Genomic DNA, 72,089 nt, shown 5'->3' on the forward strand with positions numbered 1-72,089 from the left:
TTGTTAGTAAATAGCTTTTCAAAACTCATAATGCAAATTAGGTAGCACTCTCAATAGCCCTGAGAAAGCAGGAGGGGCAGAAGCATCAATGGGAACAAAAAGAACAATTTTGAAATGGCTGCATCGTTTAGCTAGTGTTAAAAAGTTGTAATACGCAAGATATTCTTAGGACGATGTGAGATCATGTTGGATGAAACTGTATATATAGTAAAAATGTACATTAACATTATATTGCCAATTATACTGTTAGATGTGTTGAACCTTGCAGCTTTCTTAAAATTTACTAGGCTTCAATATATTCAGGAGATCTAGGTTTAAATGCACTTATGGTGGATTCAATTTTGCATTAAATAAATACTAACTGAATTCTAGATCGTCCTTTGCAGATTAGAACAGGCTATGTACAGAGCTCCATTCAATGGAGGATTCTGTTCTATTACTAGTTCTATTACCGTAACTATAATTCTGAAATACCACCACTTGAAAAAGATGCTGCTTTGATGAGTTGATTCCTCAGAGGATGACCATATTTTTTCTAATGTTCAGGCTGGACCCTAAAAAGAAATCATCTGAATGGAAAGATTAATGTACATCCTTCATTAAAACAGCTGTGTTCACATGATACCTGAAATACTTCTGAATCTTTTTTTGAAGATCCATAATCTAACCATAGAGGGACGTGGTGGCTCAGGGGCTAGGAGGTTGAGCTTGTCGATCGAAAGATTGGCAGCTCAGCGGTTCGAATCCCTAGTGCTGCCGTGTAACAGGGTGATCTCCCGTTACTTGTCCCAGCTTCTGCCAACCTAGCAGTTTCGAAAGCACGTAAAAAATGCAAGTAGAAAAAATAGGGACCACTTTGGTGGGAAGGTAACAGTGTTCCGTGCACCTTTGGCATTGAGTCATGTCAGCCACATGACCACCGAGACGTCTTCAGACAGCACTGGCTCTTCGGCTTTGAAACGATATGAGCACCGCCCCCTAGAGTCGGCAACGACTAGCACGTATGTGCGAGGGGAACTGTTGTGACCCAGGTTCCTGGACCCGGACTCCTGGACTCAGATGATTCAGAAAGTGAGGGAGAAGACCTGGCAAGCCCTGCTTCTCTTGAGCCCTCTCCCTCCCTGGCACCCACTCAAAGGGAGGAGGAGGGGCCGGCAAGGCCTGATTCTCTGGAGCCTTCTTCTGATTTGGCAACGCCCCAAGAACAGTTTTGGAGTGATGCAAGACTGAGTAGACGTGACCGGCGCGCGCAGCAGAAGCAGCGTTGGGATAAAGCCAAGTCATAATTGTCATGCAATGACATCTGCAGAGACTATAAATAGGAGGCGGGACTTCTTGGTTTTTTGTCTTGGACAAAGCAATGAATTTGCGCGGGCAAACTGTATCAATGGAGGGAAGAATATATTCGTGAGTAATTCTGGCCTTATCTATAATTTCCTCGTTATCTCCAGAAACTTGGCAGGCCCGTGGGTAGACGTGGCCAGGACATCTATCTATGTAAATAAAAGGAGAAAAGGAGGCCTCTGACTGACTCTTTGCTGGGAGTATTGGGGGGAGGGAAACAGAACAGGAACCTTTACCTTTAATCTAACCATAAAACAGTATACATTTGGTTGACATATCATAGGACTGATATTTTAAATAGCATCACATGAAGCAGACTGAGGACAAGCTACAATACAATGCTAAGTATGCACACACACAACTGTATTTTTTTTCACAGTCTAAATTGCCACAATGAATGCAGAAGAATAAAAATACACAGAGAAGTAGTACCTTTTTCCTTTCCTACCACAGTCCTGCAAAAAACTTACTGAGGCTTTTTACTTGTTTCTGAAGGACAATGCCATTTGAACATACTATGCAATTAAGCGATCATGTATTTTTGTGTCCAACTCCCTTCTAGATTTAAAAAGCATAAATGTTTTGCATGATGCACTCTACAAAGACACTTGGAAGTTCAGCAGTGCTCTTTCCTCAGTGCTCTGCCAAGACTGTGGTCTCTTATTTCTTATCCCTCAAAACTTTGTGCAAAATTCCTTATTACCATAGAATAAGCTTACTTAGTATGGATAGTGTGTACACCGGAGGTGAAATCCAGCAGGTTCTGACAGGTTCTGGAGAACTAGTAGTGGAAATTTTGAGTAGTTTGGAGAACCGGCAAATATCACCTCTGACTGGCCCCAGAGTGGGATAGGAATGGAGATTTTGCAATATCCTTCCCCCAGGAGTTGGAGATTTTGTAGTATCCTTCCCCTGGAATGGAGTGGGAATGGAGATTTTGCCATGCCCAACAAGCCACACCAGACATGGTAAAACCCCTTAGAAATCTTACAACTTAGTTGTAGTAGTCATAAAACTATTCCTCAAACTTCCAAATAAAATTGTCATTGTTCATGGCGTACTGACATTCAAGGAACTTTAGTCCAAACTGTCTCATAGTTTAGGGAATGTTCTAGAATGGTATGCTTTCATAAGCAAGAGACTTTCAATGTTGATCCAAATCATCAACCTCAATGGGTGAGAACTACAACTTCCAAAATCCCAAGATCATGTTGGATAGGAATTCTAGGGATTGGAATATCAAAAAAGTTCAGACATATCAAGTTGGATAAGGCTTTTTCAGATAATCAACGTGCTAAAAGTTTAAGCAGCCACATGAACTAATTATAGGCTAACTATTTTCATTAGCAATTTGATTGAGTTCATATTTTATTCCTCAAGCCTTTTTTTTTTCCGGTGACCAATTGATGTCTACCCTTGGGGAATCTAAGATTGTATCTCTACAGTTCTGGTTTTTTTCCCATCTGAAAAAATCTCAATGGAAAAAGCCTTTTTAAAAATCAGTCAAATCCTATACAGCCTTTAAAACTTAGTAAAAATGGCCAAAGGCAGATAATTATGCTTGAAAGAGAAATTATTCCAAAATGGAAATTTATGTAGATGAACTCATAAAAAATGAAGCAAATTTCCCTCCAAGTATTCTTATTACAGTTTTCCTGCTATGTATGTAGCTTTACCCCAATTAGCATTACTTTCCAATCTCATTCCAATCAAAATGGATTGCAAAGCGCATGAAAATCATAACAATATTTTATGATGATCTTTGTACTGTCACTTGCCAAATTCAATATGATAGATATAATCTGGATATTTAGCCAAGTAACCTAAAGTTCTAAACACATTTATTTATTATTTTTTAAATCAATTTATATAGTTGTCCATATCACAAACAAGGAACCTGGGTAGCATGCAACAGAGCTAAAACAGTTAATAAATACATTAAAAAGTATAAAAATCAAGCTATTGTTTGATAGCTATGTTAACAACTATTAACTTGAAACCTTTGTCTTCTTTTCATGTTTAAAACGTTTTTCAGTGGCATTTTCAGATCTGCAAGTCTGTTTCAGTTTTCTAGGCCTGATAAAGAAATCTTGTCCATATATATTTATAATTTTTGCCATTACAGTATTAGAGATCTTACAAGGTATCTTATTATTATTTTTTATAATAGATAAATGTTTCACCTGTCCAGTTGGTTTCAACTATAAGGGGTAGTGCTCATTTCCATTTCTTAGCAGAGGGAACAAGCATTTTCCAAAGATATTTCTGTGGTCATGTGGCCAGCATGACTGTATACTGAAGTTCATGGAATGCTCTTACCTTCCCTCTGAACTGATACCTATTTATCTACTCACATTTGTATGCTTTCAAACTGCTAGGTGGATATGAGCTGGGGCATGTAATGGAGCTCACCACTTCATCTGGCACTTGGGTCTTGAACCTGGCGTCTCAGCTCTCCAGTTCAGCCTTTTTAACTGCTGAGTAATTGCACCTCTATTATTATTTATACATTCCCACTATTAATACTGTTGATGTTATTATTGTCTATTTCATGATTTGTTCATCTTTGAAACTACTATTTCAGAATTTTGAAAAGTAGTCCAGCTAGCTTTTTGCAGCTAAAAAATGAAAAATCCAGGGAAATTTTTAAACATTCATTGTGGCATAAGCATTTAGATGGGAGGTTGAACAACTAGCCTCGTGGAATTGAACACACTCAAAACCGTAGAAATGGTGGTAGACTTTAGGAGAAACCCTTCCATACTTCCAACTCTTACAATATTAGACAACACAGTATCAACAGTAGTGATCTTCAAATTTCTAGGTCCTACCATATTGCAAGATCTAAAATGGACAGCTAACATCAAAAACATCATCAAAAAAGCACAACAAAGACAGTTCTTTCTGCGCCAACTCAGAAAGCTCAAATTGCCCAAGAAGCTGCTGATACAATTCTCCAGAGGAATTATTGAGTCTGTCATCTACACCTCTATATCTGTCTGATTTGGTTCTGCATCCCAACAAGACAGACACAGACTTCTATAATCAGATAATTAGAACTGCAGAAAAAATAATTGCTACCAACCTGCTTTCCATTGAGGACCTGTATACTGCATGAGTCAAAAAGAAGGCTGTGAAAATATTTACAGACCCCTTGCATCAGGGGTGAAATCTAAAAATTTTCCCTACCAGTTCTGTCGGTGTGGTTTAATTGGTGGGCGTGGCTTGGTGGTCAGATGACTGGGTGGGCATGGCCAATAACAATAAATAATAAAAATAATAAACAAAGTATAAAAAACAATAAGAGGTACCAAAAACCAACTTTCACACTTTACACACACACAACACAACACAACACAACTGACTCAAACACAATGTAAAAGCAGCTGCACTTCACACTTCACATAGCCACAAAAAGCTCAAAAACCAACTTTCACATTTTACACACACACACCTCACACACACACAAATGCCACATTCAGCTTTCTGAGATTTTGTGTGTTTGTGCAGTTAGAGTGAAACACTACAGAAACACACCAAATCTCAGAAAGCTGCACAAATATTTTATTTTATTATTTTATTTTATTTTATTTTATTTTATTTTATTTTATTTTATTGTGGACTTCAAATCCCAGAGTTCCTCAGCCAGCAAAGCCAGCCAGTTGATCACCAAGGAAATAGATTAGCTAAGCAATTGATTCTGTCTGGCTGAAAGTGAAACTGCTTTCGGGCTGGAAAAAGAGCCATGCGTTCATCAGTAATCAGGTAAGTGCCTTAGAATCTCTACTCTTATTTGTAGAAAACATGTTTTCTACAAGTAAGAGTACAAGTAAGGTTCTGCTGATGAGGAACTCAGGTGAGATCGCCAGAGGAGACTTTAATTATTATTTTTTTAAAAGTTTAAAGTGTCTGCCAATCTCAGCTGAGGGGCGGGATCCTCAAACTTTTTTTTTACTTTTAAAGGCATGTTTCTGCTGAAGTAAAACCGGCTTTTAAAAGTAAAAAAAAACCCTCTGCTGATGGTGTGGCTCAGCAGAAGCGGTGGGGGGGGGGCAGGGCCAGGGATTTTTGCTACGGTCCTCCGAACCAGCAGCTGCCATCGCTACCGGATCGCGCGAGCCGGTCCAATCCAGGAGCATTTTACCCCTGCCTTGCATCCTGGACATAAACAGTTTCAACTCCTATTCTCAAAATGACTCTGCACAACACTGCACACCAGAACAACTAGACACAAGAACAGTTTCTTCCCGAACGCCATCACTCTGCTAAACAAATAATTCCCTCAATACTGTCAAACTATTACTAAATCTGCACTGCTATTAATCTTCTCATCGTTCCCATCACCCATCTCCTTCCACTTATGACTGTATGACTGTAACTTTGTTGCTTGTATCCTTACAATTTATATTGATATTGATTGTTTCCTGATTTCTTATTTGTACCCTATGACTATCATTAAATGTTGTACCTTAGAATTCTTGAGGAATGTATCTTTTCTTTTATGTACACTGAGAACATATGCACCAAGACAAATTCCTTGTGTGTCCAATCACACTTGTCCAATAAAAAATTCTATTCTATTCTATTCTATTCTATTCTATTCTATTCTATTCTATTCTATTCTATTCTATTCTATTAAGCCATGATATTCGTTTGAGGCTCATGGACTCTTTCTTGCCTTTGGACCTAGAGAAGAGGCAGGTCAAACGGGCAGCTTACTTTACGTGTACATTTTCCTCACAAGATTCATATTAGGCCATAATTACCAAAATCGGGGCATTCAAATGCATAACAGTAAAGAATCAAAATTGTCTATTTTTGTTTCTTCACAAGCAGAGGGAAAAAGTCAAGAATGGAAATTGGATGGGTTTCTCAAGGAAAATAATTTGACTTCTGAAAACAATGAAAGAAAAGGAGAAAACTTTGAGATGACTCCCAATCAACATCCTACCCTTCAGGGTGTCCATAGGACATGGTAAAATAAGTCACATTTGTAGCCCCAGTGATGCAATTAAAGTTCCATCCATTTTTTATGTGCACGTATAAAAAATAAATGTAACTTAATCACATTGTAGTTGTCATTTTGACTTTTTTGAATCACCTTTTCCAGATATCCCTGCTGCTCTCCCATGTTACAGATCCCTTCTTTAGAGATGTGATTCCTGTCTTAATGTTGACTATTGCTTTGAAATGTGATTGCATAGGAAGCATAGAACTATAGTAGAAGCAAATACATAATAAAAGCGACAGTACCTGACTTTTTTTTTAAAGACCTTTTTCAAGTACATGTTTTTAGCATTCCTGTGCAAAAGAAGTACCTCTTGGGTTCGGGAATGTCTTTCAGTGCAATAATAATTGTCAATAGTAGTGCTATCTACTTTTTAAACATCTTGCATAGATATCCTGCATATATAGTGTTCTAAGATTCTTTTCACATATAAAGAAACATGCATACACACACACACACACACACACACACATCAGATGCTTTTAAAAACAACTGTGGAATTGACTGCCAACCACAGACCCCTTGAAAATTTACCAGTGAGATACAGCCCAAAGACTATGATGTGGGCAAAAGCTGAATGGTTTATAATGATACAGGATTTTTTTTCTCAAGTCTCAGAAACTACTGTGGTTTGCTAGAAATATGTCAGCCCAAAAGCCAGATGAAAAGACAAACAAAATTGCCCACAAACACATGGTTCTTGTGCTTTTTCTTGCCAGATAAACTGATCAAATTGATCAGGAGCAGCCTACTTCAAGTAAAATATAATGCCATAAATGTATAGAATATTTTCACTTAGTTCTTGCTTCCTCAGCTGCAATCAGAAGACTTAAACTACCATTAAAATTAATGGCAAAGCTCCCAGAAGTTTGAATGTTATCTAGAATGCACACACAGCCGTTATTTAACTGATGTTCTTCTTGCTGCTACTGGCTGATTTCAACAGAAATGTAAAAATGCAGTAGCCATCATTAAGAACTAGGGTTTGGAGGAAACATATTTTTTTTATTAAAATTGAGATTTTTTTATTTTTTATTTTTATAAAATAAATAAAAGAGATTGCCGTGCAAGGTTTTCAGAGAAGACTGCAGTGAAAGAGGTGGTATGGAACAAATAACTGATAAGAACACAGGGGATTCCATGTGCTGGATCCAAATTAAATTAGTTGCAATTACACTGCAATCATAAATTGGAAAAGATGCACATTCACATAGCTAAAATTATTCCTTGCTAATATTGTATGGATTTTTTTAAAAAAAAGTCTACTTTATAGGAGAAACTGAAAGATGGATATTAGCATAGCATTAATCAAAGTTCCTGGATTTTATGATAGGAACTATTTAAATTGAAGCTACATCAATTTATGCTGGCCACAAAGAACAATTCATCCAACTCCGCTGTCCTCATAATATCTCAAGAGCATTTAATGGTCATGCAGTATGTGTTATTGCTGACTCTTGTTTCTGGCCCAATCTTTTCCAAAATCCTTTACTCTGGGATGCTTCTAGCTGAATCCCTCTCTTTAGAAGGTCATGCATATGATCTGACATGCTGCATCAGTAAGCTCAAGCTAGATGCACTCTAGATATTCTTTGCATTGATTTGCAGAGTTACAAAACCAATTATACTAAGGGAACAAGTAAATTTTGCTTTAAGAGCTGGCTGTGTGGTTGTGAAGAAAACCTTCTGTTGAATTCATTTTTGACAGCAAATCCATTGCTGTGATGGGCAGTGATGTTCACACAGCCTCTGGTGAGTGTTTTTTATCATCCCAAACTGATTAAAATAATCATTCTCATCAAATATTAACAGACACCACTTTGTCCTGCTAGATGCTAAAGGCAAGCTGCCTTTTCCGTTTACAAAGGTCTAAATCAAATATCAGATTAGGTGCATTGTTCAATCAGTTTCCATACAGACATGGCATCTTTTCTGACAAAAGCTGCCAAATTAATTGCCATAAAATACAAAGGCAAGCATATGAAGGGGTATAGTTAGAGAAGAATGCTCAGGAGTGGCCTTAAAAAACAAAACCTAAAACAATAGCAAAGTGATTAACTATTTGTAAGGGGAGAAATTGTTTTTTTAAAATGACAATGGATAAAAAATGGAGGACTCATATTAACAGTCAATTATCTAACTTTAATCTGTCCTGGGTTAAGTCACAGTCACCTAAAAGGAAGTCCCTCATAACAATCTGACAGTGCTTTTCTGTCTTTCAAAGATGATCAAGCTGATATATCTCACATTTCAGAATCCATATCCGTTTATAAAATCTGGCACATTCAGGATTATAATGCTATTCATGTGTGAGGAAGGCTAGAATCATAAGGGATCAGAGGGACCATGTCGCTCTGATCTATGTGCAAGGTAGTCCAAAGCTTTTCTTCTACTGGAAATCTGCTTCTGCTTTTCTTTTCTTTTTTTATCTTTGGTGGGGTTTTTTTAAAGTATTATTATTGCAAAGTGGCGGCTGATACTCTTGTGGCACTTGGGTGGGGTTTTGCTTTGCTTTATAGAGGGGTTTTTTCTTGTGCTTCTTTTTTTGTTTTTAGTTATATTGGTCCTCAACTGCCCATGTTCAATCATCTGAAAAAAAGAGGTGCAAAATCCTGGAAAGATGATCAGCTAAAGACAAGATGCAAAACCCTTGATCCATCTATGCCTCAATAAACAAATAAAAATGTATCAACACTTTATCTTTGAAAATAAAACAAAAAAAGATGATCAGGTTGACTGAAAATAGTAAAAAAGAGTAGAGCAGAATATTATGACATAATACTACATACACACACACTGCTAATGTGCACTGCCAATAGCAGATCATGCCAACTAGCTGATTCTTTTGGTAATAGTGGCAATGTGCATCTAAATTTGGGATCAATTGATGATGGGTGTACCTCGATCAACCTGGATCTCTTAAATATATATATATATCTTCACCCAAGTGCCAATCAAAGAAGCCTTGACAGCTATCCAAAACAAATATAACCCCCCCAAGCACATCCTAGATCTGACCAACCACTGCCTCTCCAACACATACTTCATCTATAACGGACAAAAAAAACAAACAAATAGAAGGAGCACCTATGGGATCACCCCTCTCACCTGTTATTGCCAACCTTTACATGGAACACTTTGAAACCCAAGCACTAGAAAAATCTGATCACAAACCCAAACTCTGGCTCAGATACGTAGACGACACCTTCATAATCTGGCCACACGGGAAAGAAAAACTTGACAACTTCCTCACACACCTCAATAGCCTACACCCCAAAATACAGTTCACCATGGAAACAGAAGTTAACAACCAACTTCCCTTCCTAGATATCTTAGTCTACAAGAAACCCAATGGCTCCCTAGGACACACCATCTACCAGAAGAAAACACACACAAACCGCTATCTGCACGCACTCTCACACCACCACCCAGCACAGAGCAACTCCGTAGCCAAGACACTCATCTCTAGAACAAAACGCTTAGCTGACGAACAACACCTAAAAACCAAACTACACACTCTCACAAACGTACTAACATCCAATGGATTCCAGAGAAATAAGATTACCAAACTAATCCAAAAAGAACCCCCCACTAAAATCCAAGACAGAGAACAAGAAAACGGCACAGCCCTCCTCCCATATATAAAAGGCACCACAGACAGAATCAGCAAGATCCTCCACAAACATAACATCAAGACAGCATTCTGCACAAACCAAAAAATATCCACCATCCTAAGAAACCCCAAAGACAAAATTGAGTTAGAAAATCAAGGAGTATATGAAATCCCATGCACCGCCTGCCCCACCACATACATTGGACAAACCAACAGAAGAATAAGTGCACGCATTGAAGAACACAAGAACTCAGTCAAAAAAGAGGAACCAACTTCTTCCCTGGTCCAACATTTTAAAGCCACAGGACACGATATTGACTTTAAAAAGACCAGAACTATCGCCAAAACTGAACACTTTAACAACAGAATAATCAGAGAAGCCATCGAGATAGAAAAACGCCCACACAGCATGAACAAACGGGATGATACCTCCCGCCTACCAGCCATTTGGAAACCCGCCCTTATTGACAAACGAGTCCCTAACACAAGGAATGACACCAGACCCACACTCACGAGGTCCACACAGGATGTCACCACCACACATCCACCCAGAAAGCAGACCCAAACCCACACTGATCAGGAAGCATGACCAAGGACCAGAAGCCAGACCGCAGCTGCAACATTAGCCATTTCAAACCCCTCCAATCCATACATACAGCAGACAAACACCCACTATGAAGATGTAGCACGACCACAAACACGAAGCCAAACAACAGCAATGCAGCTCACCAGCTCAAGTCCCCCTGCAACTCAGACTAATCTGAGCACAACCAAACCCCCACCGAAACAGGACACACCCACAGCCAATCAGAGCACAAAAAAACTTCCATCCAATCAGAGCACAGCCAAGCTCCCACCCAATCAGTTCAAACCCCACCCAAACAGGACACACCCCCAGCCAATCAGAGCACAAAAAAACCTCCATCCAATCAGATCACAGCCAAGCTCCCACCCAATCAGTTCAAACCCCCACTAGCAGTTAAAAAGGAAGAAACAGCTGCAATCACACATTGCTCCCAGAAGCACGAAGCTGAAGCCTGAAGATGACGAATGAGACTTCGTCGAAACGTCGCCAAGACACTTCTAATTTTACATGGGAGAAAACCCGAACAACCAAAGACCTACATACAAACACCCGCGAAAACCTCAGAAAACATATATATATGTGTGTGTGTGTGTGTGTGTGTGTGTGTGTGTGTGTGTGTATATATATATATATATATTTTAAAAAATCTTCTAGTTTTTTTATGATATATTATGATTTGGGATCAACTGATGATGAGTGTACCTCGATCAACCTGGATTTCTTAAATATATATATATATATTAAAAAATATCTTCTAGTTTTTTATGACATATTATGATTGTTGCATAGATGTAGAATTGAAGAGGCAGGTTTACTGAAAAGTAGAATGACTCGTATCAGAATACTAATCATTACTCAGCTTCTAAAAAGCGTGTGATATAAAGGGGTCTCTTCTTTTAAGCTCTATTACCCTTTTTGATTAATTTGAATGCCCAGCCCTAAATACTACACTATGCCTCTGCTCTAAGGCAGTCACTTAAAAATAACTTCAAATTATATGTCATCCTTTTCGCTTTGCTTCACTTCAAGAGCAAAATGTATAGTAGCTCTGCAATTAAAGTGCCATTTTTTTCTCTCTGCTGCATTAAGAGACACTCTGGATTGTCAATTGCCACTGAAATAGCTCTATAAACTATGCAATCTTCTGCACAGAAAAACTCTTATGAAAGAATGAACATTCATTGACCATGGCCAATAAATTATTTATAGGCAGGATGGTTAAAAATTATACAAATATTCAAATTGCCTCCTGTTTTGCTCCAGAGAGGAGAAAATATCCAATGGATTAAAAGCGTCTGCATTTTTCCTATGGCAAAGGAGGCAGGAATTTTCGATTTCTACAGTGGGTTTTATTTGACTTCAGCTACCTTGGCTATCCTGGTTCAAAAGACAAGTTCTCTATTCGCAAATGTCTCTAAACCTTATCTAGGCCAAAGATTTATCATTTGCATACAGGCTTCATAGAATCTCAAAGTTTACAGAAAATTTAAGGGGAAAAAAGCACAACCACCAAAACATTGGTAAGAATAAGAAACCCTGAAAATAAACCAGGGAAGGTTGTTTCTGATTAGTCACAGTGCAATGTTGACTTACGTACCTTGATGAACGTATCTTTTCTTTTATGTACACTGAGAGCATATGCACCAAGACAAATTCCTTGTGTGTCCAATCACACTTGGCCAATAAAATCCTATTCTATTCTATTCTATTCTATTCTATTTGGGAGAGAGAGAGCAAAAGAAAAGCAGAAAAAAAAACAGAGAGGAGGGGGAGTATCCGTGAGAGAGGTCAAGGTCAAGGTCAAAACGTCAGATTGGAAGCCAGGACCAATATGAGGAGAATTCAATGCAATAATCTGAAATAAAACAAGGCTGTGATGGCAGAACTGAACTAAAGTAGTCTGTATTACCCTAAGTCTCTAAATGTCTTTATAGTTGCTTTAAATTTAAAAGAAATTTCATTCATTATATTCTCTTCTATTTTACTGATAAAAGCCTCTGGCTTTTAGCAGCCCATAAAATATCAATAACTCAAAATTTCAAGACACCAAAAGAATTTTTTCATACTTACAGTAATGCAGTCTCATCAGAATTACCCAATCTTCCTCTAAACTGCCAGACACCTGATCTTTCAGAGAGGGATGGGAAGATCTAAGAAAAGAGGATGTCATTCCCAAAAGTGTCAGTTAATCAAAAATGTCCACAGAGCTTAAGATTTTGTTGGGAACTTTTCAAGTATGATATGAGGTGGGCTGAAGGAAGAAAGACAGAGTCAGAAAAGACAGACCAGGACAGTAATAAAAGTATTTTAATAATTAACATAATCTTGAATATAAACAGCATATGTCTTTTCCTAATATTTCCATTAAAAATACAAATAAAACCTTTTTGTCGCTGCCTTAATCTGCCTCCCGGCCTCCTCTGACAATGTCTCTATGGAAGGGTTCCACACTTCAGAGTAACAGATCCAGCAATATGTGGAAGGAATGTCTGCTCTGAAGTGGAACTTGGCTGCTTCTCCTCTCATGGGTATTCAATGTGCTACATTTGGCTCTACTTGAAAAAAAAATCCCATTGCAAAGGAGCTGCCAAAGAAAGCTGGCAAAGGTTGGATGGAAAGGAGTGTATGGGATAAAAGAAGATAAATTGACTTGTCCCCTCAATACACTGTTTGGCCATCAGAGGAAATACACCATACCCTAAACTAGCTGGAGTGATGCAAATGCTCCCACATTTTTTACACAGTTGCCATCCAATTTAATGAAAAAGAATCTGCTTTAGATATTCTTTCACAACAGAAGAGAATTTTAGATTAATTATTACAGGTAGAATTACTATCTCTGCACTTCTAAATTATCACCTCACCAACAGACTACAGCCTCTCTTCCTATGATCCAATTACATCCCACAGGGAAAGATGATGATAGGACTCCTTCTATTGTGCTTTTTCAGTCCTGGTTTTACTATCACAGTTATGAGGACATCCTACCCTTGAGATATTGATAAGAGTATTTCTTCTTCTCTTGAGATATTGACAGAATTTTTTCCACCTAATTTCTCTGCCCACCCAAGTTCATTTGATCTGTACAGAAGGTTCTGGTAATGCTGTTTTTAGGCATAATGGTCATTTTTTGCAACTAAAGGATGTTACCTTATCTGCAGGGTAAATTGGACCATCTGTACCCTTCCGTTACTTACCTCAGCTGATGCTTCCTCCCTTTGACCTGTATCTTTGTTCCTACATGGTCTTCAGTGACTGAGACGCTTCAGAAGAAAACTGTCCTATAGCAGCTGCGATCTTTTCACATTAGAAATTATGAGGAATGCTAAGAACCCTTCAGTGCCAGTCTTCCAGACTACAGCATGAAATGAGTTAATGGAGGGAGCCAAACTTTCCAATCCTCTAGCTCAGGAGTGTCAAACTGGTGGCCTGTAGGACAGATGTGTCACATGCAAGCCATGCCCACCCCAGCTCCCCAAAGGCAAAAAAAAATAAATCACGATACGTCATGATACATCGTGACTTGATTAAGTTTGACACCCATGCTCTAGCTCTTGCTCAATTCAAAATACACCCTAGGCTGCTCAACAGAGACCAAAGACTGCTTTATATTTTTAAATTTCTTTATTTTATTGTGATACACAATCTGACAAACACACAACATACAACATATAAATATCTCCTATTTTTAAACAATGTTTCTTAGTAGTCTTCTTTCGCTTTATATTTATATTTATATTTTTAAATACACATCCATCAAGAACTTCCTTCTTAGGCCTCTTTTTCATTCAGTTATGATTCCTATCAAGCAGTAGTTATATTCAGAGAAAACTGGATTGAGTTATAAAAAGAAAATAATAATACTACCTATCTGAATAGTCTGAAGCAAAATACTCACATACAAACACAGGGACATAGCAATCTGTTTCATTATACTGAAGTGTTTTTTTTGCTCTCAGTACTATCTAACTGACTGACAATGACTCAACTATTTTATTCCGGTACAACAATTCTGTGAGTTGGTGATGAAGTAGCCAAATAAGGCTTCTTTGTGAATGCAAGGCTGGGCTCAGCTTCAGAAGATGAAGGTGTATCATCTGGAGATACCCTTTTGCAAATGTACCTGTTCCTTTCAGACAATTTAACTGCTGGTAGGCACACTTTAATTACTGACAATTTTGTTATTGCACTGAGAGGTGCTCCAGTGACTTCAGGAAACAATGCAAAAGGAGAAGAGGGAATTTATATAAATAGCATTTTAAGTGCAAGAGGAAACTTGATTAGAGAACCAGCCATTCTTGCTTCAAGCAGTCAAAAGCAGATGGACAGGCTCTGTGGAATAAAGCTGAGCCTGACATCTTAGATTCATAATAGAGACATTTTTCTTCTACTGAGAAGGCATGATGGGTACCTTGTCCTCATTGGAGTAAACGAAATTGGTTCTTATTCTTTCCAAAGTAGCCTCTAATGCTGATTGCAGCATCTACTATGGTGTAAAACTACTTTAAAGTAGCCACATAAAGAGTTTTTTCAGCTCCTCAACATATATCTTGGCTTTATACTCAGGACTATTAGGCAAAGTTTCACAAAATCATACAGATGTGTTCTTTAAATTTGAAATTAGATGGTGCAAGCAACAATTTTACAATTGTGATTTTCTAAAAAGAAAAATAAAGTGCCACAAAATAGTTTATACCTATAGTCAAGAACTGTTTCTAAGTCAGACTCCTAGGTTAGATTTAGACTGCAAAGTGTGAAAAATCAACCAGCAAAAATCAATCCAAGAAAGAACAAAAAATAAGATGATAGTTAAAGGAGAGATATTATGTTTCTTATTTTGAATAATTTCAAAAGCATCCCTTTCTAAAGAATTTCGAAAGATTTCTAAAGAATCAGAAAGTAAGCTCTTAATTAAGTTTTATTAAAATCAACTACTTCTTTTTAGTGCCTGCCACCAAAATTTATGATCAAACTAATCTGTTCCAAGATCATAGAAACAGTAGAAGGAGCCATTTTAGTCATTTCATCAAAAGTCAAGCTCAGCACAGGAATCCCTATTAAAGCATGATCTTGGTTTTGCAATACACATGAAATGTGTGTGTATGTCCATGTGTGCCTGCTTTATTTATTATTTATTATATTTGTAGACCACCCTCTAAAATGTATAAGCAGTTACAGTAGCAATGGGAAAACAAAATACAGTACATTTTGTTCTGACCAGACTGATCATTATGAGTCTTAGTCCCCCTAAAATCCACATCCTTTCCTTTCCTTCTAAATCGACCCTAAGAGAAACAAAACAAGAAAATATATAATAAATGAGGCATTATAAGATCAATTTTTATAAAAGTATGGAATCTTTTAAAAACAACAAATCTGCTGGTTTCACTATTAGCTTCATCATCAATTACTTTTTCCTTCAGAGACAACTACTGTAATAAAAATGTAACCATATATGCCAATATGGTACATCCAAGAAACAAACTAGACACAGCAAAAAAAAATATGCTTAAGGAATGTAGGAATTTATCATGGTTAATATATTTATAAATAGCTTGAAAAATAAAAAGGTGATTTCTAGAAGAAGGACATACTTTGAAAAAAATAACAGAATTTGGAGGGCTTATGCAGTATCAAGATCACTTACTAAGATATGTATGTAAATTGTTATTGAAATGTGAGACAAAGATGGACAAATCAACAAGAGTATGATAAAGCAGATGCAAAACCTCAAAGAAATAAACACAGTAACAGAATGGGAAGAATTATGGGGGAAAAAATCATTAAAATTTATTTCAAATTATAATTTAAAGGAAAATTGATTTTAAAAATGTTATGTAGATGATACATAGCTCCACCAATAATTATAAAGATCAACAAATTATGTAGCATTAAGTGTTGGAAATGCCATAGTAAAAAATAGAGTTTTAATCATAAATGGTCAACAGCAGGGAGGAAAATGGAAGCCAACAGGAGAATGCGTTACTACCAAGTTCTCAACTAATATCTTTATTTAGGCTGTATTTACCGTATATACTCGAATATAAGCCGATCTGAGTATAAGCCGAGGTCCCCAATTTTACCCCAAAAACTGGGGTAAACTGGGGACTCGAGTATAAGCCGAGGGTGGGAAATGAGGCACCTACCGGTTGGGGAAAGCCTCCCTCCCTCAGCTGAGAAGGCTGGCGGCTCCCCCGCCCCGCCCTCTCACTGCACCGGCAGGGCTTCCGTCCGGTAAAATGTGAAAAAAAGAAAAAAAAAACTCGAGTATAAGCCGTATATACTCGAGTATAAGCCGAGGGGCTTAAAAAAAAAAACCTCGAGTATAAGCCGTATAGACCCGAGTATAAGCCGAGGGGACGTTTTTCAGCACAAAAAACGTGCTGAAAAACTCGGCTTATACTCGAGTATATACGGTATTCTTAGTAGCACTGCATTGGTTAGACCTTTGATAGACATGTTTTCTTTTGTATTTTATTATTCTAACAATAAAAATATCCTAAAGTAAACAAACAAATTGTTCTTAAAATATTTCAAATTACAACTTATCAGAGCAAACTAATGGGTCTCTCTAATTAGGATTTCTATTCCAGCCAGATGCTAAAGGAAACTCCACAACTGGGACATAAGCACTGTTTGCTCCCAAAGTGTTTCTTAGCAACTGCTATTGGAAGTCTTGCTGCCTGTAACAACAGAAATACCATGCAACCACAGTGGTCATTTTTACTTTTATATGAGAGGGAGATAATATACATATCTTTCTATCTTTTGGAAGGGATCTATTCTCCGAGCTTGCTGTTTAGCTTCCGGATATTTCCACACAATATTGTGCACGGATCTAATACGTCCAGAAACATTGTGTAAAAAGTTACTGTGAGATTGTCAGTTTCACTTTTGCTTCTTTTACTAAAGATCCCTGGTTGAAGACCTCATCAGCATATATATTAACGTTTCTGACAATATGAGTCATTTTACATTCACTTTCTGTTGAACTATATTTGTCATTTTAGTACTAAGACATCCAGTTTGGAAAGATCTCTTTTTGTGCTCTTTGAAATACTTTTGGTTTGAAACATACACATAATCCTGATTAATCAGCAAATTTTGGTCATCTTGTGGCTCATAACTACATCCAGGTTATTTGTGGATAACTTAAAAAGCAATAATCCCAAAACAGAACATTTGCAGAGTAACTGTTTCTATTTTTCCACTAGAAATACATTTTTTATGTTCTGCTTAAATTGTTTTTAAAACGATAGTTACCTTAGAATTATTCAATTTGCTCAGAAGCGCTTTGTGAGAGACTTTGTCAAAAGTGTTTTGGAGATCCTGATATACAGTTTCTGTTGAATGAATGGATAGGGCACTTAACCCTTTTTTATTGGTGAATTCTCTCTTGCTATAAATTCCAGATCCAGAGGAGAGCATTTTAATCAGAAAGTAAACTTGAAAGAAAATTGAGAGGTTTTCTATGTTATTCTTAACTAATGTAACCTGAGTGTTTTATTTTTTTAAAAAACTATATTTTAATAGTAAATATACATCCCATGTATTCTATAGTTAGCCATATATTGGTTATATATCCTATGATATATATAGCTGATTTTGAAAGAGGTACCACATAAGTTCTGCTGAATCTAGCCATTTTTAAAATACCATTTTAAAAAACCCTGAAAAATACTGAACATGCAATGAATGTATTTGTATTTAGTAATAGTTTAGACAGTGAAAGGGGCAGTGTATAAATGTGATTAATTAATTAATAAATATCAAGTGACTTATTCCATCTTACAACATACACACTCCAAAAATACACAGTGTTGCCTGACTGCCAGGGACCACTGAGCTTAAAAAAATAAATAAGAAGCTTAAAATGGTGCAGTAATATGGAGGTAAAAGCATTAATCTATGGTTACCTCCCTCTTCATGATCTTAGCCAAAGAATCATGATCCTCTTGCCATTTAGCTAGCTGAAACCTCAAAGCTTGCTACGTGCTACAGTTATATCATTTCTGTGTGGGAAGCAAAGCTAAACAAAGTTGTGATCAGGACCACTATACTTCTTGCATTCTCACTAAATCCTCTCTGTTGTGTAGCTTAGATTTACTTACATAGATTCAGCGGTTTGGACCAGTTCGGGAGAACCGGACGTTAATTTTAATCTGGTTCACTGAACTGTTAGTTGTAAGGAGGGCTCACCCCATCCACCCTGCCCCACCCTTCTTAGGAGTCTCCACACGGCCCTTTTTACATGCCAGATAAGTGCAGGGCCTGTGCAGAGGGTCTGAGAGGGTAAAAACTGGGCCTACTGGAAGTATTGGAAGTCCAGAAATGGGCCCGTTTCCAGCCTCTGGGGGCCTCTAGTGCCCGGGGTCTCAAGGAAAGCCTCCAGACCCCGGGAAAGGCAAAAATGCCCCCCTGCCATGGTGCAGGGCGCCAAGTAGGCTACGTCCCCATGGCCATGCCCACCTAGCAACCAGGCAGCAAACTTGTTGCTAAATATTTTCAATCCCGCCCCTGCATAGATTACTTAAATTTACAAGTTGCTCTATAGTGTAATGGAATCTGGAAAAAGTCATTGAGGTTGATCACACAAAGGCTGCAAAGATGCAGTGAAAGAAACCCTGTGCCATTATGACATTGAACCAAAGTAACTAGAAGCTGCAGCTGCTGACAGAACCTGCTGGACTACTCTGTGCTATGAAGCCTCCACTGGCTTTAAAGACAGGCTCCTCCAAAAACTGAAAACTGAATAATATCTCAGAATGGCACCCACAGTTACTACAACGTCCATTGTACTCAATTATGCACATCGAGACTGGGACTGTAGAGCCACCTCCATGCCCACTGAGGAACCACAAAAAAGTGTGTCTTCTTTCAACCTGAAGGACTACCATACGATTTATTTAGGATTACTGTTGCAAATTACAGCTCAACAGCATATTTTTATTCAAAAATGCCATTGATTTCAATAGAATTTTGCCAAGTAATTCAATACAGAATGGAGTTTTCATAAACTGAAATTCTACTCCAAATTCTCCAAATTCATCTGTTTGCTAGTTGGGGGGGGGGTGTGATATTCTAATTGATTTATTTTGGCTATGAGTGGATTTACGTCTAGATTAAACAGCTGGAATACATCCCTGCTTCATTCATCTGTATGTTATAATTTCATTGATTAAATTTTAGTTGGTGGTTTATAGCATTATGTGCCCCACCTTAAAACCTTCCTTCCTTCCTTCCTTCTTTTTGTTTCTTCTAAAGTAGTTGGTTCCTTTACTACTAATTACTTTTTTAAAAATGTTAGATATAGATAATAAAGATATGCTGGATCTTATTCAGAAAAAGGTGTTTTTCTGATTTAAAAATGGAACATAAGACTAGCAATTAAAACCAATATAGTTATTCTGGTTTATGAGTTGGAAAACATTTTTTTCTTTTGTTAATATTTGAAATTGCAGCAGACTTTTAGCAGCAAGTATTATAATCCACCAGAAGCTTCTCCTTAATTTTGCTATAATACTGAACACACTAAATATGTTTTGCTTCAATTACAATTAATTTTAATACAATTAAATCAAATTTAATTTTCATTACGTTTCCATTCAAATTTGCATCAGCCCTGCCCTTCTTTTGAGGTTCAACTATCAGTAGGTCACATAAAGTTCAATATTTCCTTGAACTGAACTATAGTTACTATCTTCTCAATAGACTAGGATTTTTTTAAAAAAAAATAGCATACTTTAGTATACTAGATTTATTGAAATAACAACAAAGATAAATTCAAGGGAGGTACTCATGTACAGTTACAGTGAGAATATTATCTTAGTTGCTATAACACTCTGATTAGAACATGAAACCTATGCCAAAGGCAATATGGCAATAATACAGCCATAGTCATGGCTATATAACAACATGCTAATTTTTCCAGGGAAAAAGAAGATATTTTTTTCAGAAGCCAGATTGTTTCAGGTCCCAAGATGATAAAATGGTCTTCTGAAAATTAGGATATACTGACTGGCATCGCTTGGCCATGAGCCTCAGAAAACACTGCAAATAATATTTTTGAATAGCTCCTAAAGATGAAATTAATTGCATCTGTTTCCAAGAAATGGTGTGCAATTTAACAGTTTATGAGGAACGTAAGGAGCTTGCATAAAGAAAGAGGAAAAAGAAAAGCAAAATGGAAAAGTTGTCCCTAAAATAAGATACCTGAATATCTTAAGTGATGCCTGGATTGTGTGACTTTATGTGTGTCATCACCACCATTGTTTGAATTGCTGTGAGAAATGTTTATTATTTACACAAGCAAGTGAAAATGGCCTTTCTCTGTATTTGAGGTAATCAACCATTCTAAAGAATTAAATTTTCTTCCTTTCCCTGGAACATGCCAAAGCAACAGAGATAACAAGTCCAACTTGATTCACTCCATAAGGTTAAGATTAAATGAAGCAGATAATTGACAAATGTTTTTTTGTTCTATGGTGGCATCAATTGTTTTGAAGGGAGAACCCAATCTTGAAAGGCCTAAAGTCTTGGGCCTTTCCTATTGGAATAAGATGGGATATCCTATCTGAAAATAATGAAATCATAGTTATCATTTTTCATCTCCCTTTCAAAGAACAACAAGGAAAGTGAACTCCAAGTTGTATGAATTAAGTATATAATTTTCAACCCATGTGCCAAATGGAAAATCCTATTATATTTAGTGGAGGTAAATACGCATAATATATCTTCTTTTGCACCACATCCATTTCTACCAGATACAACAGATTAGGATATACTCCTGGTTATTAAACTGCATAATGTTACTGGATCTTTTCTAAGCGTTGGAATTTTCTGCTATCTATGACAAATGGAGCCATGCATATTCAGAAAAATAAACTTCTCATCCATCCATCACTTCTCATCCACCTGTATCTTCTGTTTTTAAGCCTGTTCACTTACTAAGCTCTGGACAGCTACAAAGGCTTAAAAGCACCAAGATACAAACTGACAAATCAATATTAACAACTATGCATTGGGGAAATAATTATACCCTGTCCCCCTGCTTAGACTGGTTCACACAACATCCTAAATCATGCCAGGAATTTTTTTCCTCAATATCCTTGAAGACTATTGCCTTCACCTTTCCCTTTCTCCAAATACAATTCTCTTGCAGATATAAAATTCCTCTTCCTCCCCCTCCTCCTCCTCCTTCAGTGCAGAGGTGCTACCTCTACCTACTTCTGTGGAAAAAAACAACCCTCAGTTGCTAAACTCATGTATAAAAAGTTAAACCGCATAATAGAATATTTGACTAAAGCCCAAGAAGAGGAAACTTAATATCTGAAATTCTTTTGACTGTATATTTGATTTTATTCCCAGCTTCCATCATAGGAACAAGAAAGAAAAGATCCCTTAGCATTATGTGGAGAAATTCTTAGATTAAGCAAAGCTCTGTAAATTCCATTGTGCCAGTTCTTTCATTCAAATATACTTTCCCTTACTTGTCTTCTTTTCTTAAGGTGTATTAGAATGCAACCTGAATCTCTGACTGCTTTAATAAGAGCAAAACCAACTTGTCTGAACAGAAGCTATTGTTTTTATCTTTTTTTTCTGATTATTTTTTTTTACAAAATATTTAAGCACTATTAGAAACAAATCAAAGCCTAATAGACTTTATACTTTTTCTGCTCTGAACAATAACATTGTATGGTTGTGCTGCAGCTACTGCTGCTGTTTTGACACTATCCCTGTCCGAAGCACAGATCAATGGAGAGTGTCATTTTATAAATCTAAAAAGATTTTTTGGGGGAGGGGGATTCTTACCTTCGAAAGCCTTAAACTATTATTTCATAATACAGAGTGTCTGCAGGTGCCAATAAGAACTGGATGTTATTATGGGAAGTTCTCATCATACCCAATTTAAGAGTCTATTCTTCCCTGGAGAGCAAAAGCATGCAAGAAAGACAAAGAGTTGAAAAAAATGAAATAGAAGGAGGGGAAAACTGCATTAACTGAATGGAGATCTCTAAAATCCCCAGATCGACTATCTATTTTTTGCCTCCCAGATAATTCTGTCCCTTGAATGCCAGCAACTTGTTTCGAAAATGAATTATTTGCTTGCACAATAGGTCCCTTTTGCACATGACCTAGAGCAGAATTTAACTACTCTCTCTATGGTTGCTCCCCATATTGCTCCTAGTATCATCTTCTGCCCATGTGACCAGAACATTATGGCCTGAAACACTTGATGTGTGATCATGATATAATGGTTACCTTGTTTGGAAAGTATTACATGTTGCTTAACATAATTTATAAGCAGAGATGAGTTGTTACATTGCTAAGGGCTGTGCTTTTAGTGCTATGGTTTCTCAGGCTCATGTCTGAAGCTGCAGAATTATTTGAAGGCATATCAGAAAGAATATGTTTTTTGAAAAACAGTTCAAAACTTTGTAACAAATGGGAACTTAGAAGTTCTTCCTTATGGCCACATAAAGGAGCATTCCTCTAGTCCTTGAGTTATCCATCCCTTCCACACACACACACACAAAGGCTCTGTCTTACACATTGGCAAAAAGAATCAGAACACAAAATACAAGCTAAGTGGACATGACCTTGTAGATGACCCTCACTCTATCAAGGACCTTGGAGTACTCATATCAAATGATCTAAGTGCCAAAGCCCACTGTAACAACATCGCCAAAAAGGCATTAAGAGTTGTAAACCTAATCTTGCGTAACTTCTTCTCTGGTATGATTACACTACTAACCAGAGCCTACAAAACATTTGCTAGACCAATTCTTGAATACAGCTCATCTGTCTGGAACCCACACTGCATATTGGACATTAATACAATTGAGCAAGTCCAGAAATATTTCACAAGAAGAGTTCTCCACTCCTCTGCTTGCAACAAAATACCTTATGCCACCAGACTTGGAATTCTGGGTTTAGAAAATTTAGAACTATGCCGCCTTCGGTATGACCTGAGTATAGCTCATAAAATCATCTGCTACAATGTCCTTCCTGTCAATGACTACTTCAGCTTTAACCACAACAATACATGAGCACACAATAAATTCAAACTTAAAGTGAACTTCTCCAATCTCAATTGCAGAAAATATGACTTCAGTAACAGAGTTGTTAATGCCTGGAATGCACTACCAGACTCTGTGGTCTTATCCCAAAATCCCCAAAACTTTAACCTAAGACTGTCTACTGTTGACCTCACCCCATTCCTAAGAGATCTGTAAGGGGTGTGGATAAGAGCACCAGCGTGCCTACCGTCCCTGTCCTAATGTTCCCTTTAATTGTATTCATTTTACTTATTCAATTCATGCTTATACTTATATATATTATTTAATATGTACTCGACAAAATAAATAAATAAAATAAAATAAAATGGCCGGTTTAAAGTGTAATAGTGTATGCTTGTATGGATATGGGTGGTGCCTAGGATGGGAAATTTAACCACATTTCAAATTTTCTAAGTGAAAGATTGAAGGGATTGCTCTGTACCAGTAACCTGTCAGTCAAGCTATGTCTGAAAATAGGTACCTGTCTCTGAAAACAGGTGACCTTTACCAAAAATAGCTTACCAACTGGCAAGTTGGTGGCAATGAAGAAGGTTGTGACGGAAGCCTATACAATTCATTACTATATCCCTGGGCCATCATCCATACTACTGACCTATTAGCTAGACTTAGTTTCTAATATATTTACAACAGATCCCTCTCCCTTCTATAATACTTAGAAGAAACACCTAATAGAAGTCTTCAACTTTTGCGTCTTTCAATATACTATCGGTTAGAAAGGCGGAGAAAGTCACAGAAGCCTACTTCAAGGCTAATGGGAAGAGTAAAAAAAAATGTGTAACCACAGTAAGACTGCCTTATGCAGAATTCCTTTAGGAAGCAGAACAAATATTTTCTCACTGTTATGATTTTATTTATTTTTTTATTTACCTACCTTTATTATTTTTATAAATAACTTACGGCAGCAAACATACCTAATACTCATTCTTTCTTTTATTTTCTCTGCAACACTGTGAAGTAAGTTGAGCTAAGAGAAAGTGACTGGCTCAGTTAGTGCTAGATATTAAGGGAAATCTACTCTTTTGCATGTCAACATTCCCATTATATGTGAACAGAGACCATATATCCCATCTTATTGTATGCTAAATAAAAGTAAACAACATGCTGTGAAGTCTTGTCAGCAAGACAAACTGGGTTCAGACATTGAACTAATCATGCCTGCTTTGTCTTAAATTAGCATGGGCATTAACCCAATCATTCCTGTTTGTAACATAAGGTTTCCAGTATAACGCAGTAACTGGATTATCAGCCCCAACTAGTTTACTCAACAAATAAATGACTAATAAAATGATGTCTTAGCACAAAATGTGAACTTATCCATAATATAAAATGTAAAGGTTTCCCTCGTTCAGCCATGTCCGATTCTAGGGGGCTCATCTCCATTTCTAGCTGAGGGAGTCAGTGTTATCCAAAGATATTTCCATGGTCATGTGGCCAGCATGACTATACATCAAAGGTGCACCATTTCCCATAAAAATGTACCTATTTATCTACTTATATGCTTTCGAACTGCTAAGTGGGCAGGACCTTGGACAAGTAACAGGCGCTCACCCCATTGCACGGCATTGGGTTTTGAATCCAAACTGTCAACTTTCTAGCTGACAAGCTCAGCTTCTTTAACCACTGAGCCATCACACCCTCTTATCCATAGTATAAAGGCTGAGTAACAGGTAGCTGCCCAAGTAAATCAAGAATGGAGCCATCAAGTCTGAGTGGAGGCACCAAGATAAGGCATAAAGATTTCAGAGTCTTTTAGAAATCAATCTGTTAGATAGTAATATGGAAGGAATTGCCTTCAGACCTCACATATTAATATGACAGAGTTGTTAAAGTTGACAGCTAGAGCAGGAACAGTAGGATAAGGGCCAACATTGTAGTCTCCTGACCCCTAAATTTCCTATTTGGAATTAATGAGAATTTTGTTTGGCATCAAATGTCAGATTTATATCTGAAATGGCACAGCCATTTTGATTGTCGTATCAGTTGTGAATACCAAAGTATTTTCCCTCCCTAAGAGATATTTCTTTTTCCATGAGGAGAAAAGTCCACTTTATAACATGTAGAATGGTCATCATTTTCCAAGGAAGGCAAATAGCTTTTAAAATGCTTTATTACCCCTATGCTAGGGTGGTTTATTTTATAAAATAAAACTCTTAGTTGAAATAAATCCATAGAGTTAAAAAAAATCATATTGACTTGAAGCAGCAAATCAAAAACAGGAGAAGGGGGCAAAGCTGTTTGTTATTTCCTTGACCCCTTTCCTGCAGTGTCAATCTGACGAGAAAAACACCCCTTCATACAGACAAAGAGAAAAGTGGTTTGGGATAATGTGGGAAATAGATTAACCCTATGTGGTTATCACATAAGTGTCAATAGCACAATGTGAACAGGCTTCTGCATTGTTTCCTTTGAAATGTCTAGTCTCGCACCTGTCATACCTCTAGATAACTATCCATCATGGAGTCAAAGTGGCAAGCAACTGTGTGGTCCTTTGATAAGGAACAGTGACACAATTTGTCTCTTTCTCCTCCCACAGATTTCAAGTAATGGGCTAACAGCAGGTTAAGACAGCAGAAGAGTAAATGTGAGTGTTCAGGCAACAAAAGCAGGCACAGCTGCAGAAACTGCCTATAAAACACTTTGGTTGAGATGAATACTGGAAGTAGCATGTAAAATTAAAACTAAATCAATCATAAATCTGCTTTTCATAAAAGAAAATTATGTCCTATATATTGGAAGCTTCCTTAATAGAAAGCTATAGTAAAAGCCAAGCCACATTCCTAGCTATTCATTATTACACAGCCCTGGGTGTGTGTGTGTGGGGGGGGGCTGATTTCTAAGAGTAAAATGAATTCATTTGGAAATGATAATAAAACACATTTTTAAGAGGATGATATCCTTCCTACAAGGTAGGGGGGGACACATTTCATTTTATCAGAACAAATGGATTCACTATGTCTGCAAGAAAGCTTGTATCAGATCAAGTGCATTAACCTTGGCAGCTGAACTGCTGTGGACAATTATCTGAGCTGATATGGGAAGCTTCTTCTACTGAGGTAGATATTCGATCCATCAACCCTGAATGGATGGAGAGCATTTCTCAGGTTTGAGGTAGGGGACTTCTTTGTTCATGGTTGGAGATGCTAGAAACATTGTTTACCTCTACCTGCATTCCTATTTTTCAAGCTGATGTATTTTAAATGGGAGAAATAGCATGCTATTCATGTTCCTGGTAGCTAGCACTTTTTCCCTTCCATCATTACTAAAATTGTAAAACCAACAACAGCATCTGAAATTGCACCCATTGCACCCATATGTCCTTTCACCATAGATAGATGGGAAATAATTTTGGCTGCTACCCCTGGCTAATCTACATAGTAAGAACTTTTCAGTGCTTTTTCAAGACCTTCAGCTATCTCCTTCAACCTTTTTGGAAGCATGCTGCATCAAATGAATCAGAATAGCTAAGGCTGCAGGACAGAGTGCAATCTTACAGTTGGCAGTCTAAATAAAATGAGTGAAATGTCAGCCTTTCTAACAAGTGACCAGGAAAAGTCAGAATGGGTGTTATTAAAACCATATATGTTTAATATAAAGTGATATTCATTTTATTGGATACTCAGGCCCCAGGACTTGATGATGCCATGAGCTTTCTTCCACTAACTGTGAGATCTATGAGAAGCAGCCAGAGAGGGGGGAAATAATATTTTGCCATACCTCCCCCAATGCCTTAGAAGAATGATAGTTGCAAAGGAGTCTTTCATGAGAAAAAAAATTATTGTTGGGCAGCCAATTAAAGCTGTTCAGATAGGAAGAAGCCAGTCAACCAGGGGTAAAATGCTTCCGATTTTGTTGTGGCTCCATCTTCAGTTCTGATATGCCTAGATCAGGGCTGTCAAACTCGATTTCATTGAGGGCCACATCAGGGCTGTGTCTGACTTTAGAAGGCTGAGGTGAGCGTGGCTGGGGTGGGCGTGGCCAGCTCGACATCACTCATGTTGGGGGAGCCTGTAGCGGCCTGAGCACTATGCCAGCGAAAATGGGCTCCCATTTTCAGCTGCGACAGCCTCCTGCAACCCTCTGCCAGTGAAAACAGAGCACGTAGCCCTCCTGAGCTCCATTTTCACTGGCACAGGGTTGCAAGAGGCCGTTGCACAGCCTAACTGCAGTGACATTCATATTCCTCACCTAACACACTTTTAATTCCATTGCAAAAAAGATTCTTTACACTGCTTAGAATACATTACACATCTTCATCATGTTCTCATTTGGTACAGAACCAGTCATTAAGCTTTCCATGTATTATTATGCATACTTTAATTTCAACATATACTGCTATTACCTCCATTTAACAACTGATCAATTCCATATTCAAACAAAATATTCCAGAATTCACATCTATTCTAAACCAACATTCATAGATTTCTCACTGATCTGTTAAAGAAGAACAACAATCTGGATCACATAGATATGAAACTGAACTGCAGTTTCCAGTGTTATTCATTGGCATATATACTTTTTCATTCAGAATTTTGCCAAATTCCATCCCAGATACACTTAACAAAATAGTTCTTAAGCAATTTTTCCATTTACTTTTGCTACCTTTCTCTTCCAACAGAAAAAGAATAACATCATCCTTGCCGTATACTTCTACAGACCAAAGATGCACTATTCTGACGTTAAACAAGATGCATAGTCACTCCATGACTCAACTCACCCATATTTTCCATTTATATCATCTACATGTGCAGCATTACCATTTTTCAACATTCTTCTAGGATTTCAGACTAAAAAGGCGTTTTGCTCATTCTTTTCCTCAGATGCTAACATTTATAGCATTTGTTTCAATTCTGTTTTTTCAATTTGTTAGTATAATAGTCGTATGAAATTTTAAAATATTCCTTCCCGCATGTAGAGTAAGGAAAATGGCACTGACAGAGCTATGCAGGATCAAGTTTATCTTTCTTACTTTCTACATTGCATTTTCTCACTCCAATTTTATCAAATATTTTCATTAATTTATTTTTAATTTTTGCTGAGGCTATTTGTCCAGCTCTTTTCATCCTCTGTTTAAGCAGGTATTATTTGTTACAAAATGCATTTTAATCTTAATCAATGCTTGTCCTGTTTGCTACATTTTTTTTGCTATTTTTTTCTTCCTAAATACACTTTGTACAATATGTGCTCATCCTCATTTTGCAACCATCATTTTCTTAATGCATTCTATTTCATATTCATAAATGTTATATTGTCATGTGTGCATCTGAATAGACTTATCCTGAAGCAAGTACTCTAACAAGCATTTTTAAGCAGATATTTACTAACAGTCCCCATGTTCACTCGATCACTTTTCTGTATATTAATTTATTAATTAATTCAGTATTTTACTAGAATAATTTTTCCTTTGAATCTCATTCAGAACATACTCCCTGGAGATAAACTGGTAATCTAAAAGGGTAGGATTTTAAGAAAAAAAGGGTAGTTTTTTATATATTTCCACTCTTTGGAAATCTACAGCCTGAATACTGAATGGTATTAGCTCATATACAATCCTATGTTCTTTTTAGGTAACTGAATAAAAAAATAGAATTTTTAAAACTCTGTTTTGCTCCATACTCATAGAGCCCCTAAGAAAAGTAATTCCATTAACTAGAAAATTATTCTATCTAAGAAATTAATGTTGTGACATATGTAACAACAGACAAATATAAGCAGATTCCCAAAGAAATGTACCAGGCTCATGTTAACTGGTTGTGACATCTGTGTGACAAATTGACACAAACCCAAGGCTATTGCTTGTAGTTCTGGCAATCTGAACACTAAATCAATTCTCCTCCTAGGCTGAATTCTTCTACCATTCCAAATGTCTCAACATTTTCTAATAGCCATCCTTCCATGTTTAGCCCAATGCTCCCAAATGGTTTGGTCCTTCCCCTGTGCCCTGAGTAATCAATGCTCAGCAAAGAATGGAGACCCAATGGAAATAAAGACAATTAATACTGCTTTTTTAAAATGCTGAAATATGTGAAGACTTTCTAAGATGTTGGCATACATTTATTCAATTAATTCATCTATTGAAATCTTTGTGGTGTTTATTGACTTAGTGTTTTTTGAAAACCCATGCATGTAATAATGTTTACATACACTGTCCAAATCCAGGAATAATGGCTTAACCATGTTGCTCATTCTACTTGCGAGGTCCCCTTTTCCTCATTTGTCTAGATTTGGAGATCAATGTAGCTAACACTCACTACATTTAAAACTTCAGTCATTTGTATCTGTATTCCTTAGCTTTTATCATGAGCTTGAAGAATGTAGAGTAACTATATGCTTACTTTTTGAAATAGACAGTTACTTTTGTTTAGTTTTAAATAATGTCTTTCTAGCTTTTTCTTTCTGCCCCCATTGACCTTCAGCAGCTTCAGATCCCACGTCAAAGTTCTCTTTTGTATCTATTATTAAATGACACTTCTTAATGGCAATGTAGTTGCTACTTTCCTGTTTTCCTATACCTCCAATGAGCACCAGTTTATGACTACCAGCTATTATAAATTTCCTAGGGCTCCTGTATTTTTAAAAGTATGATCCAGTAGTAAAACCCTGCCCTGAAAATAGATAGATAGATGATAGATAGATAGATAGATAGATAGATAGATAGATAGATAGATAGATAGATAGATAGACAGACAGACAGACATAGACTGATAATAGATAGATGAGAGAGAGAGAGAGAGAGAGATTCAAACTGAAGATATAAATGCAGTTTCTTCATACTGATTTTCCTGGATCCTATCCTACCTACCCTACCCTATCTCATTTCATTTCATTTTCTTCTCTCTACTACAATATAGAATGTTGCCAGGTTCTGTGCAGCAGTGCTCAAAATTCATTGGATGGTAACCTGTGCCATAAACTAGATTTAATGAGTACTTAGCTCTCCATACTAGAGTGCTCGGTAATTTGATGTATTCTTCTACATACTAACCTTTATACTCCCCTACACCCATCTAATGCTCCTATCTTTCTTTTAGAGCCTTACAGACTTTTTATATATACTTTGTTTTAATAACTTCTACCTTTTCACAATTTTAGACTAATATGTATCTTCTGTTTTCTTATTAACTGAACCCCACCCTTTTTATGCTGGTCTATGACTGTAATTAATATTTGATTGATTCTCTTCTGAGCTTTGTTGATTTGTTGTTCTTTTATTGAGAGAAGCTTAGCTTCTTTCTATTGCTGAAAGCATTACCATTTTAAATCCACTTAAGGGCAAAGAGAAACTGATATAGGTAAGTTAGCAACCTTTTTCATCTGAATTTTAGGACTAGTTATTCTTATTATGTTGTACCAGACATTGGCACATGCCTTATGTGGGCTAAAAACCTAATTAGTGTCAGATACGGTTAGTATTCAAAGGGGTCATTCAAATGAAAAATCAAAGAAATGCTCAAAGAAGGCCATGGCAGATATCTCCTGTCTCCTTTCTTTCTTCTTTTTTACTTTAGTTTCTTTCTATCAAGAATTTAAGTGTTCACTTATTTTCTTGAGCAGGGACTAAAAACAGACTTCTATAAGTGACCCTTGATATCTTTTATATTGTGATGTAAATAACAAGAAGCACATATTATTTGTTTTCTTGCAATTAATTTTTTTTTCAATTCTGTTGCGTATATATTGTATGAGTCAATGATTGGACAAGGAAGAGGAGGAAGGAGTGAAATAAGGTTTTTTTTGTTTAGTTGCAAATGAAGTTGGTGGTATATGATTCAGCTTATGCTGTTTAATTCTGGTTAAGAACACTATAGTCATGCTATCTTCTTCCCAAGAAACAAGCCTCATTAAACTCAATTGGACTCATATCTGAATAAGCACATATAGGATTGCCCTGTGCAAATAGCAATTTATACAAGCATTCTATAGAAAAATTGCCTCTGTAGATGGTTTTATATTGGACAAGGAAAAAAACTATTTGGAAGAATATGTTGCTGTATGACTGAATTGTGAATGCATTGTTGTTTAAGCCTCTGTACTTCTGATTGTATAGTTGCTTATCTTGGAATAAATGACACTGAATCTAATGAGATGAACTTCTGAGTATGTATGCAATAAAGCAGCTTTTCAATAGGTATCCTTGTTTTCTTCTGTGTAAACAAATTCAAGGACAGTTGTATGAAAGTGACATGTTTGTTTTGAAACTGTCTCTATGGAGGGGAATTTCCCATTTTAATTTGGCACAAACAAAATTGAATCATAGACGCATATGTCTGGAAGGGACCTCAGAGGTCTTCTAGTCCAAGCCCCTGCTCAAGGCAAGAGCATTATACCATCCCAGTCAATCTGCCTAGTCTGTTTCTAAAAACCTCCAGTAACGGAACATAATCCCAGGAGGGAAACCATTCCATTGATTAATTATTTTCACTGTCAGGAAATTTTTCCTTTTTTTCTAGGTTGGATCTCTCTTTAACAAACTTACACTCAATACTTCTCTCCTGCCTTTTGGTGCATTAGAGAATAAGTCAATCCCTTCTTGTTTGTGAGAGCCCCTCAAATACTTGAAGATAGTTATCATGTCCCCACAATCCTACTCTTGGATAGGGTAGACATACTTAGCTCCTTCAACTGTTCATCATTCAATTTAGCATCCAGACCCTTTATCATCTTTGTTGCTCTTCTATGGAGACTTTTCAGAGTCTCAACATCATTTTTTCATCATGGTTAGTAGAACTGGATGCAGTATTCCAAATGAGGTCTCACCAGCGTAGTGTAAATTGGTACTATCATGTCATTGTCTTGGTACTATCCCTGTGTTGATGAAAGCCTAGGACTGCATTGGCATTCTTGGAGTTGCCATATACTACTGGCTCATACTTCTGTGTTGGTCCACAAGGACACCTAGATCTCTCTCATTAGCACTACTATTGAGCCAGATATCACCTATTCTATGTATATGCATTTGGTTTTCCTGCCTGCTTTTCTCACCACTGAACAGCAAGTTGTGGATAGGGCCCAATGCTCAAGTCTGTCAAGATCCTTGACAAATCTAAATCTCTATCTTCCAAAATGTTAGCAACTACCCCCAGTTTGGTGTCAGAGAGCTGAAGTGGCACAGTGGTTAGGGTGCAGTATTGCAGACTACTTCAGCTGACTGCTAGCTGCAATTTGGCAATTCAAATCTCACCAGTTCAAGGTTGACTCAGCCTTCCATCCTTCCGAGGTGGGTAAAATGAGGACCCAAATTGTTGGGGGCAATATGCGGACTCTGTAAAGCGCTTAGAGAGGGCTGTAAAAGCACTATGAAATGGTATATAAGTCTAAATGCTATTGATACTGCTATCTGCAAATTTTATAAGTTCCCTTTCTATCCCCTCATCTAGATCATTTATTAAGATGTTGAGAGTACTGATCCCAAGACTGAACCTTGAGATATTTCACTGTATTTTTCCTCCATGTACTCCCATTGAGAACTACCTGCTGAGGGCTTAGCTTTCCTGATTCCCTCCTTGCAAATTGGCCTCTTTGCTGGTATTCTGCTTTAGTTATGTGTGCCTCTTTTCATTTTTTATATCTGACCTTTTTGTCCCTCAATTTGTCAGAGAGCTCTTTATGCAACCATGCTGGTCTAGTCTGGTGTCTTTTGCTTTGTTTTTATTTCTCTGTTGTATTGTTTTTTGCTTGGGCCTTCATTATTCATTTTTCACACTTTCCCAAGCATCTTGAACTGTTTTTCCTTTTAGGATATCCATCCATGGAATCTTTCCTTGTCTCTCACTTAGCTTGCTGCAGTTGTTGTTGTTGTTATTGTTGTTGTTGTTGTTGTTGTTAGTTGCAAAGTCGTGTCCGACCCATTGCGACCCCATGGACAACGTTCCTCCAGGCCTTCCTATCCTCTGCCATCCTCTGGAGTTCATTTAAGCTCACGCCTACTGCTTCAGTGACTCCATCCAGCCACCTCATTCTCTGCTGTCCCCTTCTTCTTTTGCCCTCAATCTTTCCCAGCATTAGGCTCTTCTCCAGTGAGTCTGCAGTTAGCTCTCCTAAAGTCTGAGTTGGTTTAGTTACCTGTAGTTGAGTTATGATGAATTTATGTATGTCATAGTCGCTCTTCCTCAAACTTCCTCAAACTTCTATTCCCTCAATCATTTGTCAAATGTGAAAAATGCCAATCAAATGTGACCTTTCACATTGTTCCCAGAATTAAGCTGTAAAAGTTTCTCTATACCTGTCATAGAGGATGCAGTGGCTCAGTGGCTAAGACGCTGAGCTTTTCAATCAAAAGGTCGGCAGTTCAGTAGTTCAAATCCCTTGTGCCGTGTAACGCTAACGGGGTGAGCTCCTGTTACTTGTCCCAGCTTCTGCCAACCTAGCATTTTGAAAGCACATAAAAAATGGAAGTAAAAAAAATAGGGACCACCTTTGGTGGGAAGGCAACAGCATTCCGTGTACCTTTGGCATTTAGTCATGCCGGTCACATGACCATGGAGACATCTTCAGACAGCGCTGGCTCTTCGGCTTTGAAACGGAGATGAGCACCGCCCCCTAGAATCGGGAACGACTAGCACATATGTGTGAGGAGAACCTTTACCTTTTTATATTTGTCATAAATATAATAACAAATGTTTTAAAATGGCATTTAGATGTCTCACTTCATTGGACCTGGACAAAGGTGACCTTTTTTGGTGGGAGAGAATGTGTGCTGGGGTCAGAAGGGAGAAGCAAAACAATGTACTTGGGCTATAAAAGATACTCTTTCTGAAAAGTTGAACCATGTGCCACTCCACAGCAAGACTGGTTCTCTGCCAGGTCTGTTGATGTAGTGCTTAAAAAGCAAAGCAAAACACAACTGAACCAATGAAAAGAAAGCAGCAGCTGCCTGGCTATGAGGTCACCAGAATCAGGGTATTATCATTTTTTCCTATCAATAAAGTGACTTGACCTGGCTCTTTGAAGAAACTACTAATTAACATGTATTTCTAAATTGAACTGACCTTTAAGTAAATATAGAAATGTTATATATTGCAATAACCACGAAAGATCAATATCTCAGTAGTCAAGAAGATAGTGCAAAATATTTCAAATTGTAAATGCTTCAACTATGAAACTACTATGAAAGCATTTTGATGCTGTTTCTAACTATTCCTGAAATGTTCTGAGCTCTGAATGTTTCCAGAATAGTTGGACATTTCCTGTATGGTTGGAATAGCTATTTCAATTTAAAAAAGGGGATTATAAAGTTCAAATGTTTCCCAACCACAGGATGCCTTAATGTGTTCAATAAAGAATAAGGCTTCAATCACATGGTGGTGGCTGCCATCTTGAGTTGTTTGTACTCCTGCAAACATCCCTGCCCAACCACTGGAAGATTTTGCTAGCTTGTTTTTTAGTATGGAAGCAACTCAGAAATGCAAAGCCATTAAAAATGCCATTTGAATTAGTTTGAAAGAAAGAATGCAGAATTAAGCCATACTTATTATAGATAGTCCTCCACTTACAATCATTCATTTAGCGTCTGTCAAAGTTATAACAGCACTGAAAAAAAATAACTTACAACCAGTCCTTACACTTACAATTGGCATAGAATCCTCATAGTCACATGATCAAAATTCTGGCACTTGGAAACTGACGGGTATTTATGACTGTTGCAGAGTTTCGGGATTATACAATCACCATTTTCAAACTTCCCAGTCAGCTTCCAACAAGCAAAGTCGATTTGCTTAACAACTGCAATGATTTGCTTAATAATGGTGGCAAAAAGGTTGTAAAATCAAATGGGACTCACTTAACAACTGCCTTGCATAGCAATGGAAATTCTGGTCCCAATTGGGATAGTACATTGAGGACTACCTGTATCAAAACAATGTTACACCTGGTAGAATCATATCAGACAGTATTCAATGACATCTTCTGAAATCTATTTTAAGGTTTCAAGGAGAAATGAAATCCTTGCTTATATCTTTTCTGAGATACACTAACAGACTCTTAGTATAGAATAAAAATCTTCTATAACTGTAAGAGTTTCTGTACATACTTAAAGACATTTTTAAGAGCAATAAAAAGGCTTTTTTAAAGTATTGTAAACTATTACACCATTAATATGGACTGTATTGCAGAAATAAAAACTGTAAGAAACTAGCCTTTCTTTCTGTCTTTCTCTCTTTAAACTTTATTTATAGCCTTGCAAAATACTTGCATTCACATAACCTGCCTTTGCAGACTTGCCACAAGATTAATGATATCACAGTGTTCTTGAGAACAGAAATGTGTCTACCACAGTGTTGAATAATCTCTCCTTTCACACATTAAAAGTGAGATGAGGCTGACTTTAGAAAGCAAGGACAATGTGTCATGCAGAGTTGGCTTAGAGACATTCCACTACAAGCTCTCCTGCATCACAAATTGTTCTTGCATGAGATATTTGGTTTTTCAAAAATCATAGAGAATAGAGTTCCCAGTTCCTCTGGAGTTGGGAGTATAAATTATTTGAATGAGAGATTTCTTAAGAAGTCCAGATTTTTAAATGTCATTGGTTAGTCTCTGACCCACTCTAATAGCATATATCTCCCATCCTGCAAATCTTTACTATTTAGTTCATCACTTCCATTTTGTTAGCTTATTTGTTTTAAAGGGATTTTAAAAATTATAAATAAAGGGTCAAAATCTTCCAGAGTTTGGCATTCACTACACAGATGTCACAAGCATCAACTTTCTTCATTTACCAGGCACAGGGCCTAAGTTTTTGGCAGTGTAAATTATCATCCAGATTTTGTCCCTATTTTGGTCTTCTGGAGCGAATTTAAGAATGCTTGTACAGATTGGATGCTAAAGTCAAGTTTCAGCTTCCCCACTCCATTCCTGGAGAGTTTTGGATACGGGAGTCTGATGCTTGACTCCTACACATGCATGTTCATTGATGTGCATCAACACAATGCCAGAAAATTGTTTCTCTTTTACTAATGTATCTTATCATATGTTAACTGAACAAATAGTCTACAGGTAGAGAAAATCCTTTGAAAGATTAGTAAAGAGGAGATTATAAGTATTCATCAGTATTTCATTTATAAAATCTCTGAGGGTCTGAACATTTATGCTTTATTTTTTCAGAATATACATACACAGATCAGTTGCTGAATCTCTATAAAAACTGCCTGCATGGGGAAACAGGAAGGATCTATGTTTTATTTATTCAAATCATAATAATATTTTATTACTCCCTCTTTTTGTTTTGCTATTTCTTGATGCTGAATTTGCACATTTGCACCTGTACAACCTTAACTATAGATGGCTTGCTAATTTGTTTTAGTAGATACGTAACCTAACTACCTTAATATTTTCCTTTCCTTTCTTTCTGAAAGTTGCATCCCATGTGCAATTATACAAATTTGTTTAGAAATTTAGAAAGCAAAAAAGAGCCTAACTTATAAAGAGCCTAATATTTCAGGAGGAGCATGTACATTTCATTTTTATCGGGCTGCAGGGGAAATATAAGACTTTGCAATATGGGACATACGTTTGCCCCTCAGTTGCTGTGGATGAAAGGGTTGAAGCAGGGGTGAAATCCAGCAGGTTCTGATAGGTTCTGGAGAACCGGTAGCAGAAATTTTGAGCAGTTCAGAGAACCAGCAAATACCAGCTCTGGCTGCCCCAGAGTGGGGTGAGAATGGATTTTTTGCAATATTCTTCCCCCACGAGTGGGGAGGGAATGGGGATTTTGCAGTATCCTTCCCTTGCCATGCCCACCAAGCCACACCACACCCACCAAGCCATGCCCACAGAACCGGTAGTAAAAAAAATTGGATTTCACCACTAGGTTGAAGGTTGAGTAAGAAAAGGGCAAGAAGAATAATTTTCTGCTATAGAGCTACCACTCTTGTACCATTTGGTGCAAGAGTCCATGTGCTGTACTATTCCCTTGATTGGTTTTTCTCAGTGCGTTGTCCCTTCCTTTAAAACTGGTAAGCTGATCCAGAACAAAGTAAATTGTAAACAAGGAACAGCCAATGAGATGCTATCATACAAATAGTCTGAAGATTTGTGTTGGCTTCCAAATCTCTTGTGGTCTTGGTTCAAAATATAAGGATTTTTAAAAGTGCTAATATTAGCTTTATGCCTAGAACTCCAAAGTGGGTACAAAAGGAAAAGTTTAAAGCCATCATAATTACAACATATTAAAATATTAAAACCAAGGCAGCAAAACCAGCAGCAGTGTAGATTCAATTAAAAGCCTGGGTGCACAGATTAGTTTTCATCTGGGTAAAAAGCCTGCAAGGCCTGGCAGCACTCGGTGCTGAACAATAAAGATATCAGAGGGACTCCTATAAATGACAAAGGAAGTAAGGGAAGTGGCTGTCAAGCAGAGCACATTTTCCAGGGGGTGACAACTCCTCACTTGAAGAATATTCTTTCAAGTTCACCTGTTATTTATCTGGTGGTCTTTTTGTCTATTCCAGGTGAAGTTTGGGCCCTTCTGTTTCTGAAATCTGTAATTGATCATCTCAGAAACCGTTCTGCTGCTGTAGTTGATATTCCATTTTTTAATTTTTTTTTAAATTTTGGTTGATATGCTGCTGTGTTTTATTATTTTATCTGGGGTTTAAAATTGCTTTCTGTGAACTACGCAGGAAACTTCATGTATTGGTTTATTTATTTTACTGCAAAGCACAGGTATTTTTCCAATAAGCTGTTTTTCTGAAGAATTGTTTTAAAAGGGAGATAAAAAGGAAATGTTCACAACATACAGAAGTGGAAGCTGACTGGGCTGTTATCACATGGGATCAGTAGGCATGTTCTCATCCACAGAAGATTGCCCACTAATTATTTATAGTCATTTATATCAACTTGCAAAGGGCACTGTTGGAAGAAATATCCATCTGGGTTCAGTTCCAAGTGGGGACAAAGACACTGGAAACATGGAGGCTGCTTGGAAAGATGGTTTAATGGTGGTCAGGATCACATGGCTTGAGTTCCTGAACAGAAAAGGGCTGAGATCCTGTGTGCTCCCTGGTTTTATGCTTTTTCTGAGCTTCGAACTTTCTGGGGCACAGGAAGAGTATCCTGATTGGCTGTCAGACTCCCAGGGGATGGGGGTCTTAGCTAGCCTTGCTGGCTGATGTAATCTTCCCAGGTGCCATGTGGTGAGTTTCAGTTGCTAGATGGGTTCTATTATGATGCAGATGATAATGGCCCATTAACAAAGGTGGGGAGAATGAGTTTCTACCTCTGACCTATTGACAAAAGTGGGGGGGAATGAGTGAGCTTGGCTGAGGCTTTAATGGCCCATTGACAAAGGTGGGGGGGTGGCAGGAAGTTGCTTTGACTTTAAAACATGTTTCTCCATTTCTCATCCAGGGAAATATATTCTGCCTTCTAAATATTTTCTAAAATATTTCATTCTTCTAGGAGGGGGGTGGGTGCTAAATTCCTACAGCACAATAGCTCCAATCATGTTGCCTTCCTTAGTATTTCAACTTCAGGAGTTTAGCAAAGGATACATAATTCCTGGCTGGTGATTCAGAGGGTTCTGCAAATTTTCATTTGGAATTGGGGTTTACCTGCCCTGTTCAGTTGTCCCATTACCAGAACAAGCTGACCATCATTTTTGGAGGGAAAACACAGCTGACATGGCCCTCTGTACTGAGGCCCTCAATTTTGAAGCTCTACTCAGGATACCTTTCTCATCTTCATTTCTGAAGCATACTTTTTGTTGTGAAGTTGCTTCACCTGTTCTTGTCTGGATTAGAACACATCCATTTGTTATAGGCTAACTTAAGTAGTTCTGTTGGCTTCATTAAAGAAAAAGAGTCACCTCTTCCATCTCTAATAGTTGTTTTTCTTTTAAATATCATGGGGTTTTAAAGGTAGTCAGGAAAGAAGAAAACCGTGTGAGGTGCACTCTTTTATTGCTTTTTGATCACTGAGGTAAAAAAAAAGAAATTTGGTGAGAGAAATGGATGGAGCATGTGGGTGTAGGCATGCAAGTGTGGGTGTGGGCGTTGGGTGGTTGGGGCAATGGGCACATAAAAGTATATATATGCAGAAAGATCAAGTCACAGATGGGAATTGATGAGAATTGCTTTCCAAAAGGAGAAAGATAGAAATAGAAATAGAATAACAGAGTTGGAAGGGACCTTGGAGGTCTTCTAATCCAACCCCCTGCCTAAGCAGGAAACCCTACACCACTTCAGACAAATGGTTATCTAATATCTTCTTAAAAACTTCCAGTGTTAGAGCATTTGCAACTTCTGGAGGCAAGTTATTCCACTGATTAATTGTTCTGTCAGGAAATTTCTCCTTAGTTCTTTCTAAGTTGCTTCTCTCCTTGATTAGTTTCCACCCATAGCTTGTTGTCTACCCTCAGGTGCTTTGGAGAATAGCAAATTCTCCAAAAAGATGGGAGGGATGCATCAGCAGAGCCCTATTAATGGGACAACCTACTAGCCTACAGTCCACATTGAATATTTTCAAACTCCAGCCAACAGGAGTAGCTTAAATTGCAAGTATGGATAAGCCTTTGTCTCAGGAAGTTATGCCGTATCATCACTAGCAGAGGAACAGAATTTAAACAAGAATCTTTCCCATACATGAATAGGAAGTTATTTGATGGATGCTAACATTTGCTTAAACTTTCAAATTTGTATCCTTGGCAGTATAACTATACGGCCCATTCCAGGCCTGAAAATAGATCTAAAGCAGACATATCTTGATTTTTTGCCTGAGGACTACTTGCTGTGATTGACTGCCAAAACCACAGTAGGATGGAGAAGCTGCTGGAAAATCCCACCAGCAGGCTGTGTTCTGTTCAACAATTGTGACTTAACTTTTTTCAGGGGAAAAAAAGATACCCATATCCCCTTTTTTGTACTGCAGTAATTAAATCATCGGCATAGGATCAGGCCCCCTTTGGTAGCCTTCTGGATTACCAATGAAAGCACAAAAAGCTTATGGTCACAAAATAAAACAAGGGAAACAGAACCTCCTTGCATCCATTCTTTACCATCTCATTTAAATCCAGTTTTGCATTTTAAATGCTAGGCTATAAACACATGCGAAAGAATCTGAAGTAACAGGTTCCTATAGTGAGAATTTTGACAATATTCACAATTCTGAAAGCTGCCTTAGCTATTTAATTTTACAGATAAGTAGTTAAAGAAGCTTCTGTTCCAAAGACTAACATCAGACCCTAAGCTTGTAATGCATTTACAATTAGGTAGTGATAATCCATTAGTTGTTTTGCTATTACACATTTTACCACAGAATTGTTCTCTAAGCTGCCTCCTCATATGTGCTCTCATGATAAATTTTTATCAGTGTTCAGCTGGACAGTTTTATCCTTTTGCAGCTGCATCGTGGCTTCTTTATCTAGGTTGGCACCCCCCAAATAACCAGCATATCCCTGACTTAATTTATATTGTGGCATTTCTGTCAGTACTTGTAAAGTCAGCAGTTTTTGTTCCCCAAGGAAGTTTACAAGGAAGCAGGAGCTTAGTTGCAAAATAAAAGAAAGATGGGATAAAAGTAATGCAAATTGCAGTTCAGAAATATTAGTAGCTCTGTAGTGCTGGACCACAAATACAGTACACTGTGTGTGTTTTTGTCAGTCTTTTTTTGCAAATGCTCCATTGCACTTGTGTGTTAATAATATTTGTGGCAATGCTCTTTGTTCATTTTGAAGAAGGTCTGGGCCATTGTTTCTTCATTATTTTACTCTGCTTAAAAAAAATATTGAGGCTAAGACATTATATGAAAATGATTGGTGATGTAAATAGAGTATAGAAGCACCATTCCATTCACTGAAATTTAAATAAAGTTTGCATCTATCTATCTTTGTTTGTATGTCTCATAGTATTGGCTGTTATTATTTTTTTGTAATTTTGTTTGTTTTGTTTAGTGGCATCTATGTTCTGTATAGATTGGGGACACGGTGGCTCAGGGGCTAGGACGTTGAGCTTGTTAATCGAAAGGTCGGCAGCTCAGCGGTTCGAATCCCTAGTGCTGCTGTGTAACGGGGTGAGCTCCCGTTACTTGTCCCAGCTTCTGCCAACCTAGCAGTTTCGAAAGCACGTAAAAATGCAAGTAGAAAAAATAGGGACCACCTTTGGTGGGAAAGTAACAGCGTTCCGTGCGCCTTTGGTGTTGAGTCATGCCGGCCACATGACCACGGAGACGTCTTTGGACAGCGCTGGCTCTTCGGCTTTGAAACGGAGATGAGCACCGCCCTCTAGAGTCGGCAACGACTAGCACATATGTGCGAGGGAATCTTTACCTTTACCTTTATGTTCTGTATGCATTTTTAAATACTGCCATTATCATATTTATCATGCAGTGCTTTTATTTCAAGGTGTTGCTTCATGAAAGGATGGTTAGTAGCAAGGATCTATCATAATATGTTTTAATGTAGTCATCTTGTATTTTTGAAGTGGGCCACCAGGTAACCAACCATTGAGGATTATTAATATTAAAATAATGAAATATTATTTGTCCACAGCTTTCTTTAAAAAATATTCACATCCAATAGTAATCCAACTTGAATGCTGTTAAATTCTGTAAAAAGGAACAAGCAAAATACATACACAGGCATGCATACACACACACACACACACACACAAATAAAATACAAACGTGAGAACCATCTTATATTAGACTAAAGGCCAACAATGTTTATTTATTTATTTATTTATTTTATTTTGTCACAACATCATATAAAAAGATTATATAGTATATAAACATATCTATGAGTAAAAATTAGGAGGTATAAGCATATATATTATAACTTAACTTAATATATATATATATATATAGGAAGAAGAAAAGAAAAGAAAAGAAAAAAAACAATAGGACAGGAACGGTAGGCACGTTTGTGCGCTTATGCACGCCCCTTATGCTCCTCTTAGGAATGGGGTGAGGTCAATAGTAGAAAGTTTTTGGTTAAAGCTTTTAGGATTATGGGAAGAGACGACAGAGTCAGGTAAAGTATTCCAAGCACTGATGATTCTGTTACAGAAGTCATATTTTCTGCAATCTAGATTAAAGCGGTTAACATTAAGTTTAAATCTGTTGGTTGCTCTTGTATTTTTGCAATTAAAGCTGAAGTTTTCTATGAGTTTTCTATGTGTTTGAAGTCAGATCACTACAGGAGAACTTTGCAATAGCAACTGATTCCCAATTACCAATTGGTTGTGAGAGTTATGCTGCTTTGAATTGCAATAATCCAGTGATCAAAATCCATTTGATAAGAAATTGGCCATTTTCACAGTTAAAATTCATTCTTACCCCTTCAAAATATAACATTTCTAGAGAAGCCTGTTAAATAATATGATGTAGGTACCCAAAATGTATATTTAACTTGTTAAATATGTCTTTAACATCTTCACCCTTTAGCCAATCATAAATATGTATTTATACAAGTCTGCTTTCAGTGTTTATCCAAGTGACTGGAAGAATCTCTTGGACAAATAATACCAACTTTATAACATGCCATAAATGTTTATTTTTATTTGTGCTTGAAAACACAAGAGCTTTATAAGATAAGGAAAAAAAATATTGGCTCAATTTGCAACAATTATTTTCTCTTAAGGTATGTGTGAGCATAGACCTGGATCTACAGATAGATTTCTGGCTGATCTAAAGTAGGCTGACAAAGACTTATAACTTCCATTGAACAATAGCAGCCACAAAATTACTTTCTCCTAGCTGCTTCTGCTACATAAACTATACTCCAAAACCTACATAAACAAAGTTTGGAAGAACCAAAAGCTATTTTTTCTATATGGAAGAATTGTAAATGTTATTCATAAAATGTTGGGCTCAATTCTAAATATGATACAAAAGCTTAACATCAGGATTTGAACAATGGATTTGAAGTTCTAGTGGAATTAAAAAATAGATCCCAAAAGTCTAATATTTATCAATTACAACCCTGAAAGAAAATGCTTCCTGCATTTATTATATTTGGGCTATAGTATAATTACTATATTAATTATTACTATAATTGGCCATCAGGATTACAAAAAATATCCCTAGTTTGGCATATATCACTGATGTTGCCTATTAATTGAGCACATTTGTTAATAGATTTTAAGGCATTATAAGAGATTAGATATTTTGCTGTTTTCTTCAGACAGTGTTTCAGTACAGAACAAGGGCTAAATTTATTGGTCTTTTTAATTTGGGTGGATGTTTGGATACACACACTCAAGGGCTTAACTTAATTCCCTATAGTAGGCATTTAGTATAGTATATAATAGGGACACACATTTGGCTAGTTTGCATACATTTTGAAATTAACAGGACCTTCATAAGCATTTGGAGATGTACCACGGAGAACAGTTTCCCAAAATATCAGATAACTCGAGAAATGTTTAGAAAAACTGAGGAGAGAATAGCAACATATAGCTGAGAATTCTACATATGGGTGCCAATTTCTACATTATTACTGCTTTTTCACGAAGTACAGTTCAAAATGGGTATTTATAAATATTATGAAAGTTAGAAATAAAACCTATCTCAGAGAAGTCTGAGAATATTTGACAGAATGGTTCCCCACTTCCCAGTCATTGTAAGAATCAAGACTTGCATGTTTTAAAATGTCTCTTTATTGTCTTTGTGTTCTAGGGCTAGGCCCTAACAATGGAATTGGAAATTGCATGAAGGTGGTAATCAGTTTGTTCATTCTAAGTATCAGTTCCAATCTCATTCTCTAAGAAGAGTGTTATAAACTAGCAGGGTAATTGTGCCATTTGCAAACCATCACTTCCATTTTTATCCATTCTGCATACAATGATAATCTTAGTGGCTCCAAAATTTGATGATAACAATATATTCACAAAAGTATTTGGCATCAAACTGATGAAACTAGATGTTTAGAAAAGGTTGTAGCCATCCCTTGGGTCCTGGTAAGTCCTTATCAACCAGCACGAGTCAGGATATTGAAGTCTAAGTCACAATCTCATTCTGACCATGAGGAAGTTAGAACAGAAGGAATAACCTCATGTATGTGAAACAAGTCCTAGATCTATCTGAGGTTTTCTTCAACGCTTATCAGCTTCATCCACCTTCGGCTCTTACAAACTGGACTATAAAGAATACAAATAATAAGTAGGACATAAATGTTGTTCATTCTTACTTAAGTCATTGTGCACCAATGAATTAATCAAAAGATTTTTAAAAAACTGTAGTATAGACCAGACCTCAGCTTTTGCTATTCAAACAAGCAGAACATAGGAAAGTCCATCTTTGGAAAATTTAGTCATTTTAGAGTGCTATATTATATTTATAAAAATTATAAGTTTTTAACAAGACTATCTACGTTACCCAAAATTAATGTAAAGAAATGGCTGCACAAAAGAATATGGAACATATCAGGATAGACCCTTAATACATCTGATTTCAAGCTAAACTATAAATTGTATTTTATGCTATTTATATATATGTAGTGCATCTGATGACATACATATGTACAGAGTTTCATAATTAAACCATCCTAAATTATTTTCTTTACATTACCTTTAATACCTGGGAACTGGCACCCAAACACTCTTCATAAATTATACAAGTACATATATAAAGGAGCAAAAAGTAAAGACCAGACTTTAGTTTTTGTTTTCAAAAATAATAAGTAAATTTACATTAATGACATATACATACATACACACACACACACACACACACACACACACACACACCGAGTATACAAACACACACACACACACACACACACACCATGCCAGAAACCACTCTTAAATCTTGTTTTGTTTTATTTCATATGTTGCTTTATAAGAGTGCAACACCCTGAAATAAGTCCCATTAAAGACAGCAGAGTTTCTTTCTATGTATACAAGCCTAGAATTATACCATTAATGACATTTATATTACAAGAACTAATTATAATTGGATTATACCTTAAACCAGTTTACAAGAAATAAATATACTGGAACGTTCAACTGAAATATACAAACAGGATACAACGCATTATACCAGTAACAGGTTTTTAGGTGTTAAACAGGAACAGGATTTTGCCTGACTTTCAGTATGACTGTTGCTAAGCTCGGTTTTAGATAAAATCAATTCCAGCATTTTGAGTTCAGTGGGCAGATACAGAAATTTATTTAGAGGTGGGGGCAAAAAGCAGCTGCTATAGTGAGCTGAACAAGGCCTTTCAGAAGCTGACTGTTTCAAAGTAGTGATTAAGATAAAACAAAAGTAATTATACTAAGCATTCAAAACACAGTGACATTTACCTGAAACCAAAATTTCCCAGACTCAGAAAGTTTCCATAATACACAGTCTGAGCACCAAATGCCAGATCACCAGTGGTGGGTTTCAAAAATGTTTTACTACCGGTTCTGTGGGTGTGCCTTGGTGGGCATGGCATGGCTTGGTGGGCGTGGCAGGGGAAGGATACTGTAAAATCTCCATTCCCTCCCCACTCCAGTGGAAGGATACTGCAAAATCCCCATTTCCCCCCAATCAGCTGGGACTCGGGAAGGAGAGAATAGTTGGGGGCGGGGCCAGTCAGAATTTTTACTAGTGGTTCTCCGAACTACTCAAAATTTCTGCTACTAGTTCTTCAGAACTGGTTAGAACCTGTTGAAACCCACCTCTGCAGATTGCATATTTGCCACCAAAAGGGTTAGGAAACATTATTTTCCCAATCACTGACACTCAGAAATACAGAAAGATAGCTATCCAGTTATTTCATTCCATATTACTTTATATTCATAAAGCAGCTGGTAATATAAAAATAAATAATAAAATATTATGATTAAGAAAGCAAGAATTTTAAATAGGTATTCATTCCACAAATATACATTAAGATCAAACAGGCTACTGATCCTAAATAATAAAACACATGTTTTCAAAATACATTGCTGAAAGCAAAGAAATAGCCTTGATGGCTTGATATTCAGACTGCTAGGTGTGTTATTAGACAAGTACAAACAGTACCTTTTCACAACTTCTAATGTATCAACTTCTCATCTGTTAATAAAAACTGTGATATTTTACTAGCTAATAAAAGTTAAAATTTCCACCAAAAATTAATGTAATTTTGCATTCTCAAGCATGTACAGATTTATATATCTAGTCAATATCTCTGACCAACTTTTAATGGAAATTTGAAAAGAAATTGTACCAGATATGGTCAAAAGGTCAAGTTATAATAAAAATCAAATGCAAAATATTAAAATGTTCTATTCTGCCAAAGCTTTATGTCATATAGGTGTCTTGTTAAAATGAAAGGCAAAACATATGCACAAAATATGGAAACAGAAATATCTGCTTCCCATCTGAAGTGGTAGAACAGAGAGTTTGACTCTCTCAGATGATTTTTTTTTAAAAAGTAACTTTTCTGTTTGTGTGGAAACATGTATTCCTTTCTAAAATATTGGTTCAAAACATAAGAGCAACAGTTAAATTATTTGAATTGGCTAAGAACTTAATACAGTGGTTTTCTTGGAAAGAAAAACTCAAGTGATTTTCAAAATTTTATCTGAGATAAATTTACTTCAGAGCCAGTTGTCCCCAAAGTGTGAACTGTCTGGCAAAAATGTAGATAAGAATTAAAAATAAGTTTCATTAAAATGGTTGCTATTTGTATAGCATAGTGCTAAAAAATTAAAAATAGACAGACAGAATTGTTGCCCTGGTTTGTGAAGCAAGCTGTCTCAAATATTACATATCCCCACCTGAACATTGCCAAAACCTCTTTCTTTTAACGATATTCCACAAGAAAATAGAAAGATTAGAAAACTACTTTCTACTTGTTTGTATGAAATGTCCATGGTCAGCATTGTCCTCACAATGCCACTTCCTGTACCTGGACATCACAAGGAAGAATTTTTTGATTGCACTCAGATTGGAGTGGCAACATTTGATGTGTTTATAACATTAGTTACAGGAATAAAGTGAATATTTGCCACTCTGGGCATAAATTTAGAAGGCCTTGGAAAGCAAAATTTATATTACATTTCTACTCTTAGAAATATGTTATATGTTACCCAGATGTCCCTTCTATTCTACCTGAATAAATGTTCATCTTTCTATCATTATATTTTAGCACAGGATATGATATGACTGGCAGCCAATCTGGAATCAATTTCCTTATCTTTTTTAAGCTATTGAGAAAATTCAGAAGTTGCAAAGTCCTAAACTATAAAGGAAATCTTGGAACTAACAACAAAGAAATGTCAAGAAGAAAGGATTTTTCTTCAGAATTTGATCTCCATATTGCATGTTCCATATTGAAAGCCATTTTAATAGAAATATTTCTTGTTTATTAATAAAACTGGATACACTGAATACAATGATTGTTAATTAGCATAGTAATTTTCAAGATACACAAAAAAAGATAATTTTATGAATTTTATAAAACTGCTCAGATGGGGCTGACAGCCAAACAACACAAAGATGGCAAATGATTTCTAATCGCTTCTTTAAAATCTCCAGTGATGGGGCACCTATAACTTCTGGAGGCAAACCATTCCACTGATTGATTGTTCTAACTGACAAGAGATTTCTCCTTAGTTCTTGGATTAGTTTCCATCTATTGCTTCTTGTTCTGCCTTTAGGTGCTTTGGAAAATAGGTTGATCCTTTCTTCTTTGTGGCAGCCCCTTAGATATTGGAACACTGCTATCACTTCACCTCTAAGTCCTTTTTCTCACTAGACTAGACATACCAGATTCCTGTAACTGTTCTTCATATGTTTTAGCCTCCAATCCTCTTATCATCTTCGTTGCTCTTCTGTGCATTCTTTCTAGAATTTCAACATCTATATAATATCATGGCAACCAAAACTGGGTACAATATTCCAAGTGTGTATAAATCAGGTACAATGTAGATTAGTATAGATCAGGTACAATGGTGCCAGGCTAGATCCACACACCCATTTGTATATCTGCTTTTTATATTACTTTAATAAAATCTAGGAGCCAGCAATTCATGCCACAAAGACAATGTTAAAGCAAAAAGGGATTTGTTTTAAATAAGAACAGTCTCTATTATTATTGTTGCTTTTGTTATTGTGAGAATAGAATAGAATAGAATTTTATTGGCCAAGTGTGATTGGACACACAAGGAATTTGTCTTGGTGCATATGCTCTCAGTGTGAATAAAAGAAAAGATACGTTCATCAAGGTACAACATTTACAACACAATTGATGGTCAATATATCAATATAAATCATAAGGATTGCCAGCAACAAAGTTACAGTCATACAGTCATAAGTGGAAAGAGATTGGTGATGGGAACGATGAGAAGATTAATAGTAGTGCAGATTTAGTAAATAGTTTGACAGTGTTGAAGGAATTATTTGTTTAGCAGAGTGATGGCCTTCGGGGAAAAAACTGTTCTTGTGTCTAGTTGTTCTGGTGTGCAGTGCTCTATAGCGTCATTTTGAGGGTAGGAGTTGAAACAGTTTATGTCCAGGATGTGAGGGATCTGTAAATATTTTCACGGCCCTCTTCTTGATTCGTGCAGTATACAGGTCCTCAATGGAAGGCAGGTTGGTAGCAATTATTTTTTCTGCAGTTCTAATTATCCTCTGAAGTCTGTGTCTTTCTTGTTGGGTTGCAGAACCGAACCAGACAGTTATAGAGGTGCAAATGACAGACTCAATAATTCCTCTGTAGAACTGAATCAGCAGCTCCTTGGGCAGTTTGAGCTTACTGAGTTGGCGCAGAAAGAACATTCTTTGTTGTCCTTTTTGATGATGTTTTTGATGTTAACTGTCCATTTTAGACCTTGCGATATAATAGAACCTAGAAATTTAAAGGTTTCTACTGTTGATACTGTGTTGTCTAGTATTGTGAGAGGGGAAGTATGGAAGGGTTTCTCCTAAAGTCTACCACCATTTCTACAGTTTTGAGTGTGTTCAGTTCCAGATTGTTTTGGTTGCACCACAAGGCTAGTCATTCGACCTCTCGTCTATATGCAGATTCGTCATTGTTTCGAATGAGACCAATCATGGTTGTGTCATCTGCGAACTTCAGTAGCTTAACAGATGGATCGTTGGAGATGCAGTCATTGGTATACAGAGAGAAGAGAAGTGGGGAGAGCACACAGCCTTGGGGGGTCCCTGTGCTAATTGTACAGGTATTTGATGTGATCTTGCTTAGCTTCACCTGCTGCTTCCTGTTTGTTAGGAAGCTTGTGATCCACTTACAAGTCTGTTCCGGTATCTGTAGCTGGTTTAGCTTAGTTAGAAGAATGTCTGGAATGATGGTATTGAATGCTGAACTAAAGTCTACAAAAAGGACCCTTGTATAGGTCTTTGTAGATTCAAGATGTTGTACGATGTAGTGCAGAGCCATGTTAACAGCATCATCTGTTGATCTATTTGCTCAGTATGCAAATTGCAAGAGGTCTAACAGCGGATCCATGATGGTTTTCAAGTAGGAAAGCACTAGCCTTTCAAAGGTTTTCATGACTACAGATGTTAAAGCAACTGGTCTGTAGTCATTCAGTTCCTTGATGGTGGGCTTCTTCGGCACTGGGATGATGGGATGATGGTAACACTGGGAGCTGTTCATATTTGACCTATATAATAAGACCTATATCTTATAAATAAATATCCGTATTGAGTGGCATAAAATATGAATAGCTCTTATGGTGCCAAAACTTTATCAAGTATATGATATTTGATAAGGGACTTTTATTACCGGCATTTAATCAGGCTTATATTACAGTTATTCTGAAAGCAGGTAAAGATCACAGTTAGTGGGCTAATCATCGTCCAATCTTGTTGATTACTTCCAAGAAGGAGTGTATAAGTGATTCCTCTTGCAAGTACAGTTTTTATCACAGCAACGTATACATTTTTGCTGCATATTTTGAGGAAAAGCATATTGCCTGGTTAAAAAACAGGCATTGCATATAAATAGCTGAACATCTAATAAGAACAGCTATGTCAAAGAGTCTTTCTAGCATAGTCATAAAATTGATTTATTTTTCGTTGCTTTCCTTCTTTTTGAAATGTGTACAAAGTCCTTCCTTTAGGATTAAACTGCAGGACTTTACTTTTGTTGCTGTCTGACACATATTGTCTACAGAAGACATCTACTGATTTTAGTAAGCATAATCCAAAACATGGTCCATGAATTACCACCATAAACTATGTAGTCTTCTCATAGATGTATATCACTAAGAAAGAAAATAAAATATCAGTAGCTTTCAGAAATCTTCAGATATACCGTGTGTGTGTGTGTGTGTGTGTGTGTGTGTGTGTGTGTGTGTGTGTGTGTAGAGAGAGGGGGGAGGGAAGGAGGGAGGGAGGGAGAGAAGGTGATGACCATATTTTTATGGAAGATCCTGGTACATCGTTAAAGATTTCTCATAATGAATTAAATCTCATTAGAAGCAAAATCAGTAAACTTTTAAATCATTGTTAGCTCTTGCTTTCCCAGTAAACTTCATTATTTTTAAAATATTTTATTGCTGTACTGTATTATCTTATTGGGCCTTAGGAAGTCTGAGCAACAACAAAGCTAGCGGAGGTGACAATATTACAGCTGATTTATTCAAAATCTTAAAAGACGATGCAGTAAAAGTGCTACACTCAATTTGCGAGCAAATTTGGAAAACTCAACAGTGGCCACAGGATTGGAAAACGTCAGTTTACATTCCAATTTCAAAGAAGGGCAATGCCAAAGAATGTTCAAACTACTGCACCTTTGCACTCATTTGACATGCTAGCAAAGTTATGCTCAAAATCCTACAAGCTAGGCTCCAGCAGTATGTGGACCAAGAACTACCAGACATACAGTCAGGTTTTCAAAGAGGCAAAGGAACTAGAGATCAAATTGCCAACATACACTGGATCATGGAGAAAGCTAGGGAGATGCAGAAAAACATCTACTTCGGCTTCATTGACTACGCTAAAGACTTTGATTGTGTGAATCACAACAAATTGTTGTGATAGGAGTACCAGACCATCTTATTTGTCTCTTGAGAAACCTATATCAAGAAGCAACAGGACATAGAACCAGTGATTGGTTCAAAATTGAGAAAGTAGTTTGTCAAGGCTTTATGCTGTTGCCCTGCCTATTTAACTTATATGCAGAACACATCATGAGAAAGGCGGGGCTAGATGAATCACAAATTGGAATTAAGATTGCCGGGAGAAATATCAACAACCTCAGATATGCAGATGATACCACTCTAATGGCAGAAAGCGAAGAGGAACTAAAGAGCCTCTTGATGCAGGTGAAGGAGGAGAATGGAAAAGTTGGCTTGAAACTCAACATTAAGAAAACTAAGATCATGGCTCCCAGCCCTCTCAATTCCTGGAAAATAGATTGGAAAGAAATTGAGGTAGTAAAAGATTTTATTTTCCTGGGGTTCAAGTTCACTGCAGATGGGGACTTCAGCCAAAAAATTAAAAGCCGCTTGCTCCTGGTGAGGAAAGCTCTGGCAAACCTAGACAGCATACTAAAAGCAGAGACATCACCCTGCCAACAAAAGTGTGTATAGTCAAGGCTATGGTTTTCCCAGTTGCAATATATGGCTATGAAAGCTGGACCATAAGGAAGGCTGAGCGCCAAAGAATTGAGGCCTTTGAACTACGGTGCTGGAGAAGACTCTTGCAAGTCCTTTGGACTGCAAGACAATCAAACCGGTCAGTCCTAGAGGAGATCAATCCTGATTGCTCTTTAGAAGGCCAGGTCCTGAAGATAAAAGTCAAATACTTTGGCCACCTAATGAGAAGGAAGGACTCACTGGAGAAGAGCCTAATGCTGGGAAAGATTGAGGACAAAAGAAGAAGGGGACGACAGAGAATGAGTTGGCTGGATGGAGTCACTGAAGCAGTTGGCGTTAGATTACATGGACTCCAGGGGATGGTAGAGGACAGGAAGGACTGGAAGAATGTTGTCCATGGGGTCATGATGGGTCAGACACGACTTTGCGACTAACACTATCCTATTATGATTAGTCTCTTAAGACAACATATTAACCTTAAATTAATAAACATTGACCTCTAGACATATAGAGATTTTCTCCAACTACAAATATTATCATTTTATTATTTTTATTGGTTGCCCTTGGTCAGAAGAGACCAGGGGCAACCAAGAGACTAACATTATACCATATATACCATATACCAAGAGACTAATATTTTACAGAGCACTATTTTTTTATACAACTGTCCAGAGTCACATATAAATTTTACAGACTATTATTTGTTTACAGTCAGCCAGATGTTTAGACTGGATTTGGCATTTTTATTCATCTATTAAGTCCTTCTCAAGAATCTGGGATAGGCAGTTTGTGTTTGATGGTATTATTATTGTTGGTATTTTCATTGCTAATTTTAATGATTGTAAGATTAATTCTCTGTTCTGGCGTTACATTATTTAATTTCCAAATAAATTGAAATAAATGATGGACTATATGCTAATAATAAAGTATCTTTGTCAAAGTTTGAGGGGAGCTCCTTAACACATAAGTTCAATTCTGAATATTTTTACTTCCAAATTAACAATGATTAATTAAAGACTAGTGATGGGTGAACTGTCATCACCTTGCCACAATTTTCACACAACTGTGTTCTTCAATCAGAAATTACTGAAAAAGCTCATTATTCAAAAGATTAGATGATGCTTTCATCCTCAGTTTCACTGAATCTTTATATTTTCTCCTGTATTCCCATTTACTTATTCTCAAACTTGCCTAGACATGCAGCAGGAACAGCTACACAAACAGCAGCACTGCCCCTCCCTCTGCCAGATGCCCACTTCCACCAACATTTTTTACTGTGAATAAAACTTCCCCAATTGGAGAAATGCTCATGTGCAGACTTGTTAGACACATTTCTGTAAATAGGCAACTGACTAAATTTAGAAAATGTCACCGAGTAAATAATATAAAATGGGTTCACCAACCCAATGTCATTCATCACTATAGCTGAAGTATTGAGGCTGTCTGAATTAAAACCCTATCATAGGCCTTCTTCATCCCATTTAATTTATCCCTTAATTGGGAATATTGGGAATATCTAATATGCTTTGTGAATGCAAATCTTTTAGAATATGATGCTAATTAGAATATAAAAAATATGAGGGTTTTTTTTTAAAGAGCATCGTCCCCACTAATATCTTCCAATGCCATCAATGGAATTTTTAAAAATGCATATATATGAGGATACTTTGAGGTTTTGGTGAAGTTTCGGATGGATAAGTAGATAGGTAGGCATATAGATAGATAAATATAGATAAATGAGAGATAGAAAGATAGAAAAGCGAGAGAGAGATAATAGACAGAGACATTCGTATGCAGCTTTTGCTCAATGTTAAGGCATTGTTCTCTTAAATAATAAAAAATGAAATATAATAATAAGTTTTTACTTTGCTGTTTACCTGATTGCATCAAAATGAACACCGGGAAACTAGATAAAATGATGAATATTTTGTCCTAAATTGTGTTAGAAATCTCAAATACATAAATAAATAGTAATCTCAAGTGTCAAACATCACCCATGTCCTCATCATTTTTAACTTTTCCAGCTCTTCAAAGCATCAGATGGTAATTCCCTTGGGTTTTCAGTAATTTAAATTACTAAACCTTTTATCTCAATGATCAGCCATAAAATATCTATGACTAACTACATTTTCTAGAAAGTAATTAGTTAATTGAAATGTCTACTTTCAAACTGTCTATTTGTAGTGTGCAGGAATCTAAAAGGATTAATATAGGTGATGCATGGAAATTGAAATGTGCTTATTAACACTGTCGTATAAAGACACAAAGTGTTGCTAGTATGAAATAACAGTGTATTGGAGGTTTATGACTATACATTCTATTGCTGTCAAATTACCCCGTACAAATTTGTCAGGTAAAGTGGGCATCCCGCTAAGGGTAATCTGTGCTTTTATGACTTATGCTGATTGCTTTTGTTAGCGTTTAAGGCATGCTCTAAAATTCTTTGAAACTGAAGGTTGGTTTTACTCTACACTTTTACATATCATGGCCCATTGGCCACAATGTGCCCACGTACTGTATCCCCCAGCTATCAGGATTTTGCAGAAATTGTCTGCAATTGCTATTTCACTAATAGTTTAAAGGCAGCATTTCTCAAACTTGGCAACTTGGTAGTATGAATTTCAACTTCTAGAATTTCAACTTCTAGAATTCTGCAGCCAGCTTCACAATTCTGGGAATTGAATTCTGGGAACTGACACTTGAAATTGTCAAGATTGAGAAATACTGTTTTAAAGGGCTTGTGATAGTTTTTCAATCTTAGAGTTGAAAAATATTATTATATATTTTTATCCTATTGCTCTTTCTGTAGCTCAAGGTGATACATATACCTAATAATTCTGCCTCCCATTATTCCCACAACTACAGCCCTTTGAGGTAGGTTGTGCTGAGAAAGAGTGATTAGCCCAAGATTATCCAGTTGGCTTTATGCCTAAGAAAGGTCTAGTAATACAATCTTCTGTTTTCTATGCCAACATTCTAACCACTATACCAAACTGGGTCTTAATATAAAGAATTATTTAGCATAAATGCAAATATTGATTTTTCTATTCACATTCTTATAGATATATCCTGAAGTTGGATTTTGATTGCTTAAAGAGGTTGTTGCTGGTCATCTCTCATCTTTTTTCTTAATCTGTTCTTTTTTAAATACACTTTGATACTCAATCAGAATCTCTCTTCTGTCCTCATTTTCTTACCTTCACCCCATTTCTGTGACTATTCTTTTTCTACCTTTTTCTTTCTGATGAAATTTTGTCATTCATTCTATAGGCTAGCCTTTGCTATAATAATATGGACCTTTCATTACCTTTTCTCAATATATATAGTGGCTATTTTTTTCTCTTCCTGTCAATTTACCCCGTCTTTTTGTTTATATTTTTAGTTTTATGCTTTGAATCATTTTAGCAAGCACAATTTTCCCATTTCAGAAAATGGTAATATCCAGCTTCAGCATGTACTTTTGAATAGTCAAGCATCAAGAAGTTAGAACCCAGAAATTTTCCCTTTGTCCTAATTCACTGTTTTCTATTACATTTTTGCCATCACTAATATAAGTATAAATTTAGAGGTGATGACACCGCAACCCTATAAGTTTTTCTTTTATTTCATTTTGTCACAACAGTATACACAAACATTGTCATAAATAAAACAACATATCATGAAGAAAATATATATATATATATATATATAAGTAAAAAAATATATGCATCAGCTATATTAATTTGATATAATGAAGGGAACAATAGGACAGGAACATAAGTTCCCTTTAACAAAACATAAACATAAAATAAACATAAACATAAACATAAGTTCCCTTTAAGAGAACCATAATTCATTAGAGCAGAGGTTTTCAAACTTGGCAGCTTTACGACTTGTGGACTTCAACTCCCAGAATTCTCAAGCCACCAATTTTTTGGGTGCTGGATTGAGAATGGGACACATGGTACCTTAATGAATCCATGGATGTATCAACCACGTTGAAGGTGCTGTGCTGAATTAGTGCTGTTGAGAATCTGATGACACTGGATAGCTTGGCAGTCCAAACAAGAATGAAGGCTTGGTCTAGAGCAGAGGTCTTCAAACTTGGCAGCTTTTAGACTTGTGGACTTCAACTCCCAAAAGTCCATTTTATGTTCAGCATTTTTGCCTATTACACAAATGAATTATTTTCAAGAATGCATGAATATGAATTCTTGGTTTCCTTTGGATATCTATAACTTGACTTCAGCCCACTTGGGAAATAAGCAAGTTTGCTCAATGATCCATTGTCTACCTATTCTAGTGAATCAGAGTGGAAATGAATGGATCTGCTGCCCAGAAACCTCTACTTCTTCTACCAATTATTTGGAAGAACTGGAAAAGTTTTTTTCTTTTTCTTCCATGCTTTATCTGCAAAATGATAAGGAGACACCTGGAAAGCACAATAGGTTATTTTCTGGATTTAAACAAAATTTATAAACAGCGCAGATTTGGTCTAGAATGCAGCCTTAAGAATAAATGAGTTCCTGAGCCAAAAATTTCAATTGAACCATATTTTGGAAACTGGGAAAAAATCTCATCTGCATCAGTCTAACCTGCATGATATAATATTGTAAAAGCATCTTCCTTAAGCATCTTATAAGTAAGAAAGGATCCAATTGGTAAAAGCATCAAATGCATAATAAATAACTGGCTTTAACCCATGTAAATATATTTATTTGTACATTAAGCATGCTGACTTTAAAGTACCCACTATTTTATTATGCTTCAATTTGGCTACTTTAACTCTGAAAACTTATGACAGAACAATATTGGTTATCATTAGTCAGAGCATACCACAAAGGAAGCTTGAGCAAAGAATAAAAAGAAAAACTTGTGTTGTTTTAAAACATGAAAATACTGCTGTGGGTTGGTATAGGAATTTTTCCCCCTCCATTTTCTGCATTTACATTTGGTGACTGCAGTTAAAGAACATTTCACTGCATGGTACTATCAATCATACTTAACCCAGAAATGTTCTGTACATTAGTAATGCTTAATTGGCATATTTAAAGTAAATAGCTATTTCACTTTTGCTGTAAATTCTCTGGAAATAATTCTATGATACCCTTGGAATTGTTTGTTCTGAAAATAAACTAGAAGAAATCTGAAGTATGCATTCAGATAAGAAATTATTCAAAAGGTATCATAATGCCTATCTTGCCAGGTTACCTGTACTATAATATCTACCTTGTCAGATTACCATCAAAATATGCCTGCTACTGTAGTCTGGCTCCTTCATAAGGAAATAAAAATAGGTGTGTGGTCCTTCAGTTCTGAGCAAATTGATTTAAATGTATAAATTGATTCATATGGTTCTTTCAGTTTGCATAGCCATCCTGATTTGGCTGGATAGGGTGGATTCTTTTACCAAACAGCATGAAAAGTAATCAAAAGAAATATCTTCAGGGACTAGTTAGCAAACCAGGTTTTCCTTGCTGTTTGACCTTTGAAATCATCAATCTACTCAGGGTGTCTCAACCTCAGAAATCATAAGATGTGTGGACTGAGGAATTCTAGGAGTTTGAAGTCTACACATCTTAAAAGTAGCTGAGGTTGAGAAAAACTGGTCTAATTTCAAATAAATAGACCGGGCAAATCTAAAGTCTGAGTATGCTACTCTTGTACTTATCCAGTGTATAATTTCCACAACATATCATGCAATCCGATGTTCACAAATTATTGTCAGAGGCCCATATGTTCTTAGCAAAAGAAGAAGAAGAGGAGGAGAAATACAAAAGTAGAAAAACAGTACCCCGTACACCTTCTCTCTGCAGTTTGCCAGACTTCAATATTTGATCTTTCAGTTCATGAGAACTTACCTTTGTGTATGAGTTTTCCCCAGTCATTGGTCTTTAATTAGATTATTTTATTTTGAGGTTTCTCTTTTGAACCTAACATACACATGGCTAAACATCATGTTTTCACTACTGGTTGTCCTAGACTTGTTACGATTCATTTAACAACAGTTTGAAGTTATAGCAACCTCAGGAAAAGTGACTTATATCCCATCCTCGGTGTTATGGTTGTCATACTTTCCTGCGATCACATGATTGCAATTTTGACTCTTGACAACCAGCTTGTATTTACAAAAGTTGCATTGTCTTGCAGTCACAGATCCCAATTTGCAATCTTCTCAGCTGGCTTCTGATAAACAAACCCAACTGGAGAAGCCAGATTCACTTAACAACTGCCTGATTCCGGTTTGTGGTCATAAATCAAGGAATGCCTTGATGAAGGAGGAGTGAGGGAGGAAAAAAGTTCCAGTGCATTTTTGAGCAAACATACATGCCTCCCCAAAACTCAAGTTAAAAACCTGCTAGGTGTATTTATTCACCTAAACAAAAAGTAGCCTTATTGGCAGGGAAAGATTTGGATAAATAATAAGAGTAGCTGGAGGGTGCCTAAAGGAAAGGGAAAAAAAAGCTCCATTTGCTTGTCACATAGGATGGAGTAGAAACTGCAGGGCAGGATGGAGAAAAATAAGTTCCAGCCTTTCTGAGTTAATAATAGAATTAAGGCCAAGCCATTTTTTGCATATACTCAAAAAAAAGGTAGCAATAAGCCTTATGTAAACAGCTCTGATTTAGGTTAAATTTGAAATTCAATACAGATGTGTCACAATTTGTATTTGTGATTTGAAATTCAGTGGTAACTGATTCAGATCAAGCCTATTCAGGATTAGATTTGGAAAACAAAAGATTTACCTATAGACTATAATAGGGAAATTTTCTGACCAATGTCTGCATTTATGACCAAATATTGGATCCTGTAAAAGCACAACTGAAATTAACACTGGTGTTGCTGCACAAGAGATCTTCACAATGTCTCGTCCTCCTCTCTTTCTGTCTCTCTGTAACATGGTTGACTTGGTGACCCTTTTTCCAGAACCAGCTGCTATTATTAAATGAGAGAGTGTAGAGAAGTTCACGGAATCTATCCAATTTTCCATGTTTTTTTTTAATTTAGCTTTTCATTTGTTTTACTGATCCACCACAGGCTTGAGCTTTGCTGCTTCTTTCCTTGGGTTTTCTGGAGTACCCAATGGGCTATCATAGTTTCTTGCTTTCCCCTCCTGGGAAGATCCCATCAACACTTTGCTTAGTGGGATGCCAAGCTGGATGGGCACACTGGCAAAACTTGTTTCTTCAGAGTGAGAGTCTCAAGAATGAAAACTAGCATCTCTTCATAAAGTGGTGTTGCTTTTTGTGTCTGATCCTTGGCTTTTCTGGGGTGTCAGAAAAATTGTATATTTTCTTGACATTTCCAAGGAAGAGCCGTCAACTCAGTCTGAACTTCACTGAATCAGCGACGCAGCTTGCTGGTAGTATCTATGTTTGTTAATTAGTAGAGTCAGCAGAAGGAAACTAGCAAGGTGAGACACAATGCCACAGAAATAGGCAGTTTGTAATTGGCACAGAATGAATGGCATTCATAGTTTTGCCCAGTTCCCTTTCTTAAAAGCAGTAAATACTGGGCCCAGCACCTGTCAATGTAAGTTTGGCACATGTTCCCTCACTCAATTATGAACTATGTAAAAATAAGGTTTGACCCATATTCGGAGAGCTGAAAGTCAAACTCCCAGTTGTATTGGCAGGACTAGCATAGAAGAATTGTCACATTTTATTAGCATAAGAGACAGCAAAGTGAGGACTTCTACGGGCCACATTTAAAAAACTGAAACTGAAAAAGAGGCATGAAACCCAAAATAATGTAAAGTCTTGCAGCCCAAAAGTGTTTTGATAGGAAGAAGGCTTAATGATGGCATAAATCTCCTTGTCTGGGGTTCATGTCAGTGGCAGAGAGAGCCCTTTATAATTCAACTTGCTGCTTTTGAATAGCAGGTTGGGAAATAATAAGGTTTACTTCATTCATGAGTTGATGGTGGAAGAGAGGCTTAACCTGTATTACTGAAACCTGGTCAGACACAGAGGTAATGTAAATACTCTTCCCCTCATGGAAACATGGCTACTGAGTATTCAAGTTTAGTGCTAACCATGATCCCTAGACAGTACTCTGTGGAGTAGTTATTGTAATCTGGTAAATAGCCCACTGTGAGATTCCATTGCTAAGATTGAGCTCCTGTATGAGGTTCCCTGTGGCGCTTCTTCTTGAGATTCTCCCAGTGCTCTGCCTGGAGTGGTGACAGACTTCCCCAGATTTAAAGTATTGGGAAAATTAAACATGCCTTCCCTTGTTATAGGGACAGAGGTAGCTCAGGAATTAATGGCAGCCATGGACCTGACCCAGATTGCTAATTTACCAGCCATCATAGATTAGATCTAGTTTTTGTCTTGAAGCAGTGGCAACATGATACAGAGTTGAAGAATGTTAGTATTTGTCTCTTTGAGGAGTCAAATCACTCTTTGTTGGTCTTGGAATTCTCTGTAGTTCTTCCTTGCTGCAGGGAAGAAGGACTTTTTAAAATCAGGTACCTAATGGAGTTCTTTAGGAAATCTGATGATCTGACATAGCCACTTCCTAGAATGAGAGAGCAGCAACAGATTTGGATCAGAGCTTGCCTATGAAGACTCACTTTTCTCATGAGTTCTAGAAAATGCTATGTGATTTGGAGGTATATACAATGGTTCTGGACAATGTTTGTTCTGTTTTCATCCTTCCCTTTTTAGGCCTTTGAAGAAACCAATTATCTGGACCCTTTTCAGTTGGGATATAGCAGGGGTGTCAAACTCATGGCCCGCAAGCTGAATGCGTCACACATTGGTCACACCCACCGCTGGTTTAGCAAAAGAGGAAAAAGTTGCAATAGATCATGTGATGATGTGACGATGTGAGTTTGACATCCCTGGGATATAGCACTGAAATGCCATTGATCACACTTGTAGATGTGAACTCTGGTGACACTGGGATGGGGTAATCTATCCATCCTGTGCCTATTTGATCTCTAAGCAGTTTTTGATACCATTGGTTAGATTGGCTTTGGAAGTTGGGAGAAGTGGACATGGTATAGCATGGAAAAAGTAAAAGTGATTGCCATTTTTTTCATCTAAGGCTGGTTCCAACTAGAGTTGGTGCTGAGATTTAAACCTAGACCTCTGCTTTACTGAGATCCTCAGGGCTCCACTATCTGTCTATCTCTGACTTAACATCTATGTGAAGCACTGTGTGAGGTTATCCAATGGCACTGAGTTATCTTTAGAAACTTGATATTATGCAGATGTATATCTCAACCCCAGATCAATCAAAAAATGCCATTAGGAGTTTGCTCAGTGGGGAAGGTTGTGGGGTCTGAGTGAGAAAGAAGGTTCAAGTTCAATGCAAGCCAAACCAAATGGCTTCAATTTTATTCCCACACCCTTCACATCCTGGACATAAACTGTTTCAACTCCTACCCTCAAAACGACGCTATTGAGCACTGCACACCAGAACAACTAGACACAAGAACAGTTTTTTCCCAAACACCATCACTCTGCTAAACAAATAATTCCCTCTCAACACTGCCAAACTATTTACTAAATCTGCACTACTATTAATGTTCTCATCGTTCCCATCACCCATCTTCCTCCGCTTATGACTGTATGACTGTAACTTTGTTGCTTGTATCTTTACAAATTTATATTGATATTGATTGTTTCCTGATTGCTTATTTGTATCCTATGACTATCCAATGACAGGAAATTAGCAGTATTCCTTAGTATATGTGGGCATGACATGTTTGAAACAGCCCGAGCGCTGTTGGCGCCTCAAAATGTTCAGGATGTACCATGGGGGGGTTATTAGATAAGCTGAAGGGACATTATGCTCCCTTGCCCTCAAGAGTAGCCAGGCGCCATGCCTTCAGGCACAGGTACCAGAATGAGGGAGAGTCTATAAGTCAATACACAGCAGCGTTAAGGAAGGCTGCCCTTTATTGTGAGTTTAGTGACCTGGAGGATATCCTTCTGGATCAATTTATTTGTGGTATCAGGGATATCGAATTGCAGCGCCGCCTACTGGCCAGAACAGATATCACTTTTCAAACTGCAATAGATGAGGCTCAAGCCTCAGAACTGTCTGCTAAGTCGGCTTCTGAAATAAGGAAGCCTTTCAGCACTGCTGCAGCTGCTAAACCAGCCACAGTGCATCAGCAGGAGATGGTTTCTGATCAGTTCTCAGAGGAGGAGGAAGAGATAAGCCGTCTTAATTCGAGTTCTAGGAAGGGTTGGGTGACAGAGGAAAAAAAGCCACAGAATCCATGCTTAGGTTGTGGAGGAAACCACCACCGTTCTTTGTGTAAATTTAAGAACGTGGAATGTCGGCGTTGTGGCAAGAAGGGCCACCTCGCTAGAGTCTGTAGGGCCACGCTGCCCTCAATTTCCAACCCTGCAAAACAGCATACTAATTTCAACCCTGTGAGACCCATCGTGATGCACGGCAGCGAGATAGGGCTGAACGGATTGAGGAAGATTGTTTCTCTATTCACCAGGGCACAGAACAGGGGGAAACCAGAGTAAGTCATGCCAGGTCAGGACTTAGGAAAATTTTTTTCCTCACAGTCCATATTGAGAATAAACCGTGTAGAATGGAGATTGACACGGGATCTTCTGTGTCTATCATAGCGTGGCACACCATTTCCCGCTTAGTGCCCTCCCTTAAAAAGCACCAATTAGATCGGGCTCGACTAAAGCTTCGTGATTACCAAGGTAATCACATTCCCATTTTGGGTTCCGGGTATTTTGAAGTTCAATATAAGAACTTTAATGATCGCCTTAGAATCATAGTTGTTGATGGCATTCTCCCCTCTCTGCTAGGTCTGGGGTGGTTCGATGCATTGGGTTTGGCCATAACAGGCATACATGCTCTTGCATCAGACCACTTCTCCGATCTCTTCCAGGAATTCTCTGATGTCTTCAGTAAGGAATTAGGCAAATACAAGGGGTCTCCCATCTCATTAAATCTAGATCCCTCAATAGCTCCTATTCGCCTTAAGCCTCGCAGGGTTCCTTTCGCCCTTCGCACTAAAGTTGATCAGGAAATTGACAAATTATTGGCACAAGGTATACTACAACCAGTGGACCATGCTCGCTGGGAGATGCCTATAGTGATCCCCATTAAGGCCGATGGATCGATAAGGATCTGTGCGGACTACAAGGCCACGCTCAACAAGGCTCTACAGGCAAACCCGTACCCTGTTCCGGTGGTCCAACATCTTCTGCATTCATTGGGCCGCGGCAGCATATTCGCCAAGCTCGACATGGCACAGGCCTATCAGCAGCTTGAGGTAGATGATGAGTCCGCGGAGGCGCAGACGATCGTGCCTCACCGCGGTGCCTTCAAATGTCGCCGGCTGCAATTCGGGGTCTGTGTGGCCCCCGGCATTTTCCAATGCCTGATGGAGAGACTCTTACATGGGTTGCCGGGGGTCGTCCCCTATTTTGACGACATCTTTGTGTCAGCCACCGATGAGGCTGAGTTGCTACACCGCCTCCGTGCCGTTTTGATCCGTTTCCGGAAGGCTGGCCTTAAACTAAAGCGTGAAAAGTGCATACTGGGCGTTCGCCAGGTCGAATTTCTTGGTTTTCTTGTCGATGAGCGAGGTCTGCACCCTACCCCCACAAAGGTACGTGCAGTACAACAGGCTCCTACACCCACAACTAAGACTGAACTGCAGGCTTTCCTTGGCCTCCTTAACTTTTATAACTTATTCTTGCCACATAAAGCTACAGTCGCAGAACCTCTCCATCTCCTCCTCAACAGCAAGACACCTTGGAATTGGGGACGGAAAGAGGACGCAGCTTTCCGGGCCATGAAGGCACTGCTCACCTCTGACAGTGTCCTCATGCAATACCATGCGGACTTACCTTTGCTCCTGGCATGTGATGCTTCACCCTACGGGATAGGAGCTGTCTTGAGCCATGTTCTACCAAATGGATCAGAAGCTCCTGTTGCTTATTTTTCTAGGACTTTGTCTCCAGCAGAACGTAACTATGGACAGGTAGATAAGGAGGCTTTGGCAGCCGTGGCCGGGATCAAGCGTTTTCATGATTACTTGTACGGCCGTGCATTCACACTTGTCACCGACCACAAGCCACTCTTGGGCATCCTGGCTGGGGATCGTCAAACCCCCCTCATCCTGTCACCAAGGATGACACGATGGGTTGGGTTCTTAGCGGCATACCAATACACCTTGGTCTACAGGCCAGGCAAGGCTATTGGGCACGCGGACGCATTAGCCGTTGCCCCCTTCCAATTCCTGCAGAGGATCCTGCCCCTGCCTCATCAGTCCTGTTTATCGACGACCAGGCTATTCCAGTGTCAGCATCAGATGTGGCGAAGTTCTCTTCCAAGGCCCGTCCCCCCCGCCAGGTGGCCGACTGGGTGACGAGGGGGTGGCCCTTGGGTAGTTGGCTTCCGAGTTTCAACCTTACAAGGTCAGGCAGCATGAAATTTCTATCATCAGAGGCTGCCTACTCTGGGGCTCCCGAGTGATAATTCCAGATGAGCTCCGTGGCCGGATCCTCAATGTCTTGCATGAAGGCCACCCAGGCATCGCCTGCATGAAGGCATTAGCCCGCAGTTACCTGTGGTGGCCAAGGCTAGATGGGGAAATCGCTGAGTGGGTGGCCGGGTGCCCAAGGTGCCAGATCCATAGAGCAGCTCCTCCAGCGGCAGTGGCCACTGAATGGGAGATGCCAAAAAGCCCCTGGGCCCACGTCCACATAGATTTTGCCGGCCCCATCCAAGGTCACATGTTGTTGATTATCGTTGACGCTTACTCTAAGTGGGTCGAGGTTGTCTCAATGACCTCTACCACCTCAGAGGCACTGATCCATGCACTTAAGAGAGTTTTTGCCACTCATGGTTTGCCTGATGTTTTAGTGTCAGATAATGGGCCGCAGCTAACCTCAGCAGCCTTCCAAGCATACCTGGCAAAGCAGGGCATTCGCCACTATTGCTCCATTTCATCCTGCCTCGAATGGCCTGGCTGAAAGGACAGTCCGCTCAGCTAAAGAAGTCCTAGCTAAATTAGTTTCCGGAGATTGGCGAGACAAAATAGCGACCTACCTATTGGCACAACACACCACTCCATGCCCCACGACTAACCGCTGCCCAGCAGAACTGTTGATGGGCCGACGATTGAGGACTGTGTTAGATCGTTTGCACCCTGAGTACCCGCCAGAGAAACCCCCTGATTCTACCAGTGGAGCCCGCGCATTCCAAGTGGGGGATTGGGTGTATGCCCAGCATTTTGGGGGGGACCCGCGGTGGCTACCAGGTCAAATAGAAGAAGTGACCGGCCCCCATTCATACCGGGTTCAGTTGGAAGATGGTCGCATGTGGCGGCGCCATGTGGATCAACTGCGCCACCGCCACATGCCCCCATCCAAAGTACCGAGCAACACAGATCTGGCCGCATCGAATCAGCCACCACCTGTACAAAGCAAAGAGTCCTGTCCAGAAAACATGCCCAATCCTGATAGTCCACCCACAACTTCACCAGCTGTCAATTTACCTCAAAGGCCACATCAGGACCGGTCCAACGAGTTTCCATCCAGCGCGGCTGAACAAGCCCCAGAAGTTTGTGAAGTTCCTGTGCAGGTCCCATTAACAGCACCTGATACGGTTGTACTGCGCAGGTCGGAGCGAGCCAGGATACGCCCAGCCTACTTGGCCGATTATGCTTGTGCAATCCAGGAAGGGAGGGGTGTTGTGTTCGGCTGGAGAACACATGACCAGTAACCAGCACTTGATTGGTTAACCGCCGATGCTATAGCCGGCGGGAGAATTAAGGAGCTGCTATTGGCTGAGCTGTTTACAGCTCCAATATAAAAGGGCTGTCAGTTTAGAGCTTGCTCGCTTGCTCACCTCAGTTAATTGTTTGTAGTTAATAAAAGAACTGTTAATGGTTCTCCTGCGTTGCCTCACTTCTTGCTGTTGTTTTGCAAATACAACAATTAAGTGTTATGATTCTTATGATTCTTGATGAAGGTATCTTTTCTTTTATGTACACTCAGAGCATGTGCACCAAGACAAATTCCACACACAAATTCTTGTGTGTCCAATCACACTTGGCCAATAAAAAATTCTATTCTATTCTATTCTATTCTATTCTATTCTATTCTATTCTATTCTATTCTATTCAGGAAACTTCTCATTTTTAATTCAAAATAGAATTAAACATTCATGGATAGGAATGATACACAATTTAGGATTTCTCTTGGACTTGATGCTCTTGCTTAAAGAACAAGTAGTAGTCGTGGCCAAAAGACTCTTTAATCAACTTCATCTTGTGTCTCACTTACGCCCATTTCAAATTTGATACCCTTGCTCAACTCATGCCTTAATCAACCCCCAGTCAGACTACTAAAATATACTATACATGAAGACTCTCAGCTCTCCCAGGTGAACCAGACAGGAAACATGGACACATGAGCCAATTTTACTTTATTTTGTAGGCTACATTAACAGAATGCTACAAATCTAAAAGTACAAAATTTCCACTGGTAAATTTTAACAGCCTGATAAATTTGGGCAGGCTCTTCCTAAGTTTCTCTTTCTGATCCTTGCAGGGGGGTCTTCTCTCTCTCATATAATTTTTCTGTAAGTAGCATTTCTTCACCTTGTCCCCTCAAGGTCATTTACCATTACAGAAGTACCCTTGAAGACTATCCAGAATGAAGGATCATGGGTAATTATGGATATATACCATTATCCATGAGCTCAGCTCTCAGCTCTCCCAGGTGAACCAGACAGAAAATATTTATTTATTATTTATATTTTATTATTTATATTTTATATAAATATGGCTTTATATTTTATATAAATATGGCTTTCTATGGGCTTCTTGATATAATTCATAGCACTAGGGTGAGCAGGCCTGGTACCATGAATTGTATATATGAAGCCCTTCATGGCACAAGGCTAAGTTATATGCAGGACTATCTCCAACTATATCTGTCCATGCCACAATATCTGACAGTGAGACATTTCTAGGCTGTCAGCATGAAAGATGGGACCAAGGAGATGTACCTTCTCTGTCATGACATGTGTCCTTTAAAACAACATATCCCTCAAGGTTTGCATGGTCCCAACCTTGGTGAACTTCTGTAAGGCTTTGAAATTTCCCCTTGCAAGCATTGGGTCAGAATATTACATAAGCCTGTCTAAAAACAGAATTTTTACTTTATGATTTTTAAAAAGTTGGACTTTGAGTCACTGTTTTTGCTGTTTTATACTGCATTGTTGTACTTCTTTATGCTTATTGTTTATCTTGTTTTGTTGTTAGCCACCCAAAGACACATTTGAGAACATGTACATATAAATAAATAAATATTGTCAGGATCTTGGAAGCAGCACAAAGCTTTGAAGTGCTGTGGAATCACACTGTTTGATTTACTGCTTCAAAGCAGATCCTTGCTTTGATTCATAATTTGTTTCCATTGAATCACCCTTCGCACAGCCCTAATACACATAATGAGAACAAACATTGGACATTCAATTGAGTAATTGAGCCAGTGACTAACAGCAACTCATTTATCACAATTTTTCAAGTCCCAATCACTTGCTCACTTAACTAGCCTTTTACATTCAGCCAAAGCATGTCAAACAGGCCAGAATTTTTGCTCAGGATGCCACAGGTTAAATCTGAATATTATGTTCCACAGAAAATGCTGTCATGAGTTGATATGGAACCACTCGAACTAAAGGGCCGCGGTGTGGCTCAGGCTGTAAGAAGCCTGTTATTAAAACACAGCTGCCTGCAATTACTGCCGGTTCTAGTCACACCAGGTCCAAGGTTGACTCAGCCTTCCATCCTTTATAAGGTAGGTAAAATGAGGACCCAGATTGTTGGGGGGGGGCAATAAGTTGACTTTGTAAATATACAAATAGAATGAGACTATTGCCTTACACACTGTAAGCCGCCCTGAGTCTTCGGAGAAGGGCGGGATATAAATGTAAACAAAAAAAAATGTAGAGTGTAAGCTAGTCAGGATGAGTCAGTCCTTCTGACAGTCATTTCACTGACAAGACATCAGGTGATATTCTCTATAGTAAGGTAGATTACTTATGGCTCTGCAGATGGGTTGAACTCTAAGTGCTTGTGCCCTAGCCAAAATAGTCAATGGTGAAGGCTTAGGGACATTTCACAGGTACATATCCTGCACTTTGCTTACACTGGTCTAAGAGACAATAGTTCTATTTGTTCTTCTCTGCTGCTGATCATCTTATTACCATATCTATAAAGGCTAAGCAATAAGAGATACTCAGACTTTAAAGTTACAATTTACTCATTTTTTAAATTTCCCTTTCATTATATAATTTAATCTTGATTTGGCAACTCAATTGCCAAACATTACAAATGTATAGTAAAATCTGAAAAAAATCTTACAATTGTTAAGAGTGTTGGAATGGGTTATATTTTTAAATTTCATTTATGCCATCTGTATAAAAATCTGAGCAATTTGATAGGTAAGAAAATGTATATTTTTAAAATTTTGGAAGCTGTTTGCCTCAATTATTTTGTCTCTGTTAAACATGAAGAAGTTTTACTCCCAATTCACCTTATAACTGAGCAACAAATGGGAAACATAATTATGCTACCAAGTACTTTGGCACTATACTGCCATACAAATGGTACACTATTGACTGGCATTTCCAGTACTGTGTGGTGTTTTCTTACTAGTTGCCAGCTGGCTTACAGTAGCCAAATGTTTGTACTGAGAGAGAGAGAAATGGCCAAATCCTTTGGCAATAATAATACTACTACCGTATTAATACTAATACTAATAATATTGATAGCAACAACAATGATATCCCTTTCCATAAAAATGTGGTATATCTTGAGCCAGACCCTCTGTTCTTTCTCTTCAGCTCCGAGGCTTTTTGCAATTCCACATTCTACTTCTGAGAACAGAGTAGCAGATTGTTTGGGCTAGAAGAAGATGGATACAGGAAGCCCCATCTGGTATGCTTTCTTTGTTTCTCTATTTGCTTTCCATTGACTTTATGGCGTTCCACAGCTTGTGCAGTTTTGAAGATAAAACACAGGAACTTAACTGGGCAAGATACATAGAAGCCAATGTTCCTCTACAGCCTCCACTATTGTTTCTAAACAGGATTGAGTCATGCAATATTGCATTTAAACTGTTTACAGCTTTGGAAATGATAAGAAAATGCCTTCCGTTGGAATGAATAGTGCTTTTCAAAATGCTAAGGAAGAGCTTTTATTCCTGCATCTAATCTTCAAAAGCATGAAAAGGCATAATTTGTATTCAGAACACAAATATCTTGATTTTTACTAGGTGCTTCTTAAGAGACATGTATCATCTAATATCTTTAATACTGAAACTGTCCCAATGGTTTCACAAGCATTATGCTTAAAGAGATGTGCAAAGTAAGAACGTTTTAACTTTTAGTCTTCTAGGTGTGTCCAGGATTTCAATTTGCTCAGAATTTTACTATATTAAGGGTAACAATGGAATTTATAGCTGCACTTGTAGCTGGTATTAAATATAACCCAGTTGTTGGTAAATATGGATTGACAGAAAATGATTTATATATTAACATATGGCTTTAAACTTTTTGTTTTTATTTTGTTTTGTTTTTCTTCCTTTGAATGATTCTCAGAGACTGCCTGGACAAGTCCTTGCAATTCTCTTGGCAAGGTTTTTCAGAAGTGCAGTACCTGAATCTACAGTAGTGCCTGTGAGAGAGATCTAGGTGTCCTACTGTATCACCGCTTACATATGAGTCAGCAGTTACCAAAAAAGCCAATGTACTCCTAGGTTCAACAGACTGGAGGGATAGTATCAGGGTCACAGGACTACCAATCTATACTGCACTAGTGAGGCCACGTTTGGAATATTCCATCCATGCCTGGTCACCATGATACAGAAACGTTGTGTGGATTGTGAAGGATTGTAAGATGCATATTTATAGAGGCCAAAATCAGGATCCTACTGTGCTGTACATAGATACAGCCTTATAATATGACAATGGGTTGCATAAGCATGACAGAGTCCCAAAGCCATGAATAACGCTTCTCTGTCACATTATTTGTTTATCTGAAAAAAATATGGGTTTTTTCCTATTAAAGTACTCTGTATGGGTTAGTTCAAATATCTAAACATTTCCAAACTGACTTCCTTAATTGAGCACTATAATTGAGCTCTTCCAAAAGGAGGTGCTCAATTATAGCACCAGAAACATGGCTAGATGCTGATTGTGGAACAGATCACAAACTGTTCATGTGTTGGTTCTAAGGAGGAGGAATTTTCACAATATTATATTGAATATTTATTCCCTAGTCTGACTAGCAAAAACTACGTCTCACACAGGGCCTTTAGCACAGTGGCCACATTTGACCTTTGAACTGTATGTTGGGACTCATATTCTAAAAAATAAGGAAAATTAAAAAAAATAGACAGACAGAGCCAGGACAAAAATCTTAATTTAATTTAATTTTAATCATTTCTATTTATGAAGAATGCATGAGAACTAAAGTAAGTTCTCATGCATTTAACAATGTTCCTTTCTGTCACAGTGAAAATTATAGCTGATGACAACTTTTTAAAAAGCTTTATCTAAGGTTTTATGAAAGGTATATATGATCCAGCCACTGGATTACAGATCCCTAAAATTCAGAAATCTCCATAAAGATTAATCCTCATCTCTAAATAAATAATGTCCCTTCTCTGAAAATTTACCAAAGTCCAATTCTGAACATGTTTCATAAAAATTGTGACCATCTGTCCCAAACACATGAAGAAATGGGTGCTTGCTACTTTTGAGGGTGGGAAAAAAGAGGAACAGCAGGATCTATGCAGAATTAGACCAAATTTTCATGAATTTTAAGATTACATTTCTCTAATTCTAACACCTAGTTTGATCACCTTTACTATTGTCTATCTTTGTCCTTCCTCCTTCTCCTTTAAAGAAGCCCATGGATGTTTAGCAAGAAATGTCCACTGTAGGTTACTGTCCAGGAAGCTTCTACTTGAATTCAGTATTTTCCCTTCAATCAAAATAATCACCTCCATGTGTTCAAACAATTACATTTATGATTTTCATTGGAGAGTGATGGCAGCATTAACCATATTCTTTTTCTGTTTTCACAACTGAATCTCTTCAGGATGCCCAAGTGATTCTCACCACTCCTGGGTAATCTGAGAAGTGAATAATTCCATGGTAAATTACCAGAAATCCAAGCTCTTACCAGTAAATTACTTGTTGGAATTAGATTTTACACAAGAGCCAGGCATCTACAAATATTTCCATGTGTATCTCTATTAGCTAACTCCACTATTTTTTAAAATGCATAGACATCTTTAGGTATTAATTCTGAATGTAATCCTACATTCAGAAAAGTGACAACATCTGGAGTTGACATATTAAAAAAAATATTGAAGATTGCAATGCTTCCATGTGAGACATTTACTATTCAATCATTCTGTCTCATTCCTGGAACTGGATTGGAGGAACAATGTCATCTGTATGGTCCCATATTTTCCCCGCTTTATGTTTATTTTAAAAGAAGGGGAGAAATAGCTGAACAGCATCTTTCGATTGGAAATATCCTCATTAAAACATTTGACTAGAGAAAGAAGGTTCAGATCTTCAGTCAACCATGAAGCAAATGGGGCAACTTTAAACTCTCTCAGCTAAGCCAACATTGTTGCTATGGGGACAACACAAGGGAAGACCTCCCTTTATGCTGTTATGAGTTCTGAAAAGAAAGATAGAATATAAATGCAATAAATAAATAAATCTTTACGCATTCCTTAACTGAATGTGATTTGCAAAATATTAATGCCATCCTACAAAACATCAAGCAGTTTCCTGATTATCTGAAAGGCAGTTGCTTAGTGGTATCCTGACAAAGAAATTATTGATCCCCCTTCTTTGATTTGGCAAAAATTAGGCATCAAACCCCAATTCTTTCCATACATTAATCATGTATATGATTTATATGAAATATTGGATATATATAAGAGAAATAGGCGGCCTCAGTACTATTTCATTTCCAGCTCTAAATGTG

This window comes from Ahaetulla prasina, chromosome 2, assembly GCF_028640845.1.
Source record: "Ahaetulla prasina isolate Xishuangbanna chromosome 2, ASM2864084v1, whole genome shotgun sequence".
Taxonomy (NCBI): domain Eukaryota; kingdom Metazoa; phylum Chordata; class Lepidosauria; order Squamata; family Colubridae; genus Ahaetulla; species Ahaetulla prasina.